General features: G+C 43.7%; 1 long non-coding RNA gene across 2 annotated transcripts; it reads left to right on the forward strand.

The window, feature by feature from the left end:
* The first annotated feature begins 42,252 nt into the window (after positions 1–42,252).
* On the forward strand, positions 42,253–58,875 carry LOC136626959 (uncharacterized). Of its 2 annotated transcripts, none has more exons than XR_010792722.1 (4): positions 42,253–42,327; positions 48,781–48,836; positions 55,437–55,475; positions 58,552–58,875. It is a non-coding gene; the product is annotated as an uncharacterized lncRNA (long non-coding RNA). The 2 variants fall into 2 exon arrangements; XR_010792723.1 differs by lacking the exon at positions 42,253–42,327 and adding an exon at positions 47,569–47,632.
* Positions 58,876–66,432: the final 7,557 nt, after the last annotated feature.

Raw genomic sequence — 66,432 nt, forward strand, 5'->3', positions numbered from 1 at the left:
ATGAACAACCCGTTTAAATTATATAGCTAGTGTTTACTGCCTATTATATGGTTTTGAAATTGGTACTAGTTTCTAAAACTGCTATGACCTCTCTAGCACCTCTAGGGCACAATGGTATTTGGAGCAGTGATCAACTGGAGAGCCACATGGTAGTGGTTTGAGAATCATTGAAGCATTGGTCTATGGTCACCTCGATATCTTGCATCAGTAGGGAATATTCTATTTCATTTTACTGTAATCCCACTTTTAGTAACATGAAAGCAAGTGCGATTTCTCATCAAAACATAAGTGGGATGCCAAGTGGACATGCAAAGTAAACTGACTCAGAGTTACCCAAGGCTGTTTCTTGTTATTCAGCCTCCTCAACGAAAGGCTGTTGAACTCTTGCATCACTTTGTCTGAGACAGTTTAGAAGGGACTTTGTGAATGCAGTCTTGTCTTATGTATTGGAAGTAATCATTTCGAGTTACTTTTAAAAGTTTAACCAGAAGTTTGTGCTACCTCCCTAACGTTAGAGAGATCCATGTACAAAACAGAAGAACTGAGCGAGAAGCCTGCGATCCAGTGATAAGCCTTTCAGTGTAAACGCTCTGCACGAGTGCTAACAACCTTAGCGATGACGTCAGCGCACCTGCAGTCGTTTAAACGACTGCTGGCCCATGTATGGCTGGGCACACACAGGTGGATACCCACTGCAAACTCCGCTATCGTTGTCCGCGTGGAGGATCTGCATCAAAACACATGAATGGAAAAGCATGCAAAATAGCTTTTCCGCTCACACTTGCGTATTCCATGAGTGGAGGAGAAATCACAGCATGCTCTATTTTGCTGCAGCATCCTCTATTTTGAAGTCAATGGAGGCCTTTCAACTGGCAGCCAATACGCAATTAACATTGCGTATGGACTGTGGGTACCCACGTCATTGCTAAACAACGGGGCGGGAAATACAAACATTAAAATAAAAAAAGTACTGCGCATGACCGACAGAGAGCCACTGCAGTCATATGCAATACAGAGAAAATAAGGTGTGCAGGGTCGCCGGCCGGGTTCACAGCCGGAATCCATTGAAGGCCTCCCGCATGCAGAATCCGGTCCGCCCGTGTGAGCCTGGCCTACAAGGGCCATTAGAGAACTGCTGGTTAAAGTGACTCTGGATGTGTTTTGTTGTTCTCCCATCAGACACGGATGACTAGAGACAAGAAAATCAAGTTCTTGTTGGTTAATCCAGTTAACAATTTGCATACTTGTTAAACTAAATTACAGACAAAGTACCATAATGATATAGATCAGGATCCAGGAAAGCTGCTAATTGGATGCAAGTTTTGGGAACCTTTGCTGTCAGGGTGTGTAAAACTGTAGAGGCGTTCAATATTAACTCTTTTCCGTAGATTTAATAGTTACCCATTACTGAAAGTTACTTAGTGTAACAAATGGGAAAACCAAGATGTGGTGATGGTTTGCGGGCAGGGTTCTCCTCCTGTAACTTGTCACCATGTTTAATCCAGAAACACCACGATACCCTGCAGCACTTCGTTAAATACCCATAGAGGGGGAGGAACCGCCTGCACAAGCCGATCTGGAGAGGAGGACAAGCCTTCCAAACACTGTCATCAAAATTGCAAAAGAGGATCCGCAGCAGACTGGAGATGTCATAAAAAACGTCTTTTTTATTTTCAATCCATAAAATAGGATACACGCAGCGACGTTTCGGCCGGTAAACGGCCTTTTTCAAGCTTGAAAAAGGCCGTTTAACATCGCTGCGTGTATCCTATTTTATGGATTGAAAATAAAAAAGAAGTTTTTTTATGACATCTCCAGTCTGCTGCGGATCCTCTTTTGCAATTTTGTTGTCACCATGTTTACTCACACCTTGCAGTCATGGCAGCGTTTTTGCCGCAGTTTTTTAATATTATGGTATATAAATAATAAAATTATATAAGAAAGAAAATCATACAAGAAAGCTGACACAGTTACACAGTTGTGCAGTTTTCAGGTTGTGCTACAGTGCTGGCTACCTGTGCCGGTCTAAGTGTGGAGATATTGACAGTGTTCTGGCAACGTGACAACTCTTTGTCTACATTAAGGCCCTGTTACACATAGCGATTATCGTTCAAATAATCATTGGATCGAGTGTTTGTGTGATAATTGTTAGGCTGCCTGCACCTGGCCGGGTGGGATCATACAACGGAATCCGACCCTGTGCCCAGCTGGTGACTCCTGCGTACATGTCCACAGTATTCATATTCAAACCAATAGACCATGCTCTATTTTTTAGTGGATCCCGCGCGGACAGCTTCCATTGAAATCAATAAAAGCCATCCAAAAGGCAGTCCTTCCGCAATTGACATTGCAGAGCGTTCACAGATTCCAGGTCATGATCTAGCAATCACGTGGGGAAAGCAGGAGTTTAAAAAAAAACCCCCAAAACGTACTGCGCATGTCCAACAGTAAACCATGCGGACCATCCGCCGTACAGATTATGGAGACAAAATACAGGTACGCGTGGACCCTGGCTGGGCACAGGGTTGGGTTATGCTGCGGACACCCACATGCAGAATCCGACCCGTTCGTGTGCAGGCGGCCTAATGTTCCACCACCATAGAAAATGACAGTAGAAAAGCATAGCATAGTTTTGGCATTTCTGGTACATTTTATGGGCCATTTATGAAAAAAAGTAACACCAGCTGCACACATTGGCATTGCTGAATCTGTGGCCGCACCACGGATCTGCAGCAAATACCATTTGTAACATGCTATGTAAAAGCACTTCTTCCAGCACACTCACGGAAAGCAATTGTGATTTCCGCGAGCGGAGGAAAAATTGCGGCTTGTTCTTTTTAGTGCCAATTCTGCACGGACGGCTTCCATTCAAGTCAATGGAAGCCGTCCAACCGGCGGCCCATCCGCAATTGACATTGCGGATGGGTCACGGTATCCGGGTCATCGCCTAGCGACATCACAGGAAAAACAAAGATTAAAAAAAAAAAAAAAATTGTACTGTGCATGCGGCTCGCTGCAATCATCCGCAATACAGATAAAAAAAGACAAGAGAGAGGTACACACAGACGCTGACATGGAATGTAATGTGCTGAGCAAGAAGCCAGTGAGAACCCAGCCAGGATCTGCCTGTCTAAATAATCTGCAGTTGTTCAGCTGACTGTCGTCCTGTCTAAATAGGACATTAGGCAACTTTTAATCTTTTTGCTAAAATCATTGTATGCCAATACACTTACGGCAATGCTATATGTAACTGAGATCATCAGAGCAGCCTGTTGTCAGCTGGGTCAATATGCATAACAATTTGCTACTATTCTGGAAATACAAATATTAGATTATTCAGATTATACAGCCTCCTTAATACTGGCAGTCAGTGTTTGCTGACAATCTAGGAACCTGGATACAAAGATTATTTTGCAGCCAGCCTCCTGTCCATCCAGATCACAAGGACCGGAGAGCAAAAATAATGTCAAGGTGTTAAAATCATATTTCTGGTTCTTTGTGTCTTAATTGACTTAGTTGCGTGGGGTGCAGCATTCTGTCCATTACTGCTAAATGACAATGAATGTTCAGACGACAAGTACACGATGGCAGTGTTTACATGTAACGATTATCGCTCATTTGTGGTCGTTTGAACAAATTTTGAGCAATAACCGTTTTGTGTAAGTGGGCCTTTAGATGTAGAAATAACCACATATGTAATTCCCTCACTCCGTGACACCATTTTTAAGTAACCTATATTTCAACAGCAAAAAAAAAAATTACATTAGTACATTGAAAAGAAATGGTATAATTGGCAGAATTGTAAGGTTGACCAGGAGTCACTCCAGTTTTATCCAAAGCCAGTGGACTTCAGTAGTCCTCCATTGTTATAATGGGTCATGGGACTTGAAACAATAATATTTGTATGGTGCATTATGGTGGTAAATGGGTTGGCACTTTTGCCTTGTAGCTATAGATTTGAATCCAACCGTGGACAACGTCTTGTTGGAACATGTTTGTATGCTCTCCATGCACTTGTATAGGTTACTGATGGAAGTAAGTGTAATCTGTGTACAATGCTGTAAAAAATGTTGATACTACAGTAAAACCATCTGTTTAAATATTGTGTAGGCCTCCAATGTACCACCAAAAAAGCTCTTACGCTTCTAGGAACACAGACTCCTCTGAAGATGTCCTATGGCATCTGGCACCAGGATTTTAGTAACAGATCCATTAAAAGTCCTATGAGTAGCGAGGTAGGGTCTCCATGAATTGGACTTGTTTTTCCAACATATCCCACAGATGTTTATTTGGATTGAGATATGGGGAATGTGAAGGCCAAAGCAACATCTGGAACTCTTGTCATGTTTGTCAAATTATTCCCGAACAACCTTTTTTTCTGCAGTGTGACCAGGCACAGTATCCTGCTGTCAAAAAGGATGTACTCGGTTAGCTAGGTGGTACGTGTCAAAGTAATATCTACATGAATGCCAGGACCCAAGTTTTAGTTTTACTGCAGTAAAATGTGCTGGTATTCTAAAATGTATACAGTAAACCCTTGAGTAGCATTGCTCTTAAGTTAAGCTGTTTTCAACCTAAGTCGATGTGTCAGGGCAGCGGCAGGCCCTCAAATAAAGTTGCATTCCTCAGATAGTGTGCAGACTGCTCCATGACCCCGGTCGCCACTCAGTGAGCTGGTGCGCAGCTGTTGCCGGTCACTTCCTGCTTCTTCTGCATCAGCGCGCACGTACTCCCCCCCCCCCCCCCCCCTCATCTCCTCTCCACAGTGCCGGCTGAACGTTGCTGTGTCTGCCTGCCTCCTGACACAGTACAGCAGCTGAATCCCCAAAGTGCCGGCTAAACTCTGCCTGCCTCCTGAACCCCACTGTACTGCAAAATGTAAGTACTGTACAGATGAGTACAGTACAGTAAAGAAACGCTTGCAAATAAATACTGCAGTCCTATGTCAAAGCAGAAATAACACAGCGATACATACTGCTAATCATGTTCCTGCAGTCCTATGTCAGATCACAGATAACACAGTGATACGTACTGCTATAATGATGTCCCTGCACTCCTTTGTCAAAGCACAGATAGCACAGTGATACATACTGCTAATGATGTCCCTGCAGTCCTATGTCAAACCACAGATAACAGTGATACGTACTGATAATAATCTCCCTGCAATGTTAATTTATTCTTTACAGTGATGTTTTATATTCATTCAGTATTGTTATTGTTTTTGGTATTAAAGACCAGAGTTATTCTCTATTAAATGGGGTTTGGTGTGTTTTTTGGAACGTCTAGAACCAATTAATTGGATTTACATTAATTCCTATGGAAATAATGTCCTCACCTAACATTGATTTCTACTAAAGTCCATTGCTTCCGGACGGATTAATGACGTTAGTTAAGGTTCTATTGTAGTTGTCTGGCTGCTGGAGCCACCATGATAATGGATTTATTGGTAGGACTTGCATACAAGGGATCTTCTCTCTGATCTCAGTGGGAAGATAAGAACATTGCTGTGTATTTGTTTCAATAAGTAATACAAAGAAAGACAAAGCTTTCTATAAACATGCAACAAAAGACAGTATCAGATCGCTTTGTATATGATGCAATGTCAACAATGTCCTCTGGTCCAAGCAATCATTTGATGTCATTGTTCTTCCTTCTTTGCGCACTTGATTGTGTTGTAATACATGAGGAATATGTGCAATCACTAAAAGGATTACACTCCGTTATTTTCCCTACTTCCTACTTGCCTAAACTATACTAATTTCTTCAGAGACCAAGAAACTTTACCTGGTTTTGTAATCCCAAATTCACACCTAGTTTTTTCCCCAGCCAATGGAAAAGTTTTGCAATGATCAATTTGGTTGAAAAAAAGGTTATAGTGTGCTTCAGCCTAGGTCTACTGCCATGACGCCGACAGCACTGTGATCTCCAGGTTGTGGTGATAGGTCCAGGGTGACATCAGCATGGCAGCCACAGCAGCCTCAGAAATATAGTGTTCAGTGGTTCGATTACAGTTAATTTTGTACTTAGTCTAAAGTGTTGATGATCTAATGTTAAGCGTTAAGCATAGGCAGTGCACCTTGGACTGGTTCTAAGTCTCTTTCTCCCACAGTGGGGTCACCCTTTTTGAGGCAGATGCTCCACTTGAGGAGATGTTCCAGTTTTAGTGGTTCTGCTAACAGAGCTTGTCAACTTCCATGCTCCTCACTGTATTTCACTAAAGTACTCTTAACTAGTTCAGATTGACCTAGATCATCTGCTCACTGGTTTAACCTTGTGTTCAGATGTGGAACATCCAGTCGTTCTAACTAGTTGTACCAGTAGTGGCAGCTACATGACGACTTTGGACTGCAACACTGGTCAGGCAATCAAAGATCTTAGTGCAGCCCCTGCGATCCCACAATCTAATAGAGCTTAATGGGAGTGTTATTGAAGCATTAGTAGTCAGTCCGAGGATTTCTGCCGATTAATGGATTTTTGCGCTGCAGCGTATTTTTTTTGCCGTTACATAGCAGCCAATCGTGAGAACAGCAGAATATATTAGGCTAAAGTTTGGGATTCTATCACGGCAATACTTAATTCATGCGATTTTACGGCGCATATGACCGACCATGAAAACGCATACGGTCGTGTGAAAGAGCCTTTATTGTGTAAAGCTCCTATGCATTAGATGGGCAACCATGCTACATTTGAGTGGACAGACCTGGCTTAGTGGTTTAGAGCAGCCAAAATCATGCCGATCCATTCATGACCAGGTTGAAGTCCTTTAATAATGGATTGCCTTAATGAGACAACCCCTTTAAATTGTAGCATTCTGTGAAACAAGATAATACCGTTGAATTTTGTTCAGGAATATAAGAAGGACATTTATCTCTAAATATTTAACAATGAACCCATTAAACACCACATTTAGGATATTAATGTACCGTCTTGCACGTCACTATTTGGATAGGCATTTGGAAAGGGAAAACCAGGTCTATGTCACAATGGTAATTATTTGCTATATACCAAAATAGTCCAGCAAAGGTTTTCATATCAGGGGATGTAGTAAAAGGCAGAATGACATTTGGATTTCTATGTGGTTTAAAAGGTTTCATTAGATTGCCTAATGTGGATGAATCATTCTGACAGCTTTACCTTCTCTGCCAAGCTGACTGACGAAATAGAGAAAGTACACAGCAACGAGGTCACACAGTTTAGCAGTTCTAGTTGTTTACAAAAAAGCAGGGACATGAACAATGTTCCTCCACAACTGGCTCCGAGCCACTTGCACCTCTCAGTCCCTCTGCATGTGGTTGCCCCCAGGCCTGCTCAGCTGTAATTACTATTCTGCACTACTGTTTGGCCCCAAGGATGTCATAGTATTATAAGGACTTGGTACTAAGCTCAGAGGCATGTCACTGGCAGACAACACTGTATGGAAACCAAATCATTGGGTCATATTTAATAGGCCCTTTCCCCTTTAATATTCAGAATGCCTCATCTTCATTGCTTGTATGTGGCAAATGACTGTTGACCTACAAAACTCCAAGGGACTTCTCCTATATGAGAAATGAGTCATTTCTAGATTTCTAATTAGACACAAAACCAGATGGAAAATGTTGATTTGCGGAAGCTGGTGTGGAGGTTGCTTTCAGGCAGACCTATAATACTTTGCAGTGAGTTAGACTCTTTTGTGTTTTAGTCCTTCAGTTTTGTTCAGTTTTTTTCTACATATAAAGGCCCAATGTCCACAGGTGGATTTAATTTGCAGAATCCACAGAGAGGCACTCACACTGAAGATCCGCAATTTAAGCCACCCATAGGGAAGTATGGGCGTCCGCACCTGAATTAAAGAAAGCAGATTTGATTTGTGGATCTTTTGGTCCAGAAAACAAATTGCAGAATGCTCCATCTCAGTGTGGTTCCCTCACAGACTGCTTCCATTGAAGTCAATGGAAGCTGTCTGATCCGCAGCCCATCCGCAATTGCATTGTGGACAGGTCACGGATTCCGTGAGAAAGCAAGAGTTTATAAAAAAACACTGAACTGTGCATGTGTGCCCACGTGCTGGCCGGGCAGGTACATGCGGTCACCAGACATGGGCAGGGTTAGATTTTGCTGCGGGCTCCCACATGCAGAATCCGATCCACCTGTGGACATGAGGGCTAAGTTAAAAGTGAATATATGTTATCATCAGGATACTTCCTGCTAGAGTGTTGACAAAAACAAGAAGGGTTTACTGGCCTGAAGTTAACATATCTACCTTCTATGGTGGTTGGGTTGTTGGCAAGTGCCAGCAACTCTTCTCCAGTTATGAGCAAGTTTGGCAGGAACTAGCATCAGAAGATTAGTCCATTTGTATGTTTTTGCCTTGACGGCCCAATACCTCAGGAATTCATATGTACACCTTTTAAAGAGGACCTGTAAGCATTCCTGTCATGTCTATTTTAGTAAATAATTGTATTCTATATTAAATAATAATTCTGGAGCATCAGAGCTGACCATACTGATTAGGTACTCATGGAGATCGTCGTCTTTTGGCTTAACACGATTGGTACACAGAGTAAATTCACTTTGACGCTAAAGTTTCTCTTTAATCTGCCTTCTTTCAGCTTTATTGCGCTTCTTCACAGCAAAATTTCATACCATCTGAGTACAGAAAACAAATCCTGGCCATTTGGCCTCTTGCTAAACATTAACAGGAATTCTATCTAAAAGTCAGGCCTAACGCTTAAAACTTCAAACATAACAGACCATATACCAACACAGGGTGCGTCTCATACCCTGTCATGCAAGACGATCAGTATATTATTACCTTCCTAAATAGCTTGTGTCTCTCTCTAGGTTCAGCAGACTAGGAGCCACTTCTGATAGATTCACACCTCTTTTTAGCAAGGCAACTGTGTGCTATCTAATGTACATGGACAATGCACATTCATGAGCATTGCATATCCTATTTCTTGTCCATGAAATGGACAAGTCTAGGATATGGCATGAGTTCTTTTAACACCTACCATGCAAGCATGTGAAAAAACGTCCAGGTGTATAACCGTATAGGTTGTAATAGGGCTGCGTGCTGTCCAGAGGCGTAACTTGAAGCTCCCGGGCCCCGATGCAAAACTTGTAACAGGGCCCCCAACTATAATGCTTTACTTATAGTACTGGGTTCCCTATATGGAGAAGAGAGGCCTTATGGGCCCTCTAAGGCTCCTGGGCCCGGGTGCAACCGCATCCCCTGCATCCTTTATAGTTACGCCCCTGGTGCTGTCCGTGGAGTTACGTGGACAGCACACTACCCAAAAATATGGCCATAGGCCACTAGCCTAACCAGAGATTGCTGCAGCAAGTCCTGTGTACAATATGATCACTTCTGTTAAAACTGCCTCCTTGGTGTGCTTCACCAACAACTGGGCTGCTATCATCAGTGAAGCCCACATCACAGATTGAGAGTAGACATTTATGAAGAAGTGAAGCGGGATTTCTATAGTTATTCTCCAAATTCTGAGAGCTCCTTGCAAGAGAGTAAAGGTCTCCATACACATTATATAACAGTTGTCCGATCATCCCGACTTTGGCTGGACTGGAAGATTGTCACATATGCATGGGGTCTCCTGACTTTCTTCCAAAGATAACGTCAAAGTAAAGAAATATTTTCAACACTTGATCCTTTTGTTCCCCTGGAGATAAGCCACCGCCAGAGCCACAACTTCCTCCACTGTCCCCATGTAAAATGCCTGAACACTCGTCCGAATTGGGCGTTCATGTGTATGGGGAGCAGGGAAAAATAGCTTATGGTCAAATGCTCTATTGGCCAACAGCTATTGACAGTGTATAGACACCTTTTAGGGACTGCAAGAGTCCTAGAGAAGTATCAGCTGATCACTAGAGAATTTAGTAAAATGTTATCTTGAAAGGTGCTTCTTATCTCCGCTGACTGGCCTATTTTGTGTATGCCCACTAAGGTCGGGCTCATACCAGTGTGTGGTAAACGCTATGTTTGTACCCCAGCGCTTTACCGCAGTGCGTGCCACGTTTGGCTACGATTTTTGACAGCGCATCTTACGCATGTTGTCATAAGCAATCTTCCTGCTTAGCAGCGTCACGTATAAATGCTGCACATACGCAATGTAATTGGGTATGTATGGCGTTTAGTATGCACCCAGAGAGAACAATAGGGCTCCATCGTGCAGAATACGCGGTAAAATAGAACATGCGGCATTCTTTTTTACTTGTATATTATACGCGATTAAAAAACAGCTAGTGTGAGTGGAACGGCGAAAATCAATGTATCTAAACTGCCATGATGTACTGCATATTATATGAACGTACATTGTGCGCGTAAACCACAATTCAAATATACTTATGTGAGCCTTAGGGCGGTTTTAGACGAATGTATGCACAAATACGTTTGCTGGTATAGAATGTATTTGCGCCTGAATGAGGTTTGGAGATGGCAAGAAACAGGCTGATACGTACGTGCCAGCAGATAGTTCGGTTATTTTTGCGACTGAAATGCCAGTTCACATGCTCGCGTGTTACACCCTTCCTGTGGATAGAATGGCGATTAAATGCCAAATTAGGGCCAGCTGTCTTCTCTTCCCTCTGTCGTACGCAGGGTAACTCCTTCCCCCTCCCTTTTTTAAGCTGCCATAGACTTTTAGGCCTTATGTCCACTAGAAAAATACAATACAGATTCTGCGCGGATTTGCTTTAAAATGGTATTTTTTCCGCACCTATAGATAGCAATGTGGCTGATCCGCGGTAAAATGGAGCATGCTGCGTTTTTTTCCCACACGGGAAAAACGCAAATCAATTAAAATGCCATCTGCGGGTGCAAAATTCTAATTGACCGAGGATGGTCAATGATTCTCTATGGGCAAAATTGAATGCGGATTTCAGCCGTGGAATTCGTTGCGGAATCCGCAATTCAATTTTGCTAGAGGACATGAGGCCTTATGGCAGCTTTCTGTGTAACACGGGCAAAGAAAGAGCAGGACCTATCCTCTCTCGCACGAAGATTTTGCACAGCAAAAACCTGTTCATCTGAACGAATCTATTGAAATCAAAGGCCTTTGTTGCTTTATACGGGCAAGATTTTCACGTACGGAAATGCCTCCGCAAATACATTCGTCTGAAACCGCCCTTATAGCGATTCTATTACTCAGCAGGTTGCAAACTGCGTTTGTTTTCAGAAGGCATGAATTCGATATTGTGTGATCGGACACTGAAGACGGGTTTATTTACCATCTCATTGGCATTCCAACTGCTGTCTGGGAACGTAAACTTGCTAACTGCAGTAGGGTGTATTTAATTAATGAATGTTTACTTGGTGAATGATTTGTATGCTGAGAGAACCCCACCCAATGAAGGATGTCCTCTCCTGCCAGGCATTTAATATACTCATTGGCCCCTCTAATTTTCTTAAAGAAGTTGGTGCTGCCTATTTAGAGAATTATATTCTGATAGTCATACAGCTATATGTCTGCGGCACATATTCAAACATAGTGTGAACAGCGTCCACCGAGGCAGCGCTCACATAAACTCCAACCCTTATTAAGGGGATATCATGCAAATGTTACAATTTGTACCCAGCACATCTTTACTGACTTGTTTCTTGTTTCTATTACTTTCATGAGAATTCAAAATATATAAACATATTGTATAAAGGGAGTATAGAATGACTACAGCAAATTTGGATGAGCAAAGCCAGGAGCTTTACAGGGGGTTTCCGGCCGCAGGAAATAAAACGCTGCATGTTCTTTTTCCTGCGGATTTACGCCATGGGAGGTCTCCATTAATGTAGTATTAACGGAGACCGCGTAAAGACTTGCTTTTTTATGCAATTGCCAATGTGTGCATTTTGTTTACCACCTGCGGCGGAAATCAGTGGCAAAATTCCGCGACGGCAATGGGCTTGAGACCTAAGGCCTCCCTCACACAGACACTTTTTACCACGCGTTTTCAATGGAGCCTCTCGGACAGGCTTTGAGGGGAGTCTGTTCTATTTTTCGGCGTTTAGCGCACCTGATCAATGATGGGGAGTGCTAAAAGCTGGTGTCGGAGGCAGGAATGCTGCCCCTGAAAATGAGAGTAAAATTGTGGCAAAGCACTGTGATGCAAATCACTGCGCTTTTCCGGGGCCATGTGTGAAAGAGGCCTACTCTCCTAACTATTTTAGCGGGTGCCCCAATTAGGTGATATGTATCATACCTGGTGTATGTGCCCCAAGGTCTATCACTTTTAGGCCTCATTCACACAAGCGTGTGCATTTTAACACAGCTGAAAACCACAATAGTGAGGAATAGCCACAATCGAGTCCTGCGATTAATTAGCGATTAGCGTTTTCTCGTCCATTCACACAGGCGTATCACGTTAAAAAAACGCAGCTGCGTGGAATTCAGTCCGTTTCTCTTTGAACAGTAAAGCTGGCCACACATTAAACTTTGAGGGATTGTTCTTATGAACGAGCCCATCTACAGCATGCCAGTCTGGCTGGCCCATGAGCATCTATCATCATCCCTAGACACTTTTAGCTTCAAACTTGTAGTTTTAATGCATAATTTCACAACCCTCACAGTAATCACATACTTCTGTGTCACCAACCGCAGCCATCTGAAGCCAGGCAGCTTGCCTTCAGATCTCAGTTTAGTCTTGCCCCAGGGCAGACAACATGCAAGATTTTCAAACTAGATGGAATATATCTCCGACAGACTATAATCCACTGTCAGTTATCGCTTACAACAGTTTGTAATTTTTTCTTAATCAATGGCCAAACTTGGCTATTTCAGGCAATTTTTTTATCTCATGTGTATGACATGCTTAATTAACCCTTGGGGAGCCATACAGAAAAAATCTAGGTAAAAATTAATCATCTTTTTGCTGTTGGCTGCTAAACTATCCATGGCACAAACTTGGAAGCAGCAAACTCTTGATTTCTTTCAAGTCAAGCAGAAACTAAATTATTACATGATTAACAAGAAATTTGCAGCCCTACCTCGAGAAAACCTTAATTCCTTTGAATGAAATTTGGGAAAAATGGCAGGCCTGCAAAAAAAATATATATATATAAATGTTTTATTGTAGTAATCATACTGGCCCATAGAATAAGGTTATCATGTCATTTTTGCTGCAATGTGTACACCGTACAAACAAGATCTCCCCCTCCTAAAATTGCGGAATTGTGCTTTTTTCCCCCATTTAACTCCACTTAGAATTTTTTTAAAGCTTTTCAGTACATTACTTAGTACTATTGAAAATAACAACTTGCCCCACAACAAGCAATCCCTCAGATGGCTACGTTGATGGATAAATTAAAAAATTATTATTTTTTTAAAAGTGGGGAGGAAAAAACGAAAATTAAAAAAAAATAGGTCTGCATCCTTAAGGGGTTAAACAATATGAAACATGCACAGCTCAGATGAGATTACTCAGACTAATGTAATCAGCTAATCAGTACATTATATTAATGAGTGACTTATTCACATAATCTCCTGAAGCACATGCTATGTCTTACAGCCTATGGGCTATGTACTTGTGATGAACTTGTGATCCACCCAGCTAGACTGTGCGCTGTACTAAGATATGAGACATGAAGATTGCATGCACCAAGCAACAGATAATTGGGCTTATTTACAATTGATTCAACAGTTTTCTGGTGCAAATTGTGCTAGAACACAGCCAAACATGTTTCAGACGCTTTAGGACAAGTTTTTAACTGTTTGACAAAGGGTCCTTCCTTCGTACAAAAGGGGGCATGGCCTAAAGGTAACATCATGAGCCAAAAAGGTTTTGTTGCAAACAAAAGCTTCTTTCCCCCGAGCATATATCAGCCGTCTGTTTTCACGGCCGGCCAATATACACGGTGATCTGATGCTTTGGATTCCAATGCATCAGATCACATGGCTGTATTCCTGAGACGTAAAAGCGGCCGGCCAGCCCAATATAGCGGCTTCCCTCTGCTCTCCTCGCCCCGTGCAGGCTCACCTGTCCTCTCCTCCCTGCTGGCTCTCTGCAATGGGAGAAGGCGGGATGAGGGCGGAGCTAAGCACTGACTCGTCCTGCCTCCTCCCATTGATGGCTGTGGACAAGGGACCAGATGTGGGAGGAGCTAAGCCCTCATCCTCTCCCCAGCCCTTATCCATAGCCATTAATGGGAGGAGGCAGGACGGGCCGGCGCTTAGCTCCACCCCCATCCCGCCCTCGCTCATTGCAAAGAACGAGCGGGGAGGAGAGGACTGGTGAGCCTGCGATGGGGAGGGAGAGAAAAGGGGTGATGGCACGGTACTCTCGGCATGTATGCGCTGGGACCCATGCCATCTAAACGGGCGCACAAACGCTTGATTTGTGCGCCCATTCACCAGTTTTAGCTCTCCCAACGTAGCGTATATCAGCAGGCTGTGAAAACAGCGGCCGATATACACTCGTGGGAAAGAAGCCTAAACCAGTTAAGAGGGGGTGTAAAGTTAGACTACACAGTCTTTAAATTTGACAGCTTTATCATTCAGCAGAGACTGTGATAAACTGGTGCATTTTAAGGCTGCGTAGTCTAAGTTTGCACTATCTATGAGGCTTTATTCACATGAGCATTTTATCGCACAAATTTTGCCATCTCAAGCATTAGATTCCAATGCACTTGCAGTTTTGTGAAGCATAAAATTGGCTGGCCGAAAAAGATAGCATGTTGCGCATTCTGACTCGTCACTACGCTGAGTGGAAAAGATAGGTCTGGACCTATCTTTTGACCGGAATATGCCAGCCGGTCCCATAGACTCCTATGGGAGCCCATTAGAGCTGCTGGCAAAGGGAGGAGGGAGTTTAGCAGCAGCTCTGCTAAACTCCCTCACCCTCTCTGACCCTTGCTGGCTGCCTGCAAAAAGAGGGGGTGGGATATTAGCACACTAGCTCCCACCCTTTCTAATTCAGTTATGGTTTTTACTTCAATTATGTAAGTATTTATCTGACAGACTTTTTATATTTGTAATTGCATCTGTCAACGGTACGATCAATGGCGTACGTATAGAGGGTGTGGTCACACATAGTCCCAGGAGCCTTAGGAGGCCCATCAAGTCTCTCTTCCAGATATTGCAAACCAATACTATCAATGAAGCTTTATAGTTGGGCACCCAGTTCCAGATTTTGCACTGGGGCCCAGCAGCTTTAAGTTACGCCTCTGGGTACTATGTAACCAGTTCACATGTGCTATACCAATTATCTGATAAAATTCAAGTCCATGCACTCTCTGTGCCTCTGATTACAGGTTTGTCAACTTCCACCAGTAGGGTCTTTGTGTCAGATGACTTAGGGCAATACAGTCTGGAGCCATTGACCTCATCACCCAGACCTTGACCAGTTTGGTCTTTAGACTTTAATTTATGGTATGCTGTAACAAGAGCCAAAAGTTATTAACCCGCGGATGAGCCCTACATTTCATGAAGTGATCATATTCTACTATTATATTTCTGTTTTCGGGCCAGATTAACATAGTGTTTGTGTGCGCTGACCATAAAATAGCATAGTGTGCAATGACTCCTGAGATCACAGCCACCCAGATGAAGATTTCTGATGGAGTCACAAGTGCTCAAGCACCAGCCATCTCTGCGCGATAGTGGACACGGCTGATTTTCCTGGCAATGAACAGTAAACAACTGGAAGGAACAATAAAAAATATCAGGAAAATGGGGCATTTTCAAAACATGTATCTAACGGGCGAGTGTTTTATTTTGATATTTAAAACACATTGGAATGGGATTCCAGACATGGGATTACCTTTTTAAAATGTAATTTATACTATGCAGTGAACTTAATAAAAGACAAAAAAATGTCGAATTTCAGTCTTTTTCTACCGCCACCTGCCAAAAAAAATAAATTTAAAAATTGCATGGTCATTAAAGGCTCAAAATAGGCCAAATCACAAAGAGACTAGAACCAAGCTTACTATAAAATAAGGTACTAAAGCTGAGCTTACTACATAGATACAATACTGGAATCGAGCTTACTATAAGGCCTTAGTCAGACGGGCGTTTTTTCGCGCGATTTGCGGATCGCATGACGGATGCGCATCCGCAAATCGCGTGACTGGTGCCCGAAAATCGCCCGAAAATCTGCTCCTAGCCGCGTTTCATTAGAAACGGGCCGGAGCTGTCCAGCGCATTGCATTCAATGGAGCCGGCAATACAGCGGCTCCATTGAAAGCAATGCGCTGCGGGCGAGTGTGGGATGAATTGTCGGGAAGGGCTTAAATATATAAGCCCTTCCCTGCAATTCATCCAGAAAAGTGTTAAAATAAAAAAAATATGCATACTCACCTGCTCCCGGCAGCCAGAGTTCCCAGCGGCCGGCCTGCAGTGGGTGTGAAGGGGGTGTGAGTGAGGCATGCCTCTGATTGGCTCAGCACTGAGCCAATCAGGGGGCAGGTCTGACTCACACCCCCTTCACACCCACTGCAGGCCGGCCGCGCGGAACTCCGGCTGCCGGGAGCAGGTGAGTATGTATATTTTTTTTATTTTAACACTTTTCTGGATGAATTGCAGGGAAGGGCTTATATATTTAAGCCCTTCCCGACAATTCATCCCGCGCACGCCGGCAGCCCATTGCTTTCAATGGAGCCGGCTGTATTGCTGGCTCCATTGAATTCAATGGGCGAACATCGTTCTTCTCTGCCACAGCTGTTACAGCTGTGGCAGAGAAGAATGATTTGTCTTCTATATGTTCTCAATGGGGTCGGCGCTGCTGCCGCCGGCCCCATTGAGCGCATATAGAGAAGAGAACAGGAATCGCAGATCGCAGATAGGTGCGATCTGCGATTTCTGTTCTATAATTTATACATAAAAAGCGCTCATGTGTCCGATACCATTGCAAAGCAATGGTTTTAAAAAAATCGCCAGACGCATGCGCAAATCGCGCAAAAAAACGCCCGTCTGACTAAGGCCTAAAAGTACAATAACAGAACCAAGTTTACTGCATAAATAATTATTAGAGATGAGCGAGCATACTCGCTAAGGACAAATACTCGAGCGAGTATTGCCTTTTGCGAGTACCTGCCCGCTCGTCTCGAAAGATTCAGGTGCTTTGCACTTGTAAGTTAGTTGCTCAAACACGCTCATGCTAATTAACACCTAACTAGAGTTGAGCGAACGTACTCTGCCGAGCTTGATGCTCGTTCTAGTATTAGCGCACTCGATGGTACACACGAATCAAGGAAAAAAAAAAAGCTTGGGACCTGGCATCCCACATACAAAAATGCTCAAGTCTCTCATTGTAGTCAATGGGGTTCGTTACTCGAGTAGAGCTCTCGAATTTTACGAAAAGCTCAACTTGAATAATGCGGACCCGAGCATTTGGGTGCTCGCTCATCTCTACACCTAACGCTTTGCTTATGTAACAGAATGAAAAACTAGAAAAGTTGATTTAAAATTTGGCCATGTAGATCATTCAAAGTACTTCAAGCTGAGCCTGAAACCTCTGCATTGATGATTTCAACCTGTACCATATGCTGCATACTGAACAAAACAGGACTCTATAGGTGAAGGCCAAGGAGGACCTTGCTGCTTAAAGAAAGGCATAAAAAAAAAGAGGCTGAACTTTGCCAAAAGATACATAGACAAACTACAATCCTTCTGGGAAATGTTCTATAGAGAGATAAAACAAACTAGAGTTCTTTGGAAATACATACATATGAGCGTTATGTTTATAGACAACTAAATGAAGCCTATAAAGAAAAATACACCCTACCTACAGATAAAGGTGGTGGAGGATCTACCATTTTGTGGTGTTGGTTTGCTGCCTCTGGGACTGGAGGCCTTAAAGGTTAGGGTGGTTTCACATCTGGCTCGGGGTTCCGCTTTCCTGCTCCGTTCAGCCAGACTCACTACAGAACCTCCGACAGGAGGTTCTAATGCGATGTAAAACCACCATTACAGGAATAATGAAAGCAGAGGATTATTAGAGAATTTTATAGTAAAATGTGCTCCTTAGGCAGTTTTTACACGGCCAAGAAAATCACGCGAGATTTCTGCGTTGCGAGACATACTTTTGAATGGGGTCATTCACACAAGCGATTTCTTTGGCCGTGCCCTCAAATCGCATTGCCCATTGTTTTTAATGGAAACGGCTGCAGCATTGCACCATATGCTAGTTGCACATGAGTGCGATACAAGGTCTCCCCAATGAAGACAATGGGACACACTCCATGAGCCTCTGACAGCCATGGCAGAGGATCGCTACTTTCTCGAAGTGACGTGAGGCGGTTTTGATATTGCACTCGCCTGTGTGAAGTTAGCCTTATTGTAAGAAAACTAGAATCGAACAAAATGTGTCCTACAGCAGGATAATGAGCCAAAGCACACATCTGAAAGTATATAAGAATGCTTCAAAGGGGTTGTCCAGTTGTAAACTACTGATGGTGTATCCTCCGGATAGGTCATCAATAGAAGTTCGTCAGGGATATGTCACCTGGGATAAGTTGTTCTCTGGGCAAGTGTACTTGTGCACAGAGCTGCTTTCTGCTGGAAGCAGACAGCTCTGTTCCCTGCATGCAATGGCCCAGCCTGGTATTGCAGATCCTATTCCTATTTATTTCAATGTGAACTTTGCCTGTAACACCAAGCCAGGCAACTGCAGTGGAAACAGAGCTGTCTGCTTCCTGCAGTAATGTGGTTGTTGCATGAGCGTGGCGGCCCAAAGAACAGCTGATGAGTGGAGATCCCTAGCGATGGATCTCTGCCAATCTACTATTAATGACCTGCCCTGAGAATAAGTCATCAATTGTTTACAACTGGATAACACCTTTACGAAAGAAAAAAATGGACTGTCTAAACTGACCAGCAATGAGTCCTCCTCTCAATTCAACAGGAAATCTTTGGAGAGAGCCGAAATCCACTATTAATAAAAGGAACCCTGCAACATTCAAGAGCTTGAGAGAATTACAGTACAAGAAAACTACCAGCAGACAAGAAGCCCATTATTGCCAAAGGTTGTGCAACCAAGTGTTAGGAAAGGGTGACTTTAATCCTGTCGAGATGTCATGTACTATATTTACTCTCTATTCCTTATAGAAATGACTGCATGTATGTTAACAGGTGAGCTTTGTTAAAAGTTTCAAATGATACAAAGTTTTTACATATCCGGTTATTTCTGAGGACATTGTGTTTTTCTAGTAAACCACTGTAATTGCTTGCAGTATATTACACATCCTGGCTTTACTTGTCAATTGAGTATGAAGTTGGCGCTATACAAATAAAGATTATTATTATTCTAGTTATGAAACCTGTTCTCATCAGCGTCAATCAAGGATTTAAAATATTCGTCCTCTCTGCTGGATCTGTACAGCTAAACCCTTTGGGTGCTAAGCCTCTGTTGCCCCAAGTCCCACCCTATTCATTAATCCTGCTATATGCATACATAGCATTCTGTGCATAGATTCTCTGGTCTATTCATTCTTCTCCACCCCAACTGAAATGCAAATAATGCCATCTTTATCATTCCATTAATTCATCTTTTCCATTATATAATCATAGTAGAACTGCTTGCAAGGTGTGCTTGGAAGGTTGGCTTCCTTCATATAGTTTTTTTGTGGCAGTTTCTTTGGGGCTTGTATAAAACACAATGAAATTCATGTTTTTGTTTTTTTTTACAAACATTTTTTGTGTCTCATTTTCTTTTTCAGACATTTTTTTGCTATAGGGAAGCATATGATAAAATACCTGAAAAAAAGCATTAAACCTTCAGCATGCTGCGCTTGAAAAAAGGCAAAATAAAGAACACTAAACCACTACTGACACAAAAATGCTGAAAAAGTGAAACAAAAATGCCACCCAAAGAAAGTTGCTACTGTTTTTTCCTACCTACCAGCTACTATCTGGCCACTAAAAATATGGTATTTTCCCCAAAACACTGAGGCAGTTTTAGGAGGCTTTCACAGTGATGGAGTTATTCCGACAATACACCTTCCCGGAATTCTGCACCAAAATCTGCATGTGTAAAGGAGGATTTTGATGCAGAATTATGCATTTTCAGTTCTGCATCAAAATCCACACGCTAAGACCGCCTTCTCATTTGGCAGAATCGCTTTGGGCATTCCGCAATGTAATACCCATTTTTTAAATCCCCTCTAATGGCTAACAAAAATACATGATGTTATAGCAAGCTTTTGAACATACTCAGGGTTCTTCCTCACATATACACATGATCACATGGGAGGGCACAAACATGGTGTGCTTAATTTGCACTTAAAACGAATTCCAGAACAGGATAAGAGGGCACAGACAGGTTGTGATTAATAGCACTTAGATAAATACCAGGAAAGGATGAACAGAACAGTAAATACTTAAAGGAGATGTCTCGAGGAAGCAGTTAAATTTTTTTTTTGCCCAGTCCCCCCCATTAAGTACACATTACTAAGCCCCCTGTAAATGACATTTCTAGCTGGTTCGTACTTACCGTTCCAGCGTTTCAGCAACTTATAAAAGTTTCCTCAAGATGGCCGCCGGCTCTTTCCCCGTCGCTCGCTGCAGCCCGACGTGCGCGCTCCCGAGACGCCGCCAGCTGTGTCTCCATGGCAACCGGACGCATCGCAGCCGCCGACCAGACGCCCCGCAGCCGCCGACCAGACGCCCACCGCCAGGCAGCAGGTAAGGCGCTAGCCCCCGGCTCCCCAGCGCTAGACCCTCAGCCCAGGTGAAGGCCCCGGAGCCCAGCGCTAGTTCCCCCGGCCTAGCGGCAGCCCCCCCCCGACCTAGCGGCAGCCCCCCCGGCCTAGCGACAGCCCCCCATCGCAGCGACAGCCCCCCCCGGCCTAGCGACAGCCCCCCCATCGCAGCGGCAGCCCCCCCCGGCCTAGCGACAGCCCCCCCATCGCAGCGACAGCCCCCCCGGCCTAGCGCTAGTTCCCCCATCACAGCGGCACCCCCCCCCCGGCGCAGCGACAGCCCCCCCGGCGCAGCGGCAGCCCGGCGCAGCGACAGCCCCCCCCCGGCGCAGCGACAGCCCCCCCCCCCCCACAAATCACTTACCTGGGAGGCTTCTCGGGGCTGCTGGGCTGGGCTTCTCCGCTGGGCAGCTCCAGTTTCTGCACCTTCCTCTAACAGAGGAAGGTACAGAATGGCCGCTGCAGCGCGCTCCCGAGCAGTGACAGCTCGTCTGCGCATGCGCAGAAGAGCTGTAGCGGGGAGCACACTGAAGCGGCTCGTGCTGAATGGAGAAGACCGGACTGCGCAAGCGCGTCTAAAAAAGCAAGCTGCCAGCGAATTTAGACGGAACCATGGAGACGAGGACGCTAGCAACGGAGCAGGTAAGTGGAATAACTTCTGTATGGCTCATATTTAATGCACAATGTACATTACAAAGTGCATTAATATGGCCATACGGAAGTGTATAACCCCACTTGGTTTCGCGAGACCACCCCTTTAATTAGTCCAGTGACAAGGGATGTGAACGTTTTATGATCTCTAAATTGATGTTAGTGGGTCACCACCAGGCCAACATGTTTTGGCATCCTAAAAGACAGCGATCAGCGACGGCTTAACGAAAACTGCATGATGTCAGTGCAGTTAGACACAACAATTATCGCTCAAAAGACTGCTTTTGAGCGAATTTTGAGTGATAATCGTTGTCTAAATGGGCTTTATGGCTTTGTTTCCTTGGAGATAAGCCCTTGCTAGAGCACAATGTTTGGCTGAGCCAAATATTCATGTGTATGGAGGAAACAGTGAAAACAGCTGTCAGATGAACGATTGTTCATCTGACAGTTGGTGTATAGGCACCTTTACATGTGTAGAAGAACAAGATTACTTAGGCCTCATGTCCACGGGGAAATTAAGAATTAAAATCCGTAGCATTTTTCCCGCACGCGGATCCACGCCCCATAGGGATGCATTAGACATCCGCAGGTAGTTAAATACCTGCGGATGTCATTTTTCCCTGCAGGTGTGGGTCCCGCGTCCAGGAAAAAATCCGGACATGCTCCGTTTTAGTGCGGGTCTCCCGCGGGGACGGCTCCCGCAGGCTTCTATTGAAGCCTATGGAAGCCGTCCGGATCTGCGGGAGACCCGTACCAGAATTAAACTCACCTGCTCTGGGCGATGCGGTTCTTCCCTTCTTCGCGGCCAGATCTTCTTTCTTCGGCCCAGCGGATGTGCCCGGCGATGTGCGCGGCACGCTGCCAGCATGCTGAGCACATCCGCCGGGCCGAAGAAAGAAGATCCGGCCGCAAAGAAGGGGAGACACGCATCACCCGAAACAGGTGAGTTTATTCTTATTTAAGGCATCATGTCCGCGGGGCAGGAGGGACCCGCTACGGATTCTACATATAGAATCCGCGGCAGTCCTGATTTTCCCCGTGGACATGAGGCCTAAGAAATATCGGAAGATAATGTTTTAAAAATATAATATTCTTTACTGAATATTGTATTCTTTTTGTTTTGCATGATTTATTTACTTGTTTAATGATGATTTCTGACAATGCTCCTGCCATGTTGGCATGTTATATTGTTCTACCATTGGGTGAATGAATTTCCATATCATTTTCAGGATAAAATCCAATAACCATTGAAGCATTACTTTCTAATAGCCAACATACATGCCATGAGGAATGAATAATGGCTTTTTATTTTCTCACCTTATGCATCAGCCTCTGTTCAATGTGTGCCCACACCCAGGGCTCATAGTTTAAACAGTCTGTGATATGAGGGTAACTGGAGAGTGGTGCGAAACAGGATACTCTTTGTGTGAAAGCAAAATTAGCCTGGTCCCATGGAGTTTCACAAAACATATACCATATCTCAGACATGTGGGATAATTCACAATTATCATCATTTATAGTGTACAAAGCACACTATACACACACCCCTCCCATTACTAAAGCAAACACTACCTTTGCAAATATACTTCTCACTAGGGAAAGTGTATTTATATTCTTCATTGTGCCATAATGTGGTGCAATCCATTCAAGTTTGCAAGTTATCCCACTGTTATTAAACGTAGGTTATAGTCACACAAACGTCATTGCACCTTTTTGTAAAGTAGGTGGTGAAACTGTGCTGGATCCGAATGAAAATGTGAGCAGAGCCATATTAAGGGTTTTTACGTGGCTCGATGATTAAGCAAGAACGTTCACTCTAACGTTCGTTTGCCTGATGATCAGGCAGTGTAAATATGCCCACGATCAGCTGAACAACGAGGGAACACTCAGCCGTTCATGACTTTTATGCAAACATAAAAAGGCTCGCTGGTTAGCTCCCATTTACCTGATGTGTAAACAAGGGGGTGCAGGCTACCACTGATAGCTCTATGGGGATAGATGACTGCATTATCAAGGATTTGTACCTCTACTAGCGATTTTCTGCCATGTGTGAACATTAGTAACAAGCACCGTTCAACGTGCATTATCAATTGGCGCTCGCTATAATGGGCCATTCTTGGATCGTATAAAAGGAGCCTTACTGGGTCGTTAAAAAGACAGTACTAAACATACCATACATTTTCAGGGATCCCTGACTGCAACAGTTTTTGATACAGCCACAAATTTCTCTTGGATGTCGTAAGATGTGCAACATTGGATAGCGTAATGTTTTTGGGAGTTGGTCTGCATCTAGATTCAGTAGGGCTAAAGCTGGGTTAGGTACCATTTGGATGTTGATGAGGTTAGTGATAAGTTCGAAGGCCTGGCCCCAGAGCCTGGACACATATGGGCAATCCCACCACAAGTGTAGCATAGTACCATTCGTTGCCCCATACCTCCAGCAGTTCCTAGAGAAACGAGGAGCTATTTTGTTCATGTAACATGGAGTCAAGTACCATCTGTATAAAACTTTGCGGGAATTTTCTAACTGACTTGCAGATTTGGAGATTGAACCAACCATGGAGTATGCTTCGTGCCACTGATTTTTGGAATTCTGGATTTTCAGGTCTGATTCCCATTTTGTGTTAATAATTTCCTTGGGGTCTATTGGAGGTTGGTTTAATATGGCATAACAAGTGGATAAACCTTTATTGGATCCCTGCAGAGATGAAAGCCAAGCATCAAGTTTGGATGGCACATTAAATCTTGTAGGAGGGGGGAATGATTTTAGAAGATGACTGATCTGCAAGTATTTATAGAAGTCAAATTTAGGGATATTGAATCTGTTTGATATGACAAAAGGCTTCCATCCTCCCAAAGTTGACTTATATGGGTTAATCCTAATTGTTTCCATCTGGAGAGGGAAAGATTGTCAATGGCGCTTTCCAATATGTTCATTTCAGCTTTGTGCAGAGGGACGGAAATTAGCTTTAGTTTTTTGGCCACCATGTTCCAGACATTGGTAGCTGCTAGCAGAGTAGCATAGGAATGGGAGGGTTTGGAATCAAAATAAAATTGAGCCAATAAATGGTGTTTTAGGGAGTGATTAAGTCTATAATTTTCTATAGATACCCACTCTTTAATAGGGTCATTGAGCCAAGAAAATCTAAGTTGGTCCAATATGGTCGCTCTGTAATATTGTATAATGCCCTAAGACCCCCATTATGAAGGCTATAAGTGCGGATTGAATATCTTTGAGAAAAGAGGTTGGAAGGAAGATGGGAACATTGTGGAAAATATATAAAATTTTAGGGAGGATTATCATTTTAGTGGCCGATATTCTGCCTAACAAGAAAATCCCATATGTTTTTAGTTTATTAGGCTCAGTTTTAATGGATGGTTCACTGATTTTGATGGTTTGGGACAGGCAGGCAAGATTACATCAATTCATAGCGCTGATTTGAAGGGGACAGCAATAATACTCTGGGGATGCTAACAGGGCACCAATACTGTGAGATGGCACTAAGGGGGCACCAGTATTGTGTGTGTGTGTGTGTGTGTGGGGGGGGGGGGTGGACTAAAGTGTGGGGTTACAGATACTGTAGGGGGTAATGAAATGCACACCAATACTGATAGTATTGACCAAGACTGAGGGGGCACTACCATTGTGGTGTAGTTAGAGGGAAACAATACAATGGGTAGTACTGAGGGAACATCATTACTGTGTATAGGGCAGTAAAGAGGGCGCTATTACAGTGTGGGGAGTAGTGCTATTGCTGTATGGAGGGCATCATTAGAATCTGGGGCACTACTGCTGCCTAGCATTAATACAATATGAGGTTAAAGGAGGCATTTTTACAGTGAGGGGCCTTATTACATTATGCCAATAGTTTGTGCTGTGAGAAGCTTATTCCATCACTCATTGGCATAGCTTTTCCCCATGGATCACTGCATGGTCTATATAAGATTCCTTACATCCTTGTTGTGTTCTCTCCTGTGCTCTCCACAAGGAGATACATTACCTCTAAACTCACATTAATGGCCTCTCTTCAAGCCAAGCAGAGAACCAGCCAACCTACTGTACACTGATAAAGGGCAATAACTGAAACAGCTATATAAACATGGATATTCTGGTTTGGCCTGTATACCAAGCCATATTGCAAGGCCTGTTAAAAGGTTAGATATCGACTTAAGATGGCTACCATTCCAAAGTGCAGGATTATTCCATCACTTATTTGCATGGGTTTGTACATGGTAAACCAATAGACACAGATCCATGGTAAACCAATAGGTACACATCCTTTTGAAACAATTTTAATGTTTATGCACATCATTACGTTATGGATTTGTTCGAAAGCTTCTGACTATACGTAAATGAGTCTTGTACACTGACCGCACATTGCCAAATGAAATCCCTTGAATGCATATCACTTTAGAAGCCAGTGTACTTTATCAGTTGACTGGCTTCCTTCTCACAGGCACCTGGCCAAGCCACGCAAATATTGTAACGGTCCCTGCCATCTGATGCAATCAGACAAAGAGAACATTTTCTGCGAGTAGTGAGGCTATGATGAAACTGCTTCTCTGTCCACATCCATTATCAGTCTACCAAATATCACTGAACATGTGTGGACGGTTTACGCAAAGCAGAGACAAGTTAAAATGTCACAATATCTAGTTGTGTATGCTGACACCATTTCACTAGAGATAAGTCATATCTATATGAAAGATGAAGTGAACATTATACACCCCTCACTTCTTTAAGGGGTTGTACCAAGATGTCACCCCTGTTCATATGCCCTATTAGGACATATAAAAGTCATAGAGAGAGGATCACCACTTGGGACCCACCTGTGTGTCCCAGAATAGAGAGCTGTCCGGTAAGAGCGGCTCCCATCTCGGTGAATTTTTTGCCATCCTGTTCTGACCAATCATGCTGCAATAGAAAGTATCAATACTGAAGGCACAATTGGCAACAATGAGACTTCTCAAATTGCAAACAACCATCAGGGCCTTGCTTTACAACTTTGAGGAGCTGTCCTATGTATAGGCACCCTTGAGGTGAAACTGTAGGATAATATGTCAGATACCCAGTCTGCTGCAATCTACAGGTATGCAGGAAACCCAGGTGTTTTCCCTCAGATATTATATTGTTGTCTATCTTGTTTACACCACTATATGTAAATTATTGTACAGAAAAAAACATTATTTGCCTTCATTACAAACCATCATACACATTCGATTAAAAATCAGGAGAAACTGATAATTTCCCAATTAACCATAAATAATTTGCTGAAATCGTGATCTGCCTCATATATGCCATGTATGGAGCATGTTGCAGATTTGAAAACCTGTAGCATTCCCTAAAAGTCATGTTTTTTCTGTAATGTGTGAATGAAGATTTTCATAGATTTTTGTCACGCAAAATTACACTGCATATGAGCCTAATGCTGTTATTAGTGTATAGTTAAAGAAGCACTCCCCGGAAAATGCATTTTGCTATCCCTCGCCCGATTGCCTGTCACACTCTGAAGCTCCCCTCTGTACTGTATATTGCAGTCACTTTCATGCATTTCAGCCTGCTGTCTGATGCTTATCAGGCACTATCTTGATGTTAGTTTCACTTTAACATTAATCCCATGATGCATAGCCTCTGCTGGGGGAACAGTGTAAATATCATCAACCGCTACATTCACCTAAATAAGCTAATGACCATAAGTATACAGTAAGGAGGCTGATCTATCATCTCTATCATACCTGTGTGACAGGAACTGCTAATTGTAGTGGCCCAGTATATGCTTTCCTGGCCCCCTCATACATGTATGTCTTATGTAGATGCTCTCTGCAAAACTGTCTTGTCATTCTGTTTTGTGTATTGCACAGCTACAGCAAATGATGGGTTAATGTCTGCAAAGTGGGAGCTGACTGTCTGTAAATGTATCAATTCTATCCTGTCAGGTGGTATGAGAGAGTCTCTATAAATGTGAGTGCTTCAGAGCTGGAAGAGGTCCATGTCTCCTGGGTTCCTGAGAATGCTAGCCACAGGGAGGCACCATCAACTTCCATGTGGTAAAGAATGGAAGAGGCGAGATTTCCCAAGTGTCTGTATCTATGAAGAAGGAGTGAGCTCCCAAAAGAGAGTGAGTGAACAAGTGAGCATTTCATCCCCAGGCCTAGCGCAGAGGTACTCATCTATTATCATTGTCTTTCACACCCGAGCGTACTGAAGTTTGGGACTGACGGGTGGAGGTATGCTATCTCCTTGTTCACACTCAAGCATCCTGAAGTCTGGGTCTGCTGATTGAAGGTATGCATTTTCAATTCATCACACACAGGCGTCCCAAAGTCTGGGTCACCATGTGGAGCTACTCTAGCCTGTCTATTGTCTGCACTTTCCAAATCTGTCATTTGTGCCTTGTGTATTGCTGAATTTACCGTTAAGGAAAGTTATTCTAGGCCCTGAGGTACTATACTCTTGTCTGTGGCTCATTTATTTTCCCACTGATGTTCATGCCAGTGGGTGCTGGAACGGTGGCGTCACTCGTGACAACCCCTTCACCTGTCCTAATGTTTATTGGGCATCCCCATGTCGTGGGTGTCCGGAAGAGGCCCAGCGCCGCCTTGGCTGCGTGTGTCCCTCCGGGAGGGAGCATGGTAAGTGCTACTGTGGCAAGCCAGCATCTTGCCCTCCCAGCTCTTCAGCGTATGCCATGTGACCGGGGTCACCCTACGGGACGTTGCACTAATCATCAGCAGTAATGTGATAGGAGATACTGTACACCTGAGAATATCATGTGTGGTACTGGCCATTCACAGGACGTTTTAGTGGAGACCCCCTTCAGATAACATAAATGTTAAAAAAATTCCAGGATGGGTCACCAGAAGCTCACATAACCCGGTTGAAGAGAAATAGAAAGGGATAACTCAACAAGGCAATACTAGTTTATTTATATATAGTGGGGTGGAAGGGCGGGCTAGTTACACAATAAGTGAAACAAATTCAGGGGACTGCTTCTTTAAGCATCTGCAAAATCACCATCCTTCAGAAAGGAACATCTCTGATATTTTTAGGACTGAGGAGTGTACTTTAGTGTCTTTTCTATTTCCCCGAAAGCTGCAAACACCTGACAGCTGTTTTGTGGTGCCTGACTAGTTTCATCTCTCATATACATTTCATAATGAGAAAGAGAAACAATACTTTTTTTTTGTCATCCGGTGACTCTGTTCTGCTCTTTTGATCACTGACAAATTAAAAAAGCCTTTAAGAATAAACGTTTTTAATAAAAATCACAAATGCATTAAAGAATTACAATTTGGTCAAACCTAATGCAAGAATTGCAGGTTGTTCATATACACTATGTGATATCTTAAGGGTAAATGTACATGGGATTGATTCACTGCAGATTTTCTGTGCTGTTTTGTGTATGGAAAATCCACAACAGAATACAGTAGCAGTAAAGAAGATGATTTGCAAATCTTGTAACAAATCATGTGTAGTGGCCCAGAGTTAGGGTGTCTCTGGTTTATGTCTGTCTATCTCAGTGAGATTGTCGTTGTGTCTTGGTGTGTGTATGTTAATTTATGTATTGTGTTGGTGTTACCATTCTTGGTTGCGTTGGCGCGTCTGTCTTCCTAACCTGCTTGTTGTGATGGGATTGCTCGGTAGAGAGGTTGCGGGTGGAGTTTGTGAAGTTGAGGGGAGAAGAGAGATGTAGTCAGTAGAGGAGGACATGTGAGCAGGTGGCTCAGCTGCTTCTGCCTGGTCAGAGCCCCGGGCCTTTTCCAATCTCTACAGTAAGAGGACTGGAGCGTAGAGGCCAGAACCTCTTTATGGAGTTGGCGGATGGAATAGCACACTTTCCTGCTTAACTACATGTTAGAGAGAAGTGAGTTCAGGGACGTAGCGAGTAATGGATGGAGAATGAGTGTCCTTTTACCTTGGTGTCTGGAATGTTTGTTCAAGAAGTCTACCATCAGATAATTGAGACTGATGAGGACTGTACTAAGAAGAAAGTTGAAAATATGAGTACAGAAAGCCATGTGCCTCTGGTTTTGCAACTACATTTTTGACTGTGATTCACTTATTCATCTCGGGTGATTCATCACTCAGAAGAGGCACTGGAGTCACGTGAACAGATAAGTACTGAAAGGTCTATAGTATCATTGCCAAGTTTATCCCCTGCATGCAGCCGGGACAGATCATGTGTTTTTGGCACTATCAGGAGAAGACGGTAGCGCCACTCTGATTACGCACAATCTAGTATCTCTGCTGTCTTCTCTGGCCAGAAATTTGGACCGCCCGTCACATGGCCCACCTTACAGAAGTGTTTTCTGTTCCCCATGACCCTACTTGTATGCTTCATTTGAAGGAATCTGCAATGTACCCTAATTGGTACATCGTATATTCTAGTAAAATATTGACATTAACTTAACTTCCCATCATTATAAAACTGATATATTGCTATTCATATCCTCTCCACCCCCCTCACTTCATCTTATACATTTCCAGCACTTTAATATGAAAGAAAAGGGAGTGATAATAAATACACCAGTAATCCAAATACTTTTTAATTATGATCTATATGTTGACCAATAACATTGTGCTCACAAAAGCTGACTCATACAGATATATGTAATAAGCTATAACACTCATCCAGGAATTACATAATGCATAAATATATTTATGAACAAAGAGAAAGAAGATGAAGTTGGATTTATTCTTTTACATTCCTTAAATAATGACAGAATTTTGCCCACAGCCTTATTAAAATAAAGTTCCACCCTTATTACCTGCTCAGTGATGAATGTAGACAATGAGAGTAGAGATGACTTGAGTTTGGATGTAAATTGTATATCCTTAGAGTGGATATGAAATCTAAGATAAGCTCCAAAAACATCAGAAAAAAGTCGATCTATGGATATCTTCCTCGAGGGACCTTTCACACGGGATGGAAGATTTCGCAACAGCGTTGTGGACTATTCAACAACAAAATGTGGAATTGAACATAGAAGAATGCTAATGGAAATTCTGCATCAAAATCCGCACCTAGCAGTATGGATTCTGGTGTGGAATTCTGGGACGGCATATTCCTCTACACTCTGGCAGAATATTCTGTCCTGTGTGAAATGTCCCTAAAAACCACTGGCCACCAAATCTGTCATGTAGCTCAATTAATTTCAAACAATGGAAACCATTCAAATCATCTATTAAGACAGTAGTGCTTTGCCTTCAAATTTTTGGCTTTTTTAATATATGATTTACATATTTATTATGACTCAGTCTTAGAGGGCTTTGTACTGTATACGTGGTCCTAGGCAATCAAAATTTCTTTGAGATGTATTAAATCAGTTAGGATGTATACAAAAATGTGCCTGGGCAACCAAAGAAATGAAGATCCATGTACGGATAATTTTGGGACCATAAATGTGACAACATTTCTTGGTCAAATGGTCCCTTTGGTCCCAAAGACATGATACTCAATACAGTTTTGTTGCAGTTTTCATAGTGATTAACAGCAAAAACTGCAAAATAAAAACAAACACATTGAGCATAATCCACACTACAGAAAGACCTTTACAGACCAGGCTACATGACTCCACAGCTCCTAAAGTCATAGAGGAGAGCAGCAAGCAGGCGAAGGAGGAGATTGAGAGCCAAGTCCTGAGTCTGTACCTAGAGGGTTTAGATCTGTATCTGGGGGTTCGGACTGGGTCTGTGTTCAGGGAGTCTGTATGTATTTAGGGGTCTGATCTAGATTTATATTTAGCAGGTCTGAAGTCTGAATTTATTTAAGGGGTCTGTCTATAGATGGTCTACATTTATATAAGGGGTTTCGATTTGAATTCATTGAAGGGATCTGATCTGGGTCTGAATTTATTTAGGGAGCATGATTTGGGTCTGCATTTAGTGTGAATGAGGTCTGAATTTATTTAAAGGGGTTGTCTCGCGGCAGCAAGTGGGGGTATACACTTCTGTATGGCCATATTAATGCACTTTGTAATATACATCATGCATTAAATATGAGCCATCCAGAAGTTATTTACTTACCTGCTCCGTTGCTAGCGTCCCCGTCGCCATGGATCCGTCTAATTCTGATGTCTTCTTGCTTTTTTAGACGCGCTTGCGCTGTGCGGTCTTCTTCCTGGTGAATGGGGCCGCTCGTGCCGGAGAGCTGGTCATTGTAGCTCTGCCCCATCACGTGGTGCACCATGGAAGAAGACCCGCGGTGCATCGTGGGTGAAGATCCCAGCGGCCATCTTGGTGAAGGAAGAAGTAGGAAGAAGGAAGACGTCGCAGAGCGGGGATTCGGGTAAGTAATAAAATTTTTTTTTTTTAACACATCCTTTGGGGTTGTCCTGCGCCGAACGGGGGGCCTATGGAAAAAAAAAAACCGTTTCGGCGCGAGACAACCCCTTTAATGAGTCTGCTGACCTAAGCGGTCATATCTGCCTGAACAGCACGTGACTGCTGATGTAACTTCCTGGACTGGAATGGCGAGGTCTGTAGCCACTGGATGCAGAGGCTCAGTTTGTTATCTTGTCCCCTCCCAGCCCTCAGCCACCTTTTTTGGAAGTGTTGGAAAACCCCTTTAAATGTTAGCACATAAAGTTGTGTCTTCTATGCAGACAACATGAGAAGCAGCAGTGGGAGGTGTGGGGGTGACATAATGGGAATAGGCCAGAGCCCACGGTCTATGTAATCCGCTACTGAGTTTACCAGTTCATTGGGTTTCTATTCTGTCTCTTGTAGGTGCTATCACATCTAGATGAGCATTACATAATTATTATATAAATAAATATATATATATATATATATATATATATATATATATATATATATATATTATGACGTCACTCCTTTCTTAATAGCTGATTATCTCTAGATTATGATAGTTTGATTATGAATTTCTTGGACTTCCCACAGGAAGGAAAGTTTAGTTTTCAGCTTAATCCATGTATCTGCCTCACCGATGCGTAATAATCCAATAATGAATGACCTTTATTTAAACATCTTTCATTGTGTATATATTTCCTCTCATTTATGCTCCACGTGTTTTGTTTCTCAGCTCTATCCAGCACAGTGCAGCACATCAGAGATCTTGGCATGACTAGAAATACATAACCGACTTGGATAAATAAAGGGCTTTGGAAAATCTAACACTTGTACATATAACCTGGACATCTTATCGCATTAGATTTGGCTTTAAATTGGCCGTTCTCACAAAGCATGTCTTTGTCAGGGTGGTTGGTTTCATTAAAAATAATCAACTCTCTCACTAATCAGTGAAGTAATCCCATCCTGGAATTAATGGACCTAGCCTAGCAACTTTTGGTGTTAAGCTTTCTATGTATGGAGACCTTCTTCATCATTTTCTACAAAGATTTGACCATATTGTCTTACTGCAGTCTGCTTCCACATAAAAGTATTTTATACTTGATACTAAGTGAAATATTGAGTATCCCATTCCCTGGTGGGCCAACCATTATGATACCTGGGGGTCCAGTGCATGCCCTGCATGCTACCGAACCCAATAACTATTTGCCTTAGGACCAAAGTGACACAATTTGTATTGTCAAACTCATTATTTATATTATGTTTGGAAATATAGCCGTTCATATTGTATTGCTGGGTTGACAAGGAGCTAGGGTAAAAAACTGGACATCTAGTTGTGCTGTATCTAGATATTACTGTTGCTATTCAGTGCTCTGATCACAGCTCTATGCTGGGAATAGAAAGGTATGTTTCTTTTGGATCCACGGTCTTAACATTGTCTTTCAGCAGGGAATGGCACAAGATGCTTATTGCATTTGAATACACTGTGCCAGCAACTATAATTTCTTGGCTGGTTATACCAAAGAAGCTGCCCCGCTGTATTGTCCAGTCTGGCCCGTAACCTTTGTACAAGTGAAAGGAGTGGTGGCATGCATACAGTATGTGGCCATAAGGCTGCATTCACACAGGGCGGATTTGCCGCGGTTCTGCCGCAGCAGATCCGCCCGCGGCCGCTAATCTCGGGATTAGCCAGCCATGTGGACGAGGTTTCTCAGAAACCTCGTCCACACGGGACGGCTAATCCGCTGCGGTAAATCCGGTTGAGCATGTCTGTTTACAGTCGGTTTTTTGTTTATTTATGTTACGGCTGCGCTCTCCTCTATGGGAGAGACGGCCGCAACGGAAAAGCATGCGGCCGGACCGCTTCAAAGCCGCCGCGGCTTAAACCGCGGCGGTTCTCCCGGAGGAAATCTCGCAGTTTTTGCTGCGGCCAAACCGCGAGATTTCCGACGGGAATCCGCCGTGTGTGAACCCTGCCTAACTGTTACATTTTTGGGATATGCCAGGGAGGATATTTTGGGATTAGTGAGGGTCCCAATGGTTGATTACCCACTGATCAGCAAGTTTTTCCTAATCCTGTGAATAGAGGGTAACATGCTGAGATGGGACAACTCATTTAAGGCAGCAGTATTTGAATTCTAGGTAACTACTGTTATAGATAACAGATAGTTTATGTTATAACCTAATTTTTATAAGAAGCTAAATACTAGAACAAAGGTGCCTAATCTGGGATTAGTTGGGGAAGATCAGAAACAATGTCAAAACATATTATTTTACTGATTGAGTAGTAGATGCTTGGAACAAACTTCCAGCAAACTTGATTGGAAAATCAACAATAAATGTATTCAAGCTGCCTGGGATAAGCATAGATCTATCCTAAGAGAGAACTACAAAGGAAATAATATAAGGACAGACTAAATGCACTATGTGCTCTCTTTCTATCAATCTTTTATGTTTCTTTATAAGATCTAAATTTTTTGTGCACTAGAATAAAATTCTTCTTAAGGTTTAAAAAAATATTCTCTGCCTGTCCCCTCGATAGAAAACTTAACATGTTCCTCCCTTCCATAAACCCTCTCCCAACAAACTTCTACGGGTCGCCGCCATAATTAAACAAGTACAGTTTACTTTTTTATTAACAGCTGGGCTGGGTGGATCCATCACTAGAAGAAAAGCAAATAAAAGATGATTTTATGAGCTGGTAGAATTTGTGACATGACTGCACTTACCCCTTATCGACCATTAATATGTTTTTCTTCCAGTTTTACTCATTTTAATTTATTTTAGCTGGCGTAGTTATAACATTGCAAAGAATTTAGAGAATTGAATAAAAATGTAGAAATAAGAATTAGAAGATAGCTCAGGTAGTCCGGACAGTGTAAGTGAAAAGGGATGAGGGTTAGGGGCTGGATCTTGGCTCCTTCTGAACCTGATTTTGACCGAATTAAAGATGGCCAGATTCATATAACCGTATGTGTGAGACATTTGGGCACAACTTGTATTGATTTAGCTCACAAGCACCAATCCATGCATCGGTCCCTGCAAAAAATCATTTACTATATGTGAACAGCTTCATAGGCTACAATGTTCCATGTGCTCTCTGTGGAATACACCACAGCATGTGGAACACAACTCCATTTAGCTACCAGCATTATACTCAGTTCTTTAATAGTTTTACCATTACAGATAAACGGTCTGACAATGAATAATGTAATAAATGAACTAATCATCTGGCTGATGCTTTTACTGTGGTTAGTCAGGCAGTCTAGGCTTTAATTGTGCCCAATGTAGTATGGCTGACATCCCAAAGAAGGGTCTAATGTCACCAGAATCGGTCGTTAAATACCATGCAGGCTCTGTTGCGTCCTGCTTCATGGGCATGCACAGTGAAGCAAAGAGTACCTACCTCGACTTCATCTCAAGACCATGCACATGCCACATCTCCTTCATTCAGGCCATATTTACATAGCTGATAGTCAGTTGCACCGGATATTCTCTGGCGCAACTGACATTGCACAGCATACGGACACCCCATCCGTGTGCTGTGCGAGACATCGCACAATGCAAGTCCTGTTCTCGTGTGAATATCTGCTTCAGTTTTTCTATCTTGCATTATCTATATGTTCCCCAATATGGTGTAAACCCTCTCCCCCCCACAATCTCCTATAGATCTAGGTTGACAGAAAAATTTTACAGTTATAGCTTTTGGAAGACAAAAATGAAGGCCAAGATAGGCTGCATCTTTAAAGGGGGTTAAGCTGTGAACACTTATTAGGGGCCTTTCACACAGAACGGAATATTCTATCCCTGAATTCCGCACCAAAATCCGCACTGCTGATTTTGATGCAAAATTGCCAGCAGAATTCTGCTATTTATAATTCCGCATCAAAATACACATGCTGACAGTGTGGATTTTGGTGCTGAATATTGCGTCCTGTGTGCAAGGGCCCTTAGGTGTTCAGTAGAGATGAGCGAGCACCAAAATGCTCGGGTGCTCGTTACTTGAGACGAAATTTTCGCGATGCTCGAGTGTTCGTTTCGAGTAACGAACCCCATTGAAGTCAATGGGCGACCCGAGCATTTTTGTATTTCGCCGATGCTCGCTAAGGTTTTCATTTGTGAAAATCTGGGCAATTCAAGAAAGTGATGGGAACGACACAGCCACGGATAGGGCAGGCGAGGGGCTACATGTTGGGCTGCATCTCAAGTTCCCAGGTCCCACTATTAAGCCACAATAGCGGCAAGAGTGGCCCCCCCTCCCAACAATTTTTACTTCTGAAAAACCCTCATTAGCAATGCATACCCTCATTAGCTAAGCACCACACTACCTCCAACAAAGCACAATCACTGCCTGCGGGACACACCCCTGCCTCTTCTCCTGGGTTACATGCTGCCCAACCCCCCCCCCCCCCCCGCATGACGCAGTGTCCACAGTGCACACAAAAGTGTCCCTGCGCAGCCTTCAGTTGCCCTCGTGCCACACACTGGCCTTATAGCCACACCACCCTCATGTCTATTTATAAGTGCGTCTGCCATGAGGAGGAACTGCAGGCACACACTGCAGAGGGTTGGCACGGCCAGGCAGCGACCCTCTTTAAAAGGGGCGGGGCGATAGCCCATAATGCTGTACAGAAGCAATGAGAAATCCAATCCTGTGCCACCTCCATCAGGAGCTGCACACATGGGCATAGCAATGGGGAACCCATGTGCCACACACTATTCATTCTGTCAAGGTGTCTGCATGCCCCAGTCAGACCGGGGTTTTTTATAAATAGTCACAGGCAGGTACAACTCCGCAATGGGAATTCCGTGTGCACCCACAGCATGGGTGGCTCCCTGGAACCCACCGGCGGTACATAAATAAATCCCATTGCAGTGCCCTGCTCAGCAGAGCTAACGTCAGGTTTAATGCAGGTGGGCTTCTGCCCACACTGCATGCCCCAGTCAGACTGGGGTTCTTTAGAAGTGGACACATGCAGTTACAACTCTGTGTGGACCGACAGCATGTGTGGGTCCCAGGAAGCCACCGGCGGTACATAAATAAATCCCATTGCAGTGCCCTGCTCAGCAGAGCTAACGTCAGGTTTAATGCAGGTGGTCTTCGGCCCACACTGCATGCCCCAGTCAGACTGGGGTTCCCACTACGCCGCCCATGTTGGAGTTGGTATTCCACTATAGCTCTACGCTGCTCATAGAGCTTGGCCAACATGTGGAGCGTAGAGTTCCACCGTGTGGGCACTTCGCACAGCAATCGGTGCACTGGCAGATTAAACCGATGTTGCAGGGTGCGCAGGGTGGCAGCGTCCGTGTTGGACTTGCGGAAATGTGCGCTGAGCCGGCGCACCTTTCCGAGCAGGTCTGACAAGCGTGGGTAGCTTTTCAGAAAGCGCTGAACCACCAAATTAAAGATGTGGGCCAGGCATGACACGTGTGTGAGGCTGCCGAGCTGCAGAGCCGCCACCAGGTTACGGCCGTTGTCACACACGACCATGCCCAGTTGGAGGCTCAGCGGCGAAAGCCAGCGGTCGGTCTGCTCTGTCAGACCCTGCAGCAGTTCGTGGGCCGTGTGCCTCTTCTCTCCTAAGCTGAGTAGTTTCAGCACGGCCTGCTGACGCTTGGCCACCGCTGTGCTGCCACGCCGCGCGACACCGACTGCTGGCGACGTGCTGCTGCTGACACATCTTGATTGCGAGACAGAGGTTGCGTATGAGGAGGAGGAGGAGGAGGAGGAGGGTGGTTTAGTGGAGGAAGCATACACCGCCGCAGATACCAGCACCGAGCTGGGGCCCGCAATTCTGGGGGTGGGTAGGACGTGAGCGGTCCCAGGCTCTGACTCGGTCGCAGCCTCCACTAAATTCACCCAATGTGCCGTCAGGGAGATATAGTGGCCTGCCCGCCTGTGCTTGTCCACGTGTCCGTTGTTAAGTGGACCTTGGCAGTAACCGCGTTGGTGAGGGCGCGTACAATGTTGCAGGAGACGTGGTCGTGCAGGCCTGGGACGGCACATCGGGAAAAGTAGTGGCGACTGGGAACCGAATAGCGCGGGGCCGCCGCCGCCATCATGTTTTTGAAAGCCTCCGTTTCCACAAGCCTATACGGCAGCATCTCCAGGCTCATCAATTTGGCTATGTGAACGTTTAACGCTTGCGTGTGCGGGTGCGTGGCAGCGTACTTGCGCTTGCGCTCAAACACTTGCGCTAGCGACGGCTGGACGGTGCGCTGAGAGACATTGGTGGATGGGGCCGAGGACAGCGGAGGTGAGGGTGTGGGTGCAGGCCGGGAGACGGTCGTGTCTGTGTCCTGAGAGGGGGGTTGGATCTCAGTGGCAGGTTGAGGCACAGGGGGAGACGCAGTGGTGCAAACCGGAGGCGGTGAACGGCCTTCATCCCACCTTGTGGGGTGCTTGGCCATCATATGCCTGCGCATGCTGGTGGTGGTGGCTCCCCGGCTGATCTTGGCGTAACAAAGGTTGCACACCACTGTTCGTCGGTCGTCTGCACTCTCAGTGAAAAACTGCCAGATCTTTGAGCACCTCAGCCTCTGCAGGGTGGCATGGCGCGAGGGGGAACTTTGGGAAACAGTTGGTGGATTATTCGGTCTGGCCCTGCCTCTACCCCTGGCCACCGCACTGCCTCTTCCAACCTGCCCTGCTGCTGCACTTGCCTCCCCCTCTGAAGACCTGTCCTCAGTAGGCTTAGCAAACCAGGTTGGGTCAGTCACCTCATCGTCCTGCTGCTCTTCCTCCGAATCCTCTGTGCGCTGCTCCCTCGGACTTACTGCAATTACTACTACCTCACTGATAGACAACTGTGTCTCATAGTCGTCATCCTCCTCACCCACTGAAAGCTCTTGAGACAGTTGCCGGAAGTCCCCAGCCTCATCCCCCGGACCTCGGGAACTTTCCAAAGGTTGGGCATCGGTCACGACAAACTCCTCCGGTGGGATAGGAACCATTGCTGCCCATTCTGGGCAGGGGCCCGAGAACAGTTCCTGGGAGTCTGCCTGCTCCTCAGAATGTGTCATTGTAATGGAGTGAGGAGGCTGGGAGGAAGGAGGAGCAGCAGCCAGAGGATTCAGAGTTGCAGCAGTGGACGGCGTAGAACTCTGGGTGGTCGATAGATTGCTGGATGCACTTTCTGCCATCCACGACAGGACCTGCTCACACTGCTCATTTTCTAATAAAGGTCTACCTCGTGGACCCATTAATTGTGAGATTAATCTGGGGACGCCAGAAACGTGCCTCTCTCCTAATCGCGCAGCAGTCGGCTGCGATACACCTGGTTCAGGAGCTCGGCCTGTGCCCACACCCTGACTTGGGCCTCCGCGTCCTCGACCGCGTCCACGTCCTCTAGGCCTACCCCTACCCCTCAGCATGGTGTATTACCAGTAGTGCAGAAACAGAACGCTGTAATTAAATGTGCCGCTTATTGGCCTGTGGTTGGAGGCTGACTTCGCTTACGGAACGCACAGCAGAGCCAGAAAAGAATTTTGCGCAAACCTGTAGTGAGACGTAGGTGTGTATGACTGAGCTAGTGGAATTCACAGCGCAGAAGCAGTCAAGTGTCCAAAGGCCACTAGTAGGCCTTAAGTATTTTGCTTCTATTTTTTTAAAGGCTGAGCTGAGACAGCAGACAGATACTGTAGGCAGCGTATATATGTATACTGTTTCCCTCTGGACGGGATGACGGCGGTGATGTAACGGGCAACGCAGAGCCAGGAAAGAATTTTGCGCAAGCCTGCTGTAACACTTAGCTGCGTATTAATTAGGACTACTACCCCCAGCAGAGACGCAGTACACTCAAGACGGTCACAGGCAGCCCAAAGATAGTATTTATCCCAAATTTGTTTGAAAAAGCCCACTGCCTATATAGACAGTATATCTCTTTCACCTTTCCCACTGTCCCTGCCTCACCACTACTGGCCCTATACTATGTAAAATTACTGCAGACTGAGGACGCAATGCTCTGCACGCCCGATATACAAAAAATACAAAAAAAAAAATTTGTGCAACACTGCTAAAAGCAGCCTCAACAGTACTGCACACGGACAGATGTGGCCCTAAGAAGGACCGTTGGGGTTCTTCAAGCCTAAAATAACTCCTAACGCTCTCCCTATAGCAGCAGCAGCAGCATCAGCAGCACTGTCCCTGATCTCTGTCAGAATGCATCTGTGGCGAGCCGCGGGCGGGGCAGATTTAAATACTTGGGTGACACCTGATCTCCCCGCCCACTCACTGCAGGGGGGTGGTATAGGGCTGGAACATCACAGGAGGAAGTTGTAATGCCTTCCCTGTCTTTCTATTGGCCAGAAAAGCGTGCTAATGTCTCAGAGATGAAAGTGAAAGTAACTCGAATATCGCGTGGTACTCGTCTCGAGTAACGAGCATCTCGAACACCCTAATACTCGAACGAGCATCAAGCTCGGACGAGTACGTTCGCTCATCTCTAGTGTTCAGTTCAAATCTACCTGTTTCAGCTAAATTGTCTAATAATTATCAAACTACTAACAACCACTTGTTAGTTAGTATGTGCGTGCTTCTCATGGTCCACCCCTGGTGACGTCATTGCTCTGCCTCTGGTGACGTCAAGGAAGGTCCTACAACATATATAAAATACAGAGCCTGACTGACAGAAGAACAACACAGTTAGGGCTCTTGAAAAGGGGAGGACAAAAATAACAAAATGAGAATACAAATAAACCGTTATTATGTCAGACACAACTCAGCAGTCCTGACAGAAGACACCGACCTACTGCCACCACAGAGATCTGGTGGGCTGAAGGACCTGCAGTGATGTTACTGCTGGGGGAGGAGCTATTATGCAGTTTGGTAGAAAGTATTGTATACTGGATAAACTGACAGCAGCTACTACCAGGACCTGTGATGACATCACCATCATGTGATCACCTGTGTGGGTGGAGTCAGGAATCGCATGACCAGAGGCTCATCACTGTATCCAGGAGTCTGATGAGGTGTGGAAATCAGGATGGATGTGGATGTAGCAGAGCTATGTGTGTGTAATGTGTGTGAATCAGCATGTAGCAGAGCTTTATTTGTCATGTGCTATGTGTGTTGTGTGTGAATCAGGATAAATTTAGTAGAGCTGTATACGTGAATCAGGATGTAGCAGAGTTGTGTGTGTCATGTGTTGTGTGTGTAATGTGTGGAGTGGGGATGGATGTAGTAGAGCTGTGTGTGATGGGTGGGGATCATAATGGATGTACCATGTAACATAGCTGTGTGTGTAATGTGATGTGTGGGGATCATAATGGATGTACCATGTAGGTGAGCTGTGTGTGTGATATGTGGGGTCTGGATGGATGTAATAGAGCTGTGTGTGTGAATCAGGATGTAGCAGAGCTGCGTGTTTAATGTGTTTTGTGTGTAATGTGTGGGAATCAATATGGATGTAGTAGAGCTGTGTGTGTGATGTGTGGGGATCATAATGGATATACCATGTAGCAGAGCTGTGTGTGTGAATCAGGATGTAGCAGAGCTGTGTGTGTAAATCAGGATGTAGCAGAGCTGTGTGTGTAATGTGCTGAGTGTGTAATGTGGGGAGTCAAAATGAATGTAGTAGAGCGGTGTGTGATGTGCTGTGTGTGTAATGTGTGGGAATCAAGATGGATGTAGTAGAGCAGTGTGTGTAATGTGTGGGGTCAGGATGGATGAAGTAGAGCTGTGTGTGTAATGTGTGGAGTGTGTAATGTGTGGGAATCAGGATGGATGTAGTAGAGCTGTATGTGTAATGTGTGGGAATCAGAATGGATGTAGTAGAGCTATGTGTGATGTGTGGGTATCATAATGGATGCAGCATGTAGTACACTGGTATTATAATTTCCTAATAATTACTAGTATGTATATGGTGAAGGACTGGGCATGTTGGATTTTAACATGCCTGATTATTTGTTCCCATGGGAGATAGGTCACTGTCTAGCAGCAATTTTTTGGAGTTTTTGAGAATCTCTTTAGGACGCTTACACATGCAAGATTTGTGCATTGTGAGACACACAAATCTTACATGTATATGAACCCCAATCTTTTGAATTAAATCATATACACGAGCAAGGTGTTTTCCTGCACTGTTATGCAGTATGTCCTGTCTTTTCGTGTTCCTCGGAACGCATCACCCATTGATTTTAAGGAAACCTTTAATGCATCTCATGGCTCTCGCATGTGAGTACGATGCGAGATTTCCCATTGAAAACAATGGGAAACACTTTCAATTCTCTATTGCACATGAAACTTGTGCGAGAGGATCGAAATGTCACAGATGCAAGGTGTTTTTGCGTGAAAATCGCCTTGCATCCGCAGGTACAACACAGGTTGCCGAGTGTGATATTACCCTTGCCCGTGTGTAGGTAGCCTCACAAGGTGTTTGGTCATCTACCCATAGGTCAATATTGTGCTACATTTGTTATTATTAAACAATATTAAGACAAACTATACAGAATATATAGGAAAAGGTTAAACATCATAAATAAAACTTCCACTTAGTAATATAAATATATAACAATTCCAAGATTGTATTACTAGTTTAAACACATCCACAAATAGAAAATTAACATATCTGCTCATATTCTATTGCTTCTGGGATGCCAATAGCAGAAAGGGTGTGGAAATCTACTGTGACTTTACTGTTCTGTGGAAATTAAAATGAAGAGGAAGGGAAAGAGAACAGATGTTATTTCAGGAGAAAGTGTCAACACTGTTGTGCAAGCGAGCAGAAATGTACAAAACCTGGTAAATATTAGCACTGCACAAGCATCAGGAAGCTTAAGCAGTCTATACTCAGTAGGCAGACCAACAAGAGCTTTAGTCTGGCTTGAGCAAACTTTAAGACGCTAAGGCCTCACGACCAAGGGTGGATTGGATTCCGATGCCGGAGCCCGCAGCAAAATCCGACCCTGCCCGTGGCCAAGGACACTGCAGGTCTTCATTTTCTTCACTGCAGATGTGTATTTTAACTCCTGCTTTCCCGCGAAATCCGCGGCCCGTCCGCAATTCAATTGCAGACAAGCCACGGATCGGACAGCATCCATTGACTTCAATGGAAGCCATCCGTGTGGGATCTGCAGTGAAATGGGGCATGCTGCAATTTGTTTTCTGGACTAGAAGGTCTGCAAATCAAATCCATATGCTTTATTTCATTTGTGGACGCCCATGTTTCCCTATGGGCAGCTTGATTTTCAGGCACCCGATCGGATTCTGCAAATCAAACATGCCTGTGGACATTGGGCCTAAGGGTGCTTTCACATGGGCCAGAATTAGTCCACAGGACATACCGCAAGCAGCAGTAAATTCTGCTCCAAAATCCACAAGCTACCTGCAAATTTTGATTTGGAATTGAAAATGGTTTACAACCTGCCTGCAATTCTGCATCAAAATGTGCAGTTAGACCTGCTGATTTTCATGTGGAATTTCGCAGATGCTAATTTTTGTGCGTCTTGCAGGCTAATTCCTGGCCCATGTAAAAGCAGGCAACCTTATTCAAGTATATACGTACTAGTACAGTGAACTAACAATTGTGCCATATGCACATCAGATCAGCTGTCTGTAAAGTAAATGGCTGCACAATATCAATCCAACAAATGTATGAATAATAATAATAATGTACATAAAGGCTAAAGTAGAAATAACAATATAAAACACTAAAACTGGAGACTCTATTCAGACCAGTTGGTTTCCTCCTTATGAGGAAGTGACATGAGTAAGGCTTTGTTCACACCTGCATTCGGAGGCCCTGTCGCAAATTCGGCATGAAATGCCAGAAAAAGGAGTCCTGCATGCATGGCTTTTTGTCTGGTATAAGGCTGGTCAGCTGAACTGAAACTGAATGAACTGCATTATAATAAATGGGGTCCGTTTGGTTCTGTCATGAAACGGGTCAGCTCATCCATTGGATTCCCCTTTCCTGCTCCCATAATGGGGCAGGAAACCAGAATCCTCTATTGCATATCCTTAAAGGGGTTGTCCCCCTTCTAGCTGTTTGCTGCAGGAAGAGTACAGCTCCATACATTGTGCAGTGGCCCGAGTTGATACTACATTAGGACTCAGCCTGTAGTACCAACTTGGGCCACTGCACACTGTACAGAGCCATCAGCGTCCTGCAGCAAAACAGCTAGAAGTGGGACAACCCCTTTAGCACAGGAAACCCACTGGCACGTGTACTTGAAAAAGTGTGTTTTTGAGTAATTTGTGGGTACCCAGATGCAATATTTACCAGGCTGGCAGAAGTGCCAATAAATTGTCATTCATGTTTTTGTCAATGTGATTATCTACTATGTGCTGAAGTATGCTCACAAAAAACTAAAATATCTGTGGACAGAACCTCTATAAAGTGTGTGCACAAATTTCTGCATGTGCCCTGTGTACATCTTTCCTGGATGTGATATTAAAGTCCTATCAGTATTCTAGGAAAAAAACATTTATCTGCAACATATCTCTTCTGTGACAAACAAACAGTATTCCAGTAACTAGACCCACTCCTGTTGCTTCATAACCAACATTTGTTCAGTGATAAGTGTAGAGACCTGAATCTGTGTTTGGAGACCACATATAACACACTTTCCTGATAGGTGGAAACTCATTGGTGCTTCTTTACTATTGAAAATTCAAATTGTGCCAGAAAGCTGTCAAACACCCTTTCTGCCACCTCTACTGTGTGTTTTGGACAGTTTTTTGTTGTATCTGACAGGTGTGCTGCTTCGTAGAAAAGGCCTAATTGCAACACAGTGCACCAAAAATTGTGTCAAAAGGTGGTGCAGTTTTTGTTATAAGGTTACTTTAATGCTTTACACAGGAATGACAGTTGTTCAGAGAATGAAGGCAGAGCGGGCTGGAAATCGTTCTGGACCACCCGCCTCCATTCACTGTGTAGTGGCCTGGAGTTAGTGCCCCACAGCACTTAGCTACCTCATGTGGAATGTCTATATATGTCCTGTTCTGTGTCTTGCCAGTCATCCCTAGGATTGGTTAGGAGGAGGAGTTAAAGTAAGCAGAGGCTTAAAGGAGTGTAGTAGAAGGAGAGAGAAGAGAGGATAGGAGAAGTGGGGAGTCAAGCTTAGGCTCAGACCAGCCTGTCTGAGCTAAGCCCCAGTCAAGCTCGGCTTATCCTAGGCCAAGTCCTCTTCAGTTAAAGCTAGGATTTGAGTCGTGGACCTAGCCGGCAGAGAGTTTTTTTTTTTCTCCCTGTTTAAGTGGGAACCTAAACCAGGGCAGGCCCTACAGAATCTGGATGAAGAGTGGCCATTTAAACTGGGAATTATCTTGTCCTTGCAAAAGCAGATGTTAGTGAGACCACAGGAGAGTTTGCTCCACTTTCTCCATTCCTCCACAAGTAACCTTCCAATGTCACAAGTTTGGACCTTAACTCAGTAGCTTTATCCCTCAAGAGACAGAGTTGAGGGGAGATTGTACTTCATCTAGAGAGACCGAGAAGTGTTGAAACGGTTACCAAGTGTTCAATTGACAACTGTGTACTGTGTCATCAAACTGCCAGCTTTAAGTAAACTGTGTGCCTTTGGCTTACTACTACTTATACGGACTGGTCTCTTTATTTCAATGGTACATTACGTTAAAAGGTACTGGCGTCACATGACATCTACACCATTGTTACCGCTGACAATCTTTGATGTAATCCGCCTGCTGCATGAGCCATCGTTCTAAGTAGAGAAGCCACCAACGAGATACAAGCAGTAGTTAGAGAACCCATTCAAGCTACTCCTGCCAACTCCAGCCTGCTGCAATTGCAAACAGGCAGTCACGCAAAGATTAAGCAACTCCTGTTTACACAGACCAATAGTCTCTTGGTTTTTAGTTCTGCTAGTAACCAAGTGACTCCAACAAGTGAGCGATCTGTCACTCATTGCCCTGTTAATGGCCACTTGTATATGGGATGACTATCACCTGCTGTTTCCAGTGATAATTCGGGTGATAATCGCCCCATGTAACCGTACCTTAAGCCAACTACTGTGTGTATTTTTTTCCTGTGCATTTCGGTCATGCAAAAAAATTGCAACATGCTCTATTTTCCTGAGCATTTGTGCACCAAAAGTGCCCATAGAAGTCAATGGGGATGCACGAATGCATGCAAAATATGCTCGGCGATGTGTGAAACAGTGCTGAATTGCACAGGAAAAAGAACACATTCTAGAACTCATTAGACCAATTAGTCTTTTCAATTGGTGCCTATTTTTTTTGCCACATGCAAAAGCACATGCCTTGCATGTAAACAAAGTACAGTAAAATACACCAATGCAAGGGCAAAAAAGGATTGTTCATTCCACAAAAACACTGCGCTCATAAATATGCATATGACACTGGCCTAAATGGGATGTATGTAAATAAAAGCTTACCCTTTTTAGAGATGTTGAATTGAGAGAGCCCTTCATAGGCTGATACTTGAATAGCTGGCAGTGGCCTTTCTCTAGGGGCATGTCTTAGATTAAATGGCAGTGCTAAATATATTTAGGCCCCCTGTAGTAATATATAACCCCAGACTATATAAAAACATTATACTGTATTAATATCAGAACCTATATCAAACCCCCTGAATATATTCAGTCCACAGGCAACGCTCCTAACTTAAAGGGGTTTTTCATTGAAATACTATTGATCATCTATCATCAGGATAGGTCATCAATAGTTGATCGCTCGGCATCCGTGCCTGCAGTTACAAGCGCCGGCCACTATACGGAGGTCAGCACGGAGGCTTCTGCTCCGACCTGTGTGTATTTGGAGCGGAAGTCTCCAATTGATTTCAATGAGAGCTGTGCCTGCAGTTACAAGCGCTGGCCACTATACAGAGGTTGGCGTGGAGGCTTTTGCTCCGCCCACTGTGTTATTGCAGCGCTGACAGCATGCGCCCACTCAGCTGATCAGTTGAGGTCCCGAGCAACGGACCCTAGGCGATCAATTATTGATGACCTATCCTGATGATAGGTCATCAATAGTATTTCACTGGAAAACCCCTTTAATTCAGACCCAGATCAGACAAAAAGAAAAGAATTCAGACCATGAACTGGTTCTTGTTCAGCTCTGGAGGCCGATACATTGGTTTCTGAAGCTATTCAGCCATACTAGCCTGATGTAATCCATACTGTGCCTGCATTCTGGGGCATTAATAAGAAATAGTAATGCTAACCACTGATATGATGAGTAAATCTGAAGGATTTTCATTGTCTACAGGACATCCTCGGTCAGCACAGTCATTTGACCACACTGAATTATAAATGACACATAAGTCCTAATCAACAGTTGATGAGAGTCTTTGAAAATGTGCAATAAATTCTAATAAAGGTTTATTGTATGAAAGACAAGTACGAGGTTGTCTTTTAATATTTTATTAAACAGTTTGATATGTGAACTAACTCTGGAGCTGTGAGTAAAGCATGGGCGTAAGAGGAAAAGCAATTGAGAACTGAGATTTGTGTATATAATTGGCATTATTAAATTCTGAAGAAATGGTTGTGAAATAACTGCAAGAATGCAGAAACAGAGTTCCCTGTATCACCCCGCTGGTTCTGACACAATAATAAGGCTCAGCCACAGTAGACTATGAGGTTTACTAGAGGACATAGTCAGCTACACTGTTGTAGACGCCAAACATAGTGGAAATGAACCGAACCCTTGTCAAGTGGACACCAAAGAGATGTGTCTGTTTGACTAATGACAGTGAATGGTTGTGTTTGGTTCCATTCAAGAGTTCCATCACAATACCATGTTCAGCACCTGTGATGGAACCCGCAGACAGAATACTACGCATGTAAAGAACACCATGTGAATGCTCCCTCACTCTCTACTTATCCTTTCTGACTGATTCTTCTCTAGTTTTGCTAGTGTCCTTGTCACTGTTGGTAGTATGACACAATACCTGCAGCCCAATCAGGTTGTACAGGTAGTCCTGCTCCTGCATATGAACCTCCTCCATATGAAGGTTTGCTGTGTCTGCCAGCACAGTCTCAAGAACAAATAGCAGTACATGGGGCCGATACATGAAGAGAACTGGACAGTGCCCTAGAAGAACATCAACCCAGCATCAGCAGAAGTACTACATACACACGTGGTATATGTTGAAGCAATCTTTTATGCACAGGCAAGGGGGGCACATTTCACAGTGATTAATGGTATCCTTCCTTATCCCTTGTTTTTAACAGACTCTGCACCTTTTTTGGGTCCTTCCCTTCTTTCCAGTGGGGGGATTTCTCTAGTAAAGTGTTGCCCAGGTACAATATGTGTAGCCTCGCTTCCAGAAGTACTGGCCTCCCCCTCCTGAACCACAAATATTAGGGCCTTGGAATACAAGGAAGATGCCTCTCTGGACTGTATATAGATATAGCATGTATGCATTATATGGTGCCACCTATATGAGGTGCATGGCCAGTTTTATATACCACACCCTTGTTTTCCACATGGCATTGTACGGCTCGAGTACTTGATCTGACAGGTCAACCCCTCCTATGTACTTATTGTAATAAAGGGCGCAGTCTGGCTACCTTGTACTGGGCAGGGGATATGCTATGGCCGTGTATTGTGCTCAGTATAAGGACATCCCTCTTGTGACAATATGTTACCGCTGTCTAGTGCCTTCTGAGTATTTGCACAAGCAGTGACTTATGGAGGCTTTTCTGTTTGTTTTATAACAGTTTTATATGCCCCAGTTTTTCTGGAAGGCTCTGGAATAGGGGAACACTGGTGTAAAAAGTATCCAGGTAGAGGTGGTGGTAACCCTGATCCAGTAGTGGGGACACCAATTCCCATACAATCTTTCCTGTAATTCCCAGGAGGGGGAGAGCATACTAGGGGCTCAATTCTGGTGTAAATCCTGAACTTATAGGTGTACCCTGATGTACTCTTGTACAATTTCATGCCATACTGAGCCCTCTTACTGGGCAGGGAATCATCTTCAGAAATGTTTTTCTCAGGTTTGTATGCCTGAGCAAACTTGGCATTGAAGCGCTCCATTGCCGGCCTGATTTTATATGAGTGATCATAAGTGTGGCATATGTGCTCCATATCTGACTAATCTACTGAGAGAATCAATCACTACACCAAGTACATGGACACTGAACTAACTCTACGCTGACTGACATACTGATCACACTTTACACTGACCAATATACTGACAGGTCACACCCTACACTACACTGCACTAAACTATTATTATCGTTGTTCATTTTTATTCTTTCTTCACAGATCTCTCTCTTCTTACCACCACTGACACACTGATGGTTAGAGTACAAGATTGCAAGGTAACCTGTGTACTGTATTCATGCAAGGCTTATCCACCTTACCTGCACAAACTAAGAAAGAGGTTCACACTGAGGCCGTCTGCACATGAACGGGTCGGATTCCACATGTGGGAGCCCGCAGCAGGATCCAACCCTGTGCCCAGCTGGCATCCGCGCGGACCTCTCATTTCTTCTTCTTTTCTATACTGTGGATGGTCCACATGGCGAGCTATCGGACATGCGCAGAACAGATTTTTTTTTCTGGAAACCCCTGCTTTTCCTTAGTCATCGCCTAGCAACGAGGCGGAATCCGCAATCTTTCCGCAATTTTAATTGCAGAAGGACCGAAGGTCGGACGGCTTCCATTGACTTCAATGGCAGCTGTCTATGAGGAGCCTGCACAAAAATAGAACAAGCTGCGATTTTTTTTCCCTCCAAAAATCGCAGTTAATTTCCACTTGTGTGCAGGAAAAAGCATTTTTCCATAGCATGCTATGGGCAGTATGTGCTGCGGAATCCGGAGGCGGACGCCTGCTCTGGATTCCGCAATGAAAATATACCGGTGTACAGCCGGCCTATAACATAATGGTCCAAAAAGGACAACACCAACAAACATAAGAAGGAAAGTTTTCCCAAACATGTTTTTGGGGAGAGGATCCAGCCTACAAGCAGGGCGATCGTCCTGACAAGAACTGACCTGCATCTCTAAGGGCCTAGCCTGTCCTCTATGGAAAGTAGGAAAGATGACAGAACTAGGCAGATGTAAGATAAACCCCAGAGGTACTCAACACACAGATGTATGGTGTGAGCATGCAACATGGATTCAGGTGTCTGACCAGCTACAGATAGAAAGGGATACTTTCAGACCAGGCGTCCACACACCCATTGACAGAGGGGATTCAGGCATCCACACACCAATGGATTTATTGGGGCATTCAGGCATCCACACACCTATGAACGGAGGGACACAAACACCACAAAACATGAATTCTATTCTGGATCTAGGCAAACCCCAGAAGCAGACTTTACCATATGACACAACATAGAACTAGACTCAAACTGGATCCAGACAGAGAACTGCACAGCACACAAACAGCTAGACTACAGAATGAGCCAGATATGGGTGTTACCAGATTAAATATACTCACACCATGGCTGATTGGCCAATCAGGGGACACACCTCCCTGTCAACCAATCAGTCTATACACCATAGGAGCTGTTATGGAAGAGTGAAAGGCCCCAGTGAGGTATTGCCAACGGACAATCTCACAGGGATTTTTTGCAGTGACAGGTAAAAGGCAAACAGCAGAGCTTATGCATAGCAAACTGGACCAGGCTGTCATAATAACGCCACCCTGGTTCCACTAGCTGTTATGGATGGCATATGGTAAAACTGTTTCTCATAAGCTACGCCCTTTGTCATATAAGAGAATCTCTTGTTCACTTTCCATACATCAGACTGACATTGTATGTGATTGACTTATTATTAATCATTAAATTCTTCTCCAAAGTAGACTCACCCAATGATGAGGCACTCAGTGAATGAATGGCATGCATATAATTTGCTTCAAAATACAGTATATTTGTTTTACATATTTAACCTCACTTGCCATTTGCTGTCCACTCAGCCAGTTTATCTTGTTGTTCCTGTAGGGCTGTATTATGCTGTGCAGTACGTTCAATACTGCAAAGCCCAACCAGATACGAATACAGAGAAGGTATTAAGGCCAACTATTGCCTAATTTATAAACAGGTTAAACGATAATGCTCCCATTACAGATCCATCAGTTAAGCCACTTATAATAGTTGACGTTCATTTGTATGAAAGAAAACTTTCCAGAATCAGTGAAAGGGACTCACAATGATTTTATGAACATTAACCCTTTCCAATCCAATGTCGGGCCTGCCCCGACATCATCATTTCCCTCCACAGCTCCGATGTCGGGACAGGCCCGACACTGCAGTGCAGGAGTGCATCTGCACCCAATCATCAGACACATCAGATGCAGATGCACTCCTGCACTGATCCTTCTTCAAGGACCCCCAAGGAGAAGGCAGAAAGGGTTTTTAACCCTTTCTGCCTTCTCCTTTACACATTACATAGCGCTCAATTAGCGCTATGTAATGCAGAGATTCCGGCCAGCGATCATGTGACCGCCGGTGTTACCTGACCCTCAGCGGTCACATGAACGCCGAGCCGGGAGCCTGCACCCGGGGGGGGAATGCGGAAGTAATACTTCCGCATTCTCCTTCTGCCTCCCGGCCCGGCGATCATGTCACCACTGGGTGCCACCTGACCCCAGCGGTCACATGATCGCCGAGCCGGGAGGCAGAAGGGAGAATGCAGAAGACGTCGGACAGGTAAACAGGTCCTCCCACGGTGCAGTGAGCACCTGCACCCTCCTGAACTCTGTCAGCTCAGGAGGGTGCAGGTAAAATGCATTTTTCTCATCCATTCACCCCAGCTCCAATTTATTTGGAGCTGGGGAGAATGGATGAGAAAAAATAAATGGATTGGAAAGGGTTAAAATACATTTTTCCTGTTATTCTTGATTTGATATTACACACTCCTGTTCACTGCCTATTAATGTAGAGTATGCCTATTAGGCCCCTTTCACATGGGTGCATTTGTGCATGCAGAATTTGCATGTGGTTTACGCTGTGGATAGAAGCCATTGATTTCTATGGGTTCGTTGACATGCACGTATTTTCCTGTGCATTTCAGTTACACGAAAAAAAATGCAGCATGCTCTATTTTCACTGTGTGGTATGAATAATATGTTAAATCAAAGGCTTCTTCACACAGGCGTATGCACAACTACGCTCGCTGCTACAGAGCGTATTTGTCTATAAACAATGTAAAAATCTTTTTTTGTAACCTCTTCAACTATTCCGCGCGAGTTTAAAAAAAAGTGGGGAGACTGGTCCTGCCCTATCTTTCTCGTACGTAGTATTACCTACATGCAAGAAACATAGGGCAAATCCTATCTTTTCTCGGATGTAGTATCAACGCCCGAGAATCCCGATAGTGGAAACGAAACCAGCGAAACCAATGGTTTAGTTTCATCCAGTTATGCAGCCATGATTTTCACAGCCACATAATAGGACTAAATCATGCCCATATGTGTAAGCCCTAATTCTGTGCATCAGTGCAGTTACTTCAATACCAAATTTCTATAGCTTTTTAACGTCTTGAGAATTTTTTTCCCACAGTTATTTTTAAAAAGGTGTATTTTTTTCATTTTTTGTATTTAAAGACCCCTAACATTTTTCTTTTCCATCAACGGTGAAAAGGGGAGGAGAGGGCCGGGTTGTACTTTTAATGGTACCATATGGTGATTCATATAACTTTTTGATCACTTCCTATCCTGTTTTTTTTGTGAGGTTTAGTATATTAAATTAGCTATTTCATAAAGGCTTAAATGGCTGGGATCAGAGGTTTATCCACTCCCAGCCATTAGCGCTGGAGCCTGGTTGTCATTAGACAGCTGAGCCCCCGGTCCTACCGGCATGTGAGACTAGGAACATACAGACAGGCTCATGAGCTTGGGTGTAAAAGTTTAGTTTGGGCCTCCCTACTGCGAACTCTCAAGTAGCTACTTTGCATGGCTATCTGTTGTGGTTTCCTCCCCAAAATACGAGTACATACACATTATATATAACCAGATTTATATAACACAACAGTTTAGATACAATAGCCCAGGTCTAGTAACTGCGATGTAGTTCAGTCACCATATAATAGATTTCAGTTTTACACAGTGATAGGCTGCAATTTAGTGTCATGAGGGGCCTCCTGACCCCCCTAGCTTAGGGGTAAGGGTCACCATTGTGCCCCTTATTGCTACACCACTGTGAGAGACCCCTGCCAGGCCTCCAATGCAACGCCTTAACCCCTTAATGACACGGCCTATTTTGGGCTTAAAGGGGTTGTCCCGCGAAAGCAAGTGGGGTTCAGCACTTCTGTATGGCCATATTAATGCACTTTGTAATGTACATCGTGCATTAATTATGAGCCATACAGAAGTTATTCACTTACCTGTTCCGTTGCTAGCGTCCTCGTCTCCATGGTGCCGTCTAATTTCAGCGTCTAATCGCCCAATTAGACGCGCTTGCGCAGTCCGGTCTTCTCCCTTCTGAATGGGGCCGCTCGTGCCGGAGAGCTGCTCCTCGTAGCTCCGCCCCGTCACGTGTGCCGATTCCAGCCAATCAGGAGGCTGGAATCGGCAATGGAACGCACAGAGCCCATGGTGCACCATGGGAGAAGACCTGCGGTCCACCGTGGGTGAAGATCCCGGCGGCCATCTTCGCAAGGTAAGTAAGAAGTCACCGGAGCGGGGTGCATAGACTATATTGTAAAACTTTTTTTTTTTTTTTTATGATAGCAGGGAGAGAAAACGCATCAATTCTGCCATAGATTTTTTTATTTTTTTTTTACAGCGTTAATCATGCAGCATAAATGAGACATTCCAATTTTTCTGCGGACTGGTACGGTTACAACGATACCAAAATTCTTACATTTTTTGTAGGTTTTCCCACTTTTTTGCAATAAAAACCCTTTTTTTAAAAAATATTTTTTCTATTCTAAATCGCTGCATTCAAAGTCCTGTAACTTTTTATTTTTTGACGTACGGCGCTCTGTGAGGGCTTATTTTTTGCGAGACGAGCTGTAGTTTTTACTGGTACCATTTTGGGATACATACGGCTTTTTTGATCACTTTTATTGCGTTTTTAGTGAGGCAAAATGCTAAAAATTAGCATTTTGCCTCAGTTTTTTAGCGTTTTTTTGGCGTTTTTTTCCGTGCATAGTCAAAAGCATGTGCAACTTATTGTACGCATTGTTACGGACGCGACAATACCAAATATGTGGGGTTTTATTTATTTTTTTACCTTTTTTTTGCTAATCTGAGAAGCATAAAAAAAATAAAAAAATATATATATTATATATATATATTATATATATATATACACACACACACTAATTAACCCCTTAGTGATCACCCATACACCTTTTTACGGCAGTCACTATGGGGCCTTATTCTAATGGATATGTCTTTTTTAATTTCAACTGATTTTTGTTAGGAAAAAGATAAGCAAATTATTACATGCTGATCAGCCAGAAAAATCCCCTCGCAGTGGGTGCAATAATAATAAACAAAACAAGTAACATCCACACAGGGTTCCATTTACATGAAATCTAATAGGTATTTCTGTTGCTCTCTTTTAGATCTTCTTTTGGGGAGAATGTGAGCTATTAAAATTATGAAACACGGCCAGGAAGCTAGGGTCCGTACTTTAGTGTCTGACATACAACCCATCTTACACATTCTTTCTGCTCGTTTTCTATCCCCTATTGAGTACTCTGGGTAGTCCAGGTATAGCCAGGAAAAAACAGCATGGTTGCCAAGCTTTTAGGAATAACTCCATTGTGTCTTCTCTCATGGCACACAGTTTTTCATATAGCATCATTCTGGAAACTCTAGCTACAATCGGGTTAATTAGAAGGGTGGGTAAAGCCATTGAGAGGCAATGTATATTCTGGCAGCCATACAGATGTACTGCGAGAGTTTATGCTGTTGATTATTGAACCCCCATGGGTTTTCCGGCCAGGAGACAAGTGGATGGAGAGAGGGGGAATGGTTTGCCCAGGGCTCTGGATATGAGGTTAGTCACCCGCCTCCAGAGAGACCTCACGACCGGGCATGTCCACCAGATAGGAGAGGGTGTCCCCAGGGAGTTACAACCTCTTAAACAATTTGGTGAGGTACTTGGGGAGAACTGGTGGATTATCGGCGGAACTAAATGTGTCCTATGAAGTATTTTTAATGATGTTTCAGCAAGATGGCTACCTTTTTGATATGAAATGGATCAGTGTTGCCATCAAGGTACAGAGAGGGAGATATTTAGTTCTGATTCCCAGTGTAGCATAAATGAAAGCTTAGCTTATCTTCCAGTGCCGGCCGATTCATATTGGTATAGAGAGGATATCTCACTGGGCTGAAGGGGGAACCATATACATAGTCTCTCAAAGACAGTGGGTTTTGCTGTGGAGATGTTGTTTATTAGAGTTCGGATAAAGCTATATATTTGTAACAGTTCTAACCAGAGATGTCCTGGGATAGAGTATTTATCTATGAGTTGTTGTGGTGTAAGGAGTCTGCCATGTGGCATGTAGTGGTAGAGTAGAGTTAGGCCTCTGTTTCGCCACTATAATAAGTTGTTTTCTTGGGAACCTAATGCAAATGCTTGATTGGGGATAACGGGTAGCAGAGGTGGAAGATTTAACATCAGTGAGATCTTGATCTGCATTTCCTCCAGATGCGAAAGAGATGGTATGTTAGTGGTTGTAGGTGTTGGATAGCTGAAGTCTTTACATTTTTATCCCAAAAAAAGGCTTTGAGGTGGGTTGGAGCAACAAGAGCTGTTTCTATTTCTACCCATAGAGGAGCCCCCAGTGGACATGTGGGGAGGAATTTGTGACACTTGAGCTGCCAAGGGGTATTTTTGCAGATTAGGGACTGATAGGCCTCCGACCCTTTTATGGAAGTGCATAATTTTTTGTTTGATGCAAGGTCTTTTGTTCTTCCAAATAAAGTGGAAGATTAACTGTTGCATTTCTTTTAGGTCCGCGGTGGGAGCATTGATGGGGAGACATCTGAAAAGGTAGAGGAGGCGGGGCAGTACTGTCATTTTAATGGAATTTATACCAGGAGAGGGTGCGTTGGTCCCATTTTTTCATGTCAGCTTTGATTGTGCTAAATAGTGGAGGGTAATTCCATTTATATAGTGATTCTAAGGAGAGGGAGAATTTGATACCTAAATAGGTAATGTAGTGTGGGGGTGCCTGAAAACCAAAGTTAAGCTTTGAGTTTTTGCGTGTGCAAGGGTATGTTATGGAAAAGAGCTTCTGTTTTATCAATATTAACTACTAGGTCCGACGCATCAGCAAAAACATCTAGTGTAGCCATTAGATTTGGGAGTAATGCATGGAGCTTAGTGAGGGTGAGGAGAATGTCATCTGCAAATAAGCTAACTTTGTAATCTTGTTTTTTCTTATTTTAATGCCTGAAATGTTTGAGTTACTTCTAATAATACAGGCCAGGGGTTCCATTGCCAGGGCAAAGAGGGCTAGGGACAGGGGGCATCCCTGTCTTGTACCTCTTCGTATGGGTATCGTCTGAGATTTAGAGCAGGGAAGTTTTAGCTGTGCAGAAGGGGTAGAGTATAGTGTGTAAGGCTGTGACATAAGCTCAATGATACCAGCTTTCTCTAGAACTGCAAAGATATAGTCCCAGGAGAGACTGTCAAAAGCTTTTTCGATATCCAAGGCTAGGACTACTATTGGGTTTTTTGCAGATGTGAGGTATGGATGAGATTGAGTATTTTTCTTACTTAGTCTGGGGCTTGACGAGTTGGGATAAAGCATACTTGATCTCTTACTAGAGATGAGCGAGTGTACTCGGCCACGCCCCTTTTTCGCCCGAGCGCCGCGATTTTCGAGTACTTCCGTACTCGGGTGAAAAGATTCGGGGGGCGCCGTGGGTGAGTGGGGGGTTGCAGCAGGGAGTGGGGGGGGGAGAGGGAGAGAGAGAGGGCTCCCCCCTGTTCCCCGCTGCTAGCCCCCACTCCGCCACGCCTCCCCCCGCCCCCCCCGGCACCCCCCAAATCTTTTCACCCGAGTACGGAAGTACTCGAAAATCGCGGTGCTCGATCGAGTAATTACTCGAAACGAGTAGGTTCGCTCATCTCTAATCTCCACATATCAGAGAGGGTACAAAGCAATTAAGTCGGGCGGTCAGTATACTTGTGAGGATTTTATAATCTATGTTTAGCAATGAGATTGGACGATTATTTTTAGAAGAAGTAGGGTCTTTATTAGATTTAGGAATGACTTATGTGTGCACTTAAAATTTCTCGGGGATACCTTTTCAAGATAGTATATCATTGTAAATGAGTGTTAATGGACGGGATAGGAATGTGGTACATTTTTTCTAGTAGAGGGCTGTCAATGCAACTGGGCCAGGTGCCTTGCCTAATTTGAGATTTTTAATAGTCTCCTCCACCTCCTCTTCAGTGATTGGATGGTTAAGTTGTTTGTTTTGTTTTATGGTCATTTTCGGGAGAACGATAGTTTTCAGAATATCTGAAGTGGTAGATGAAGTTTTTTGAGGATTATATTTAATGTTGTAGAAATTGTAGAATGTTTGGGCATGGATATGCCTGTTTAACCCATTCCCGCTGCAGGGCGTAAGTTTATGTCCTGGCAGCCTGGTACTTCCCGCAACAGGACGTAAACTTACGTCCTGGAGGTAGCGCGGGATCATATATGACCTCGCGCTATCCCTCAGCGGGAGCCGGCTGTCAGTCACAGCCGGCGTCCCGCTGCAACAGCGGGGGGCATCGGAGATGCGCCCCCCCCTGTTAATCCCTTCCCTGCCGCGATCTAAGTAGATCGCGGCAGGGAAAGAGTTCACAGAGGGAGTGGACTCCCTCTGTGTCTCCGGCCAGAGCTCGCGATGTCATCGCGAGAGCCCGGCTTGTCACCATGGCAACAGGACGCCAGTGTCTGTATTGCCTATGCCCGAGATCGCTGTATAAGCGATAAGGCATGGCACTGCTCTTCCATGCCTTATGACAGCGATCATCAGGGCAGTGGTTAAAGTCCCTCAGAGGGACACAAACAGTGTAAAAAAAACAAAGATTAAAAAAAATGAATAAAAAAAAAAAAGTAAAAAAAGAGTAAAAAAAACTATATATATATATATATATATATATATATATATATATATATATATATATATATATATATATATAGGAACTGTTTCCTGCTTGTCATCTGTGGTAGTAGAAGAAGGTTCACCCCCCAGTTTCTAGGCTTCACAGTAGTTTTTATACATACTTTCTCCAAATGAAAAAAAATACATAATCTAATACACAATTTATTAAAGATGTATTGTCAAGTGATATACAGTTTTGTTGTAACAAACTTATTTTCACATTTAGTCAGAAGATAAATTCAGAAGGTTAATATAGCAATGAGGGCCTTGTCTTTTAGCTTAGCCAAGTATATAGCTCCATTGGGGTTTCTTCATAAGGGTGCGGTGGGATTTTAAATTTTAAGCAGCAGGAAGTCAAGGTGACATTTTCTCTGCAAACATACATGGTTCTGTTCCTCCCTAAGTAAACAGGTGCTGCTGCCAGGATGGGAGGTTTCACAATGCTGTGTTTAATACTAAAGGGCATAGCTTTTGGCATAGATTTGAACAATCTACTGAGAAAAGTGCCATTTTTCTAGAGCTATAGTTTTAAAATAATGTTCGGCACCACAACAGATAGGTATGGAGCAGAAGCCGTTAGCTATGACCTCTGTGTAGTGGTCAAAGCTCGTAATTGCAGGCTCCATTCTCATCGATTTTAATGGGAGCTGTGTCTACAATGGTCTCTACAAAGGAGTTGGAGCTTCCACCCTGTGTGTTGTGGTCCTGACTGCAGGCACCCATTCAACTTAATCGACCAGGGTCGCGAGTTGTGGACCCCAGCCTCAGAACTATTGATGACCTATCCTTAGACAAATAACTCCATGTTTATAAGGCATCCCTTTTGTTTTGAAGAGTTTGAAAAGTAGAACTATTAGCAAACAGAAATGACCAAGAGTTCAGTAGTCTATGTTTCTGCATACACTTATGTATTGCTTCTATGTGTAGAAGCGTTCAGTACATCTAAGCATTTTCTGTTCCAGTTAATTTGAAACTGAACAAAAAGGATATGAGTAACTACAGCAACAGAAAAGAAGAGCAACAAAATAAGTCAACAAGAGTGACCTAGTAATAGAAAATATTCAATGTGGAACAATTGCAATGCTGAAACCTACATGTATAACTGTATGTAAAGAGGAACATTGCCGTAATCTATTTCATGAATGAAAAATACAACACCGATCACGATGGGTTTACCACTTCCAATCCAGTGTTGGACTTCGTCTGACAAAGATTTCCCTGCATAATTCCGATGTAGGGCGAGGTTTGACACATATCTACCTATCCCATATCTATCTTTAGCGAAATCAGAGATGAATAGAATCATATTATATACATGTATGTTTGATCAATATACATATATTTACAGGAATATTACAAATGATCATAACTCACATTTAATTTTCCCAAAATTGCTAATAAAATCATCATGACATCATTATGTGTTTCTGTTGAGTAATTCCAAGGAATCCACAACGCACTTTGCCACCCAAAAATAAATAAGAGCCGGGGAGCATGCGGGGGGCAGGGAAATTGGATTGGAAAGGGTTTTAAGCCACACCAAAACACAAAGTCTCTACATTAGCTGTAAAGTGGTTCCAAATCAAGACTTCACTTTAAATGGTCACTGAATTTTTACCAAACTTGTGTTTATGTAATAGTAAATGTGATAACTAGTAAAATTGCAAGTCACTTTATTTACATTAAATTATGTTTTTGTGCTGAACAATCACTCATATAAAGTGCTGGCCCTTAGGAGTCTCACTTCCTTCCAACTTGCTGTCCACTGCTTGTTGTGAATAACAGAGTAACAGAGAAACAGACAAAATTAAAAGGAAGTAGGGAGTGGGTGTTGTCTCATGCTGCTCATAGAAATCTATGGAGAGAAGAGGAGGAGGAGAAGGGAGCTGCTACAAAGAGAGCGGGAGAAGCAGAGTGACTCACCCAGACACTGCTGCAGTTAATAGTAACTGTTTAGTATCTCAAAGCTATGTGAATCTACACTCCTCATTATGGATGTATAATGTTGTGAAAGTATCAAAGTGATCTGTTATACTTGTTATTTAAAGGGTTAACACATCTTTATCCAAAGCTTATGAAAACAGTATGTCCTTGATGTTTGTGGAGGGGGGAGGAGGTTGAGCATTTCCTGGAGAACATATTTAGTCATTATATCTGAACTTTTATACTTATCAATGTAGCTTCAGGGTTGCCACGCATATGCATCAGCTCCCTGTCTTTTAAAGGGCCAGTGTGCACTAAAATGCCCCCAAGTCTGACCACGCTACTCTGTGCCTGAGCAACAAAATAAGATCCATTTAGTTCCTAAGTTGCTCTGGTGTGTGTTTGTTACTGTTTGGTTCTTTTATGACCTGGCTTAGTTTTCTGACTATATTCTATTGTCTGCTTTCTGCCTTAACCCTTTCCAATCCAATTATTATTTCTCATCCATTCTCCCCAGCTCCAAGTAAATTGGAGCTGGTGAGAATCGATGAGAAAAAATACATATTCCTGCACCCTCCTGAACTGACAGAGTTCAGGAGGGTGCAGGTGCTCACTGCACTGTGGGGGGGGCCTGCTTACCTGTCCAGCGTCTTCCGCATTCTCCCTTCTGCCTCCCGGCTTGGCGATCATGTGACCGCTGGGGTCAGGTGGCACCCAGCGGTCACATGATCGCTGAGCCGGGAGACAGAAGAGAGAATGCAGAAGACGCCGGACAGGTAAGCAGGCCCCCCATGGTGCAGGCTCCTGGCTCGGAGTTCATGTGACCGCTGGGGTCAGGTGACACCGGCGGTCACATGATCGCCGGCCGGAATCTCCGTGCATTACATAGCGCTAATTGAGCGCTATGTAATGTGTAAAGGAGAAGGCAGAAAGGGTTGAAAACCCTTTCTACCTTCTCCTCGGGGGTCCTCGATGAAGACCAGTGCAGGAGTGTATCTGCACCCGATGTGTCTGATGATCGGGTGCAGATGCACTCCTGCACTGCAGTGTCGGGCCTGCCCCGACATCGGAGCTGTGGAGGGAAATTATGATGTCGGGGCAGGCCCAACATTGGATGGGAAAGGGTTAAGGCCCATTTAGACAGAACGATTATTGTTCAAAAGCCGTCTTTTGAGTGATAATAGTTGATGTCTAACTGCACTGACATCGTGCAGTTTTCGTTAAGCTGTCACTGATCGTTGTCTTTCAGCGTGCTGACAGACAAAATTGAGCCTTATAAGGAATTCACAGTGGGATACAGCTGATACTATTGTTTCAGCTGTACTCCGCTCCCTGAACACAGGTTGGGTATGAAGAACAGAGCGGTCCAGCTGCCTTCTCCATACCCCGCATGGAGCGCTCAGCTGTATAACAGCCGGGTGCTCCGTGCAGAAGACAGCTGGATGCAGAAGACAAGCAGCCCCGCTTGTCTTCTGCATCCCCCTTTCGGAGAGCAAGGTGATCGCTCAACGTTTGAGCGATCACCTTGCGCTGAATGCACACAACAATTATCGCTCAAAAGACATCTTTGGAGCGATAACCGTTGTCTAAATGGGCTTTTAACCTCAACCTAATCACCATTTATGATTGAACTCCAGCTGCCTTTTCCTATACTCTGGCCACAATTTATGCCTTCTGTCTTGGTACCACAATTTGGATTCTCCAAGTCGCCAGAGTGACAACTGTTCCTAATGAAGACTACTCCAGGGATAGCAACCTGAAGATTCTCTGTTGGAAAGTTTATATCTCCTTGCAGGACAAATATGCATCAGGATATTTAAGGATAAAGAACACATACTCCCTAAGGGACCTTTTACACGGGATGGAATAGGCTGCACAATGCAGCGTAAACCGTGGTAAATTCCGCACCAAAATCCTCAGGCTACCTACGGATTTTGGTGTGAAATGGAAAAGGACTTAAAACCTGCCTCAGAATCTGCAGTTAGGCCTGCCGATTTTGGTGTGGAATTCCACAGCTGTGGATTTGGCTGTGTCCCAATTCCATTTTTTGTGAAAGATCCCTTAGACTGCACTCCCTGAATTGGCCTTAAGCCAAATCCGTTAGTAACCCTGAGGGTCTACTTCTGTAGGCTGGCTTCACATGGACATATTTGTACGCAATACATAGTGAATAGAACCCATTGATCTATCTTTCTGCGTATTTGCGTACCAAAGGTCCCCATAGAAGTCTAAGGGGGTGCACAAATGTGTGTGCAGTACACAAGGAGATGCATGAAGCACTGTGAAAGGCTAGCTTCACACAGGGGGAGAGGGTGATATCGGGCTGCGAATGTTGCCCCCGTATCACGCTACCCACCATCAAAAAGCCCTGTGGATGTGAGGCATTTTCATGTACAGGAAAACATCGCTAATATGTATAAACCCATTCAAATGCACAAACCTCGCGTGATTTTCATGCCAGTGTGATGGCAGCCAATGTTCTGATAGAAAAAAAACCAAAACACATCTTGAGCTAATTAGGCATTTCTATCGGTACTTTTTTTGCCATGTGCAAATGAACATGCCCTGGGGGCAGAAAAAGTACAGTAAAATGCGCCGATACAAGCTCAAAAAAGCCTCGTTCATAGAGCAAAAACGTTGCACTGAGGTGTTGCACTTGTCAGTGTTACATATTTACAATGGGTCGAAAGACTTTCCATGTGGAATAGCATTCCTGTCAACTTAAATAGATGTGCAGGTATGTTCTTTATTGACTAGCATTCTAGTAATGCAGAATATCCCATCTTTATCCAGCTTTCGCTGTGTTAATACTTCCATAGATGGAAGGGTTAATGGGCACCAGGGTCATGACTGAAGTCTGTTGACATATTGGGACTTTGTTCTCAGCAGCCCTGACATGACAAAAGGGTTAAGGTCACCCAGAAATTGTTCTGCCCAACAGAGCAGAATTTAAACAAGCTAAGTATATAACACGTTACTCTTGTTTAGTTTATGTGATAAGCGATTACACATAAAAAGCTTTGCTAGTCAGGAGGCAATCTCATAGATTATAGGGTCCTCATCCCTATTGTTAGTTTGCTTATTAGTTTTACACTGTATGTAATGTCTGACTTTGTCTCTACATGAAGCCTCTGACTTGTAAAGGGCTATGGAATATGTTGGCGCTATAGAAATCTTATTATAACCTCAAGCTTTAATGTTTCTGTTCCACCTAGAGATGAGCGAGCACCGAAAAGTTTGGGTGCTCGTTATTCGAGACAAGCTTTTCGTAATATTCGAGAGCTCTATTCGAGTAACGAACCCCATCTCTCTCTCTCTCTCTACATACTGCTGCGGACGTGCGCACGCTGGCATGTCACAGCAGGAAGTGGTAATGCGGGGAGGGGGTCAAAAAAATTCTCGAACACAGCGTGGTGCTCGCTCAAGTAACGAGCACCATCAAGTATGCCAATACTCGAACGAGCATCAAGCTCAGACGAGCATGTTCGCTCATCTCAAGTTCCACCACAGAAGTGTGAGGCTGATATAGGTCATGTCAGAAAGTTTCTGTGGGGAGCTATAGAGTTGTGGCCACCTATACTTTAAATGACAGCAATGACAGGCAGTGTGACCAATCTTTCAACCACAAGAACAGGATGCAGTGGAACAAAAAAAGCCCACACTATCATGTTATTCAAATATAATTGTTAATTATATTTCACAGAGTAGGCAGAGCAAAAAGTCTCCAAATTTAACTTGAGTAGCCCTTTCACAGTGGTGACTTGAATTAAAAAATATAATTTTTATTTTGAACTTTTTAAAAATGCACATATAGGGGCACAACACATAAAACAAAAACAAAAAAAGTAAGTAAGGGGCGTGGTAAATACCATCCAACCACACCGTCACTAAAGATGGGCATCCAATTGTGCTGTGTGTGTGGGTGTTTGTGTGATCTGGTCACCGGCGACCACGAAGTTTTTTTGTCCTGCTTAAAGCCGGTAATGTATGAGGCAGGGGTATATTGGTACTTGGGGTTTGTAAGATTATCCCCAGTTGTTTTGGTCTTTTTTATTTATAAAGCCCACACACCGTAGATGGATGCAATTTTTAGTGATTTGAACGTTCGTTTCTTCACAATTCTTTTTTGCCCCCCCCCCTTTTTTTCAAAGGAGGGTAGAGGTACCTGACCAATTCCTAAATGGATAGTCGGAATTGGCCTTGGCCGTAGGGATCATCTCCCGAGGTTGCTAGATATGTATGATGCCAACCTCCAGAGAGAGTCTCCCGGTTAGTATAGGACGGCCTCGCCTCTATAGATAAGGGTCGTAGTGTAAATACTTGACCCAAGCGTATTCGAATTTCCCTTTTTAGTATGCTGATTCTCGTATTTAATTGCTCAACGCGTTTCACCACTTCAATTCTCGTGGATCATCAGGAGCATTATAAATCGGGATTGAGTAGAGACAGTATAGGTGATATCATGAGGTCACCAATAGACCAATTGATAAAGAAACGAATATCTTAATTTTTGGAGGGCCTGTTCATGCAGCAGGTTTCTCAAAGGATCGGGTCTAGCCTGGGTAGAAAGTTCGATACTCAAATTTCTCTTATTGATAAAAGCAATAATTTGAGATTTGCCAGAGATAGCGTATCCTAATGACCCAAATCAGTCTTGAATGCGAATGTCTGATTTGGGTCATTAGGATACGCTATCTCTGGCAAATCTCAAATTATTGCTTTTGTCAATAAGAGAAATTTGAGTATCGAACTTTCTACCCAGGCTAGACCCGATCCTTTGAGAAACCTGCTGCATGAACAGGCCCTCCAAAAATTAAGATATTCGTTTCTTTATCAATTGGTCTATTGGTGACCTCATGATATCATCTATACTGTCTCTACTCAATCCCGATTTATAATGCTCCTGATGATCCACGAGAATTGAAGTGGTGAAACGCGTCGAGCAATTAAATACGAGAATCAGCATACTAAAAAGGGAAATTCGAATACGCTTGGGTCAAGTATTTACACTACGACCCTTATCTATAGAGGCGAGGCCGTCCTATACTAACCGGGAGACTCTCTCTGGAGGTTGGCATCATACATATCTAGCAACCTCGGGAGATGATCCCTACGGCCAAGGCCAATTCCGACTATCCATTTAGGAATTGGTCAGGTACCTCTACCCTCCTTTGAAAAAAAGGGGGGGGGGGCAAAAAAGAATTGTGAAGAAACGAACGTTCAAATCACTAAAAATTGCATCCATCTACGGTGTGTGGGCTTTATAAATAAAAAAGACCAAAACAACTGGGGATAATCTTACAAACCCCAAGTACCAATATACCCCTGCCTCATACATTACCGGCTTTAAGCAGGACAAAAAAACTTCGTGGTCGCCGGTGACCAGATCACACAAACACCCACACACACAGCACAATTGGATGCCCATCTTTAGTGACTGTGTGGTTGGATGGTATTTACCACGCCCCTTACTTACTTTTTTTGTTTTTGTTGTTTTATGTGTTGTGCCCCTATATGTGCATTTTTAAAAAGTTCAAAATAAAAATTATATTTTTTAATTCAAGTCACCACTGTGAAAGGGCTACTCATAATTGTTAATTAGCTCTAAGATTCTGTTGTCTTGGCGCCATTTTAGTGCAGGTTTTTATACTTTTTTTTTTAAGTGGCTTTAACAGGAATGAAACACATTTTCTATTTTTTGTTTTATCTATTCAAATTCTATGCTGATTGATTTGTTAGTATATCTGTATGTTCAACTAGAGACCCATTTACATGCAAACATAATCTTTCAAACCACTGAAACATTTTGCAAGCTATTTGCATAAAGTGTTAATGTCTATTAATAGTTATTAACACTTTATCATCTTCATTTGCATGTAAAAGGGCCTCCAGAAGCTGTTTGCAGAGCCCAGTGTGTGGTAATTACACGCCAAGCTGTGCAAACAACTGCATTGTTCTCTTTGCAGCTGCTGGCAGATTACAATTTTATCTACCGACTCCCATGGAGTAACAGCATGCAGTCTGTTGAAAGATACTTTATCTCTCACTAGCTGAACGATGGATTTTAGGGTCACCTTGAAATAATCATTCAAGCGAAAACTGCACTATGTCCGCGTTTACATGTAACGATTATCGCTTATTTTCAGTCGTTTGAACGTATTTTGAGCAATCATCTTTACATGTAAATGCGCCTTTAGTTAACTAAGTTTTTTTTTTCCTCTTACAGAGTTCCAAATCCTCTGCATAGACTTAGAGTGCATTTACATGTGCCAGATTTGCTGGGCATTTTCTGCAGCAGACAAATCTATACCAAATGGTGTGATTTTTGACTTGGTGCAAATCCACCACAGATTTTACCCCTTCATTTGAAATCAGCTGAAATATGCAGTGAAGGAGCTTACTGTATGCTGTTTATACTTTTTGCATGGAGCAAATATTCAATAATCAGTGTAAATGCAGCCAGTAATTAGGCAGCCAATAATAATTTATTTGCTTATTGTTAGTTCACTTTAGGCAGGCGTAAAAATCAAATGACAATTGGCCTGAATGAACAGGAGGTTGTTCATCTATGAACAACTGCCTGTTTACTGTAAATGGAGGCAGGTGACTGGAAGTGATCTCTGGCCTGCTCTACCTCTATTTACGGAACAATTACACTGGGGAACATAATTTTCATTGACTTAAGCTCCATTTACATGCAAGGATCGCTCAAAATTTGTTCAAAAGATAAGGAGAATGACAGTTTTGAGCAATCATTTTGCATGTATTACTAAAAGCCTATTTACACGAGCAGATAATCACTCAAAGATCGCTTAAACGACAGTTTGAGCAACAGCTTTGAGCGATTATTTTGATACTCAGCTACTTAAATACCAATTATGTATGCAAATGAAGCCTTCCTGAATGCAGGCTAATAGCCC

The sequence above is a fragment of the Eleutherodactylus coqui genome, chromosome 5, assembly GCF_035609145.1.
Source record: "Eleutherodactylus coqui strain aEleCoq1 chromosome 5, aEleCoq1.hap1, whole genome shotgun sequence".
NCBI classification, from domain to species: domain Eukaryota; kingdom Metazoa; phylum Chordata; class Amphibia; order Anura; family Eleutherodactylidae; genus Eleutherodactylus; species Eleutherodactylus coqui.